The 72,089-nt window shown below is 40.4% G+C and overlaps 1 protein-coding gene across 5 annotated transcripts; it reads right to left on the bottom strand.

Annotated features, from left to right (window-relative positions):
• Positions 1-15,534: 15,534 nt before the first annotated feature.
• Positions 15,535-71,491, bottom strand: LOC126268222 (uncharacterized protein F13E9.13, mitochondrial). Of its 5 annotated transcripts, none has more exons than XM_049973852.1 (7): positions 71,296-71,491; positions 62,229-62,311; positions 61,995-62,135; positions 43,066-43,265; positions 24,380-24,507; positions 20,895-21,015; positions 15,535-15,901 (listed from the first exon to the last, which is right to left on the bottom strand). In XM_049973852.1, the coding sequence occupies exons 1-7, from the start codon at positions 71,381-71,383 to the stop codon at positions 15,841-15,843; spliced, it is 822 nt and encodes a 273-aa protein (XP_049829809.1). In that variant the 5' UTR covers positions 71,384-71,491; the 3' UTR covers positions 15,535-15,840. The 5 variants fall into 5 exon arrangements, with proteins under 5 accessions (XP_049829809.1, XP_049829810.1, XP_049829811.1 ...); XM_049973853.1 differs by having other exon boundaries at positions 71,311-71,489; XM_049973854.1 differs by lacking the exon at positions 71,296-71,491 and adding an exon at positions 70,206-71,068.
• Positions 71,492-72,089: the final 598 nt, after the last annotated feature.

Raw genomic sequence — 72,089 nt, 5'->3', positions numbered from 1 at the left:
CTCTTGTGCCTATCCTGTCACCGCTTGATGTTTCCGTTTGTCCAGTTTCATACAGCACTAGTGGTTTTAAATAAGTTGCTTTATCAAGTGTGCACATTGAAGAAGTTTAAACTGTTTGTAGCCATCATTCAGTAATCCAAGTACCATCACCACACACATAGAATTTTTGAACTGTTAGTTAATGCTTCAAAATTCATCAGATGTTGACCCAAAAAAGGAAAAGTTGTTGTAATTCATTTGTGAACCTTGAGCGAATGAGCAAAGTTCTTCATTTTCTTAAAGTTTCATGTTCTTTTAATGACTAACATGTCCATTATTACTTTCGAATAATGTTGACAAACTGTTAGTTACTTCATTTACATGTGTATGAGATCAATGTTCCAGTTTGAGAAGTACCATTTGTTGCTCATATTTATTTTCATTGTTGTGCAGGGATAATTTAAAAGTTGTGTTTCTGCCTCAAAAACAAACAGATTTCTCAACAAACTGTGAGACATTGTCTTAAAAGATAGTGACAATAGAGTAACTTTGTATTTGCACAACTGCTATCATGTTACTATCTATTCAAATCGTTAATGTTAGCTAACACCAGAATTTGAAACTTCTCCTTTCCTGTCTGTGTTGATTAAAGGCTGTGTGTGTGTGTGTGTGTGTGTGTGTGTGTGTGTGTGTGTGTGTGTGTGTGTGTGTGTGTGTGTGTGTGTATTTATAGTTCTTCTGTTATGTGTATTGTTACATTCTGTTGGAGATCTCAAGCATAGAACAGATGTCTAAACACTTTCTTATTATTTACTAATGAAGTAGGTTTTTTTGTTGAATCTGTATACAGCTGCAACATGAAAATAATTTTTTGTGGTGAATACAATTTGTATGTATACAGTTCAAAAGTTTGTTATTGACTCCAAAGAAGTATAGGATTCTACCAATAAACAACATGTTTGAAATTGTTTTATTTCATGTACTTGTATGATCCATTAGATGTGGCACCTTTTTCAACAGATAACTTAGATAAATGATAACATGAACAACCTTTCATAACTGTGGGTCATAACAATGAGCAATGAGATTTGAGGAGGGTTGGAACTTATATAGTGGCAACTCTTTATTCACAACAGATACAAAAAAAAGTTAAAAGTTTTACACCTGTTACTGTGCTTCAGAGTAGTCACCTGCATTGTGTAGAACCCGTTACCAGTGATGTGGAAGGCGTAGTATACCGTTAGCGGAGCCTGTTCTGTTGATGGTGCAAATGGAGTGGTCTACTCCTTTTAGAATCTCTGGAACAGTTCAGAAGCAAATGCTACAAAACCAAAACTGAAATACCAGTCCAACAAATGGCGTCATTATGTGTCATCGCAAAAGTCGGAAGTGTGTCAGAGCCCCAGTATGGTGAAAGCTATTGTGATTCTCGTGTACGACTGTGATGGTGTTATCCTAATGCATTACATTCCTCCGTGGCAGACCGTCAATGCACAGTATTACTTTTTGTTTTTGGAGCATCACCTGCGACCAGCTTTGCAAAAGGAGTGCAATGCATGGGTGCATACAGCGCAAGCTGTGGCTACTCTGTTTGGTTGATGGGACTGGGATGTACTGTACCATCCACCATACTCCCCGGACTTAAGTCCTTGCGGATTTGATTTGATTCCAAAGATGAAGGAATCACTTAGTGGCATTCGCTCCAGAACTGTTCCAGAGATTCGACAGGCAGTAGGCTGCTCCATTTGCACCCTCAACAGAACAGGCTCTGCTAATGGTATACTACACCTCCCACATCACTGCAATGGGTTCTACACAATGCTGGTGACTACTTTTAAGGACAGTAACAGGTGCATACATGTAACTCTTTTGTATCAGTTGTGAATAAATACTTGCCACTGTTTAAGTTCCAACTCTCATATAACACTTCCCATAAATTTTTCTGCTCACTAGAGACTACTGGAGTAGAATAACGGGAATAGACTATGGTTTGGTAATGTTCAAATCTGAAATAACTTAAAATAATTCCATAGCTCTCAACCTACCCTTCCTATAGGGGAGCTCTAAACCCCACTGAAAACTGTGAACCTCTGCCATATTTTATGTTATAAGAAGTTAACTGGATTGTTTTTAAATAGTATAACCACATATAATAAACAGTATTGTTGTATCATTTGTAGTTAATGCAAGTGTTTTAGTTGGGTGGGAATAGCATTCCCAGAAATATTTATCACAAACCATGTCTATATAAATTTTATTGCAATCAGCAGTCATGAAATCTTGGCCGTGGGTGGAAAGCAGATTAGCAGGTGAAACAGCTTGCAGAAAGCAAGAGGCTAAAGCAGAGGTTTCTGAACATTGTACAGTATGGAAACTAGTATGTTCAGAGTGAGTTCTTATAAATATTTTGTTTCAACTAAAGCACTAGTTAATACAGTGTACAGATAAAGCTTCTAAGAGTTCCTTGTATCTTGTTAATGTGTATCTTGATTCATTCCACATGTGTGAAGGGTTTCTGTAATGGGATTTATAGAACATTAAGAATGAAGACAGTCTGTAGTGTCTGCTTCTTCTGATAATCGTATGTGCTCAGATACCTAGATAGGATGTATTGTAAAATCAGACCATTATACATACTGCCATTGCTTGATAGTCCAGGTTTTGTGCTCATTAGACCGTTAAATTCTCCTGGCTTATAAGAAGCCTGGCAATTTTAGTTCTAACTTGAAAGTTTTGTTTTTGTAGCTCCCATTACACTGTAGTTCTTAACAGTTACCTAGATGCCAGTTCACTTTGCCATTTGGCCAGTGGTCATCTTATTACAAGTAAAAAACCTCTTTCATGCCCTCCTGTCTATCAGGAAGTTTAATATTACTACCAAATGTAGTCATTTAACAACAAGACAGTATACTGTAACAGTAATTCAGTCTCTCTGGATACCCCTAATACAGTTTAGACTGTATACATCTACCAACTAAGCAGATGTTGCCAGAAGTTTTTAAAATGCAATACAACACAATGTCGCCACAACAATCACTGCTGTACTGATGACTGAAACATTAGATGTTGTAGTGTAATGAGAAAACAACATAACTAATACCTTAAAGATAAGTAAGAAAATAAGCTTCAGAAATAAGGTGTGTGTATAGCAGCATATACATATTGTAGTGCCATAATGCCCGTTCTGACATGCCTAGTAATGTGATATGACTAAGTGGTGGTGGATGAAGTAAAATACCTAGTGCACACTTTTTCTTTCTACGTGAGAGTAAGGCGGTAAGTACAGACGGAACCAAGCAACATGGGACAAATGTTTCAACATAGTAAATGAAGCTGATGGGTTGAAATTAATGGATCAGCATTCTTGAAAACAAGGTGCTCTCTTGGAACAATGTAAAAAATATTTTTGTAATGTTTTTGTATTATGTCAGAGTTGGTCAGTTTTAGTGCTGTAGTTACTTTGTTTTTCCATTTTTAACTCAACATTAAATATACTTAAGAGTAGTGGAAGTGAAAAAGACAAATTAATGTTACTAGCTTTCACCTGTACATAGATGCATATAAATATACAGAAAATTAATGTATGGGTCAGCCACTGTTATTTTTCCGGTATAAGCATGCATACACTGGACAGGAGACAACATTTTTTCCACTTGTAATACAGAGCTGCAGTTTATTTCACTGTGTGTACTTCTTATTGATGCAACAATATAACTACAGTGAAAACCCTATTTTACGTTAAAAAAACGCAAAACTGAGAAAAAATCAGAATCGGGGAAAATGTTAAACCCCCAAAATATGAACAAAAACACATGTACTTGGCACATATGATTAAAACTCTTGATATTCATGCAGGTGGTTCTCTGTTCTCCAAAGGTCATGTGTGAGTGAATTTCGCGCGCGTGTGTGTGTGTGTGTGTGTGTGTGTGTGTGTGTGTGTGTGTGTGTGTGTTTTCAACGAAGGCCTTGTTGGCCAAAAGCTCACTTTCTGACAGTCTTTTCACTGTACTTATCTGCAACTCGGCTTCTCTGCTATACAGTGAATAGCAACTATCCTTTTCATAATACTGCAACAATATTGAATGGCTTATTATAAACACAGAATGGTCCTGGCTCTCTACCACAATACACTTCCAACAAACCATGTAGAATGACTTAGCATTGCACAGAGCAAATATTTTTTATGCTATTTTTAGCTGGTTTGTTGGGAACGTATTGTATGAAGCTGCAACAACTTCTGAATGCTTCTAGTAACAAATTCTCCAAGGTTGTAACTATTCATACCGTTTTTAACAAATGCACCCAGAAAGCTCCTAATATTTACTAACATATCCATTTTATGTTGCATGCCCCTAGTTTCTGTATAATCAACTCCACTACATGTGACAAGCAAATAAAATTTCTGGTAACTCTTGGGGTATCTCAAAACAATCATTCTTGTTCCGTCATTTGACCAAAGGCCTAGTGCCTTCGTGTGGTTTCCACCTTGGAGGCCAATGAAATAGAATGCCTAATACTGTGCAAGTTAGAGTTTGATCTGTCAACTTAGCATCAATATCTGTAGAATAACCTTTTTTTTACCTTTTTTGGTGAATGTAAACATTTGAAAATGCCCAGTTTCAGCTATTCTGTCAGTACTAATGATTTTATGGAACAGTTCTATTTCCTCTAAAATGTTGCATGCTACCATTTTAGTGCCTGAAAAGATCTTGATAGCACTTTTTGCTCTTACATGTGATGTCATTTCATCATATCATTTTGTTTGTTTGTTGCTACCAATAAATACATCATCTTCAGTATCAAAGGAAGGTAATCTTTCATCACACTCAATTTCAGTCACTATTGTGATCAGTCAGTTATATTACTTCATCGTCTCCACCAGAAAACAACTCATCAATATTGTGCAACTTCTGCAAGCACCTCTGAAAGTGTCTGCTCTGATTCCTTACCTGTAAGTACTTTTAATAAAAATGGACCTCTCTAAAATTTACCGTGTTTTAGTACACTGCTTCGTGTAAATGTACAAGACATAACATTGTCATTTAAGTGGATAGATAAAAAAATCTACTCACGAAGCGGACATAAGACTGTTGTAATAGACAAGTCTTTGGAGCCAGTGGCTCCTTCTTCACGCAGAAGGGTTGAAGGGGATGGAAGAAGGGTAAAGGAAAAGGACTGGAGAGGTCTAGGAAAAGGGGTAGATTTCGGCAAATCGTGGGTCACGAGAGACTTAGGATGCAGCATGAGAAGGAAAGACATAACATTGGCAGTTTGAATAGTACTTACATTACCATGCACTTGGCATGTACGATAAACTGATGCTGCAGTTTCAGGATTAACTTAACGTTGCCACTAAACATAAGTTAAACAACGGCTAGAAAGGCATCAACAAATAGATGGCTATAAGGCTTGGCATTTTTCCGGTACAGAGCAAAAGATGGCTCTGCTGTTTAAAATACACAAGTGCACCTGCTTTGTTGTTCAAGAAGCTTCTGCCTGGTCACAACTACATAACTGATGCTGACATTTGGGAGGCTGTTGTTAAATGACTCCTAGGCCTCGATTATGTTTATGCCACATGCAACATACTGGTTTACCCGTCAAACAAATGCTTAAACAACAGTAGTGTATAATGGGAAAAGTAATATATATCAGTGTCTTAGTTACTTTGTGTAAATCTTCAATTTCTTGAATAGATATCTCCTTGAAAGGGACTTGTTAACTTATTTTTTAATCCCTCTCATACTTACGTGACGAGGGACACAGTGTAGATGATATGTACCAATGTTGAACACTTCATGGTATCTCAACCGTACCTTACAGTATAATAAGTAATTACATTCACGAAAGAAAATAGCACTTGCTCATCTGGAGAGTTCTGCTTATCAGTCAAGTTAAGCGCACTTGGAAATCAAAAAATTGGGGACCTTTATACCCTGCCACACCTGCTCATGATTTACAGATGAAGTTCATTCCTACGTGTGCGAAGATAGCTGAATGTACTGAAGTTTCTTTATAATATTCTGCTATTGTATTATATTATAAAAGCAAAACATTCAACCCTAGGATGAATTGCCTGTCTGAATCCAAACTTGGAGAAACAGTAGAACAGTGTACCAGCAATAAATGATTAAGTTTGCAAGAATATGACACACACTTTGACCCAACAGTATCATTTGTTATGTAACAAGAAAGGACCGCATTATGCCTAGCTTATTTAGTGAAGAGCCAACATAGTGAGCAATGAAAACCAGTGTGCCGGTACATGTCATTCGCCTCAGAGCGCACAGTATCAGCAGGAAAGTGAGAGGAGAATGGTGATTGGTCACCAGGAATGTAATTTGTCAGGGTGTGACATTTTTGTTTCTAGTCAGCTCACTAATATGACAAAGATGCACATCTGGAACATTTTTGTTTCTCAGCAACGTGCTACTATGACAATAATGTGCATGTGGAACCAGCAGATAGAAGATGGTCATTCATAAGGATGAGTAAGTTCTGGACCACACAAATTGACCGTAGCAAGGGACAAGTGTTTGGTACTGAAGCACTGCATCAGGTGTCGACTTAACCGTGTGACTATTTGGACCCATCTGCATCTGGCATGGTGGCACACATGCTTGTGTTTAGTTTTGAAGTGTACAGAAACCATGAATTTCTCAGACAGTATTGAACACACCACCCATTTGGTGACATGGTGCATCAAAATCTAGCCCCACTCCAGCCTGTCTAAAGGGACAACAGTTTACAATTTAGAAACTACATTGGTTGGCCACAATCTGAAGCATGTGTTGTTGCACAGAATGGTAAAAAAAAAAAAAGAGTAAAATGTGATGCTGTATCATCATGTGATCTCAGTTCCCACATACTGAGGGTAATTTAAACTGACAGATGCATCATGGATGATTTAGAGTCCAATACATTATGCCTCCTTCAGGCAATTCCACTTATCAAAAATCAGTAAGACAATGCCTACCTATATACGATGGACAATTTAAAGTTGTCCCAAGAGACTGACGGGTGCTATTACTTTCCTGGTCATCACATTTGCCCGATGAGTTGCCCATTGATCATGTCTGGAATATGGTTAACTACCAAGATGGTTATCACAGTCCTCCAACAAAAACTGTTGTCACTAACAAGCAAACCCTTGAGTGTGAGGTCACAAGTTCAGTTTTTAATAAGGTTCATTTGCTAAGTGTTGTGTTGACAATTATGACAGGAAAAATATTAGTTTCTAATGATTCACCCAGTGTAGCACGAGCGCAACAGAAAATAAGTGTCCAGGAGGTGCATAGATCAACCTCCCATGAGATGTATGTATTACACTGCACAAAATGGACATCACTGACATTCAAGAAATGTTCAAAACAAACTATCAACTTACGCCATGAACACTAAATGAAAAATTTCATGCCACAGTGATCACAAAGGTTTGCATCAATAAAATCAAAAATGAACTCCTTGGGAGATACAACCTGTGCAGGTCATTCCACTAGGTATCCAAACTTAAAGAATGCATATAGAATCAAATTGGTACAACATGGTGTTGAGAACTGATGGAATGTGATGGCATGCAACTGATTCCCAAACTGTTTGTCGTGAGCATATCGGAAACTGGCTATCCTTTAAGGCACAGCTGCAGATAGTGTGATAATATGTTTTACAGGCATGAAAAAAAAAACATTAAGAGTTTGAGTTTGTCCAGTGGTTCCAAGTGGTATGAATTGCTTTGTCACACACTTTCCAGGTGGGATAGTTTGCTCTAAAGGAGCATGATTGTTATATGCAGATCAGGAATCTGACGTGGTTCAACCATTCACTCCTTTCCTTGAAATTACTGTAACCTATGTTGCAATTTGATGTGCATAACATAGTGGGTCACTTTCATATACATGCTGCAAATTGTATCGATTATCTTTGAAGTGCACAAACACCAGTTTTTGTAACAAGAGTGTGTCTTGTGCTCCCTTGAATATCTGTGGTTTTTATGACGCACTGCACAGTAACATTGCTGTGGACTTATTTGAACTATGTTCATAATTGTTTTTTTTTTTTTTTATTATACTGCAGATTATCTTCCATGTACCCACTCCTTGGTCAAAGATTGTCCTTTACTACATTTCACTGGAGATGGGATTTGTGGCTCCCTGTCTGAAAAGGACGATGAACTACATGGCTCGACACCTGTTTCAGTATCACTGTCACTTGTCAAGCATGTATCTTAGTCATTGTACTCCTCATGTACATTGCCCACACAATTGAGTGTATATGACACCACACATTCCACTGACACATTTTGCAGATATGCTAATGTTTTCATATGCCACTTTTTCCTCCCTCTGTGAAATTTCTTGGGTTCATTTCTAACAAAATGTCAACCTTGGCAGCTGTTGTTTTAGATATAACACAATGTTTGCTCTGTTTACTGTTGCCACTGCTCCGCTTAGTATCAAGATCAGTTGCGCAATATCACTGCTGAGAGATACCCATCAACTAAGCAGTTCTACTACATTCTGTAGCCTCATGCTGTACTCACCACTAGATACCTCCAGTCGCACCCCTGTAGCCATTAGCAGCCAGTACTGGGCCTGTGTAATAGACAACATATGGGGTGTCAAATGCTGTGAACATCATTGGCCTTTTGTGACCTCACACTCAAGGGATTCCTTGTTAGTGGGTTTTTGTACAAAGCTTGTGGAGTAATGTCCTAGGCACATGCGTAGGCCCTGTTGGATGCCATGACATAATATTCAGGTGATACCATTGGAACATTTTGAACTCTAAAAGTAGGAGGCCATATACATTTACGTAGTCTTAAACTTGAACTCACACTACCAGAAACGTGATGATGAGCAAAACTGTGGCTCGTAAATAGATACTGAAATTCATATTTCGCACACACACAGTGCAGTTATAGTTAGACTCATTCAAAGGCTGACAGATCAGAAACAGAATGGAATGAAAGGAACAGAACTGAGACTGAAGGTAGCCCACTAACATTTATATCCAATTTGGGCATGGTGTGCACTACAGACAGTTTTGAAAGACCTGATGATCCCACAGTAGACAAAAAGTAATGTTCCTCTTCTGATAATCATAGTACATCAACTACTGTTGCTCTGCACCTACCATTATCTCAAAACCACTTTGAAGTACATGACACAGGGTACTCCCTATTGTATAACACGTTAGAGTTTATTTTTTTATATATGTATTGTAATTACATAATGTAATCCTTCGCTATTCCTATAGAAGTAGTACATAGAGGGCTGGAGAATATTTCTATATTTCTCACTTGTTATTGGTTCTTGAATATTTGTAAGCAGGCTTGCACAGTATAGTTGGCATCTATTAGCAAGTGCCTGCCAGTTCTGATTTTTCAGCCTCTCTCTTATGCTCTCCCACGAGTCAAATAAATTCATGCTGCCCTTTTTAGGGTGTTAAAAATCTGCTGTTTGTCCTACTTGGTATGGTTCTGCAATCTACTTGAAACCAGTTACATTGTGTAATCAAGTGCATTCATGTAAGTGATTGCTGTACTCATTCTGAACTAATTCCAAAATTTATCTTCTTCTTTGCTCAAACCACTATACAAATGATGGGTATCACTGACACACTTGATTTTCATGCATCCATTCATGGATGTTTTAGGGAAAGCTATTTTACTGACTCAAGTAAAACATTCCTCCAAGATTGTTCTAAAATACTTTGCTGATATCAAACCATGTCTCATCTAGTTCATCAGTCATCTGACTAATTCATTGTGTAGGAAGGTGGAGGTGTTATAGAAAGTAGACAGTCTTTGATGTCCTACTCAATGTGGCACTTCCACCTTCATCTTCATCCTCACAATGTGTGGGTCCCTCTCGTACAGGGACATGTGTGACCTGCCCTTTCCTTTTACCCTTCCCCAACTCCTCTCTCTCTCTCTCTCTCTCTCTCTCTCTCTCTCTCTCTCTCTCTCTCTCTCTCTCTCTCTCTCTCTCCCCCCCCCCCCCCCCCACCCCCCCCCCCCCCCCCCCCCCCCCAAGGAAAAAACTACTAGTACCAGAAGCAACGATAGCATGTGTACTTTTACATGGTCTTAGTCAAGTCTATACTGCTCAAGTCTGTGAGACTGAGCAAATAGGATGTGAATGAGGTCAACATAACTGCAAACTGCATCAATCATGTTGGTGACATGTTCCTGTTCAGGTAAGGTATGTGGAGTTTCCTCTTCAGCAAAATTCACAGACATTGAAGTTTAAGTGACAGTTGAATCTAAAACTAATTTACGCGCGCCACATTATGCATGATCTCCAACTTCACTAGTATTTTGCTACAGAAGTACCTCGCCATGTCACTTATTAATTGAAGATGCACTTTGTGGAAATTCATGAAGTGCTTTTGTGGCTCCACAACTTAGGGGATAACATCCATGCAAGGATGTGTTTGGTGGTGCTGCCTATGACTCCATTATACCAAACTAAAACAAATAAACTGAAAATGTTTCAAACACTTACCTCCTACAGTTGCCCTAATGATATTTGTTCTCAATCAGTGTGTAAACTAGGTGTACTGCCTGTCAAAGGAGAGCATTATTGCCAGAGTATTCCTAACACATTCACAGTAGTAGTAGTAGTAATAGTAGTAGTAGCATATCTAGATTATCATCTTTTGCCAGCAGTAACACCAATGCAGAAGTGGGTTTCATCCAGCAGAATCACTCACTCTTTCCACATACTGCTTGATCAGCCACTGTCCTGAGTCGATCGATGTTGGATCCAAGAAGATTGACTATTCGAGTTGGTCTTTGTCAAGTCTATACTGGTCAACTCTATGAGACTGAGGAATACCATCAACATATGTGCAAAAAGTATTGTACAAACAGCTTACCAGTTTGTGCATCAAAGTTGCTGGCAATAAATACACACAAGAATGGAAAAGGTAATTGAGGATCTAGAAATTGAAAATCCAGGATGGAATGTAACCATATTATGAAAAGGAAAGTAGCTACTCACCATATAGTGGAGAGGCAGAGACGCAGATAGGCACGACGAAAAGACTATCACAATAAAGCTTTCAGCCATTAAGCCCTTCGTCAACAATAGATGTAGAGACATGCGCAAATGCAACTCATAGACACGACTGCAGTCTCAGGCAACTGAAACCACACTGCAAGCAGCAACACCAGTGCCTGGAGAGAGTGGTAGCTGGGTGGGGGTGAGGAGGAGGAGGCTGGGGCGGGGAGGGGCAGGAGTAGTATGGTGGACAGTGAAGTACCGCAGGTTAGATGGAGGGGAGGGGGGGGGGGGGGGAGTAGCTGAAAGGAGAGAAGTCTGGGTGAGACGGAGGAATGATGGCTGTGTAGTGCTGGAATGGGAACAGGGAATGGCCTAGATGGGTGAGGACGGTGACTAATGAAGGTTGAGGCTAGGAGGATTACGGGAACATAGGATCTATTGCAGGGAAAGTTCCCACCTGTGCTATTCAGAAAAGCTGGTGGTGGTGGGAAGAATCCATTTGGCACAGGCTGTGAAGCAGTCATTGAAATGAAGGATGTCATGTTTGTCTCTGTGCTCAGCAACAGGGTGGTCCACTTGTATCTTGGCTAACTTGGACAAACTTAAAAAAAAATCTGTAACATTTATTTTTTAGTATATTATAGCATATTACTATGTTAATGTAAACTACGGGAGTGAGTGAAGAGGTGTACAGAAATTACTGCACCCCTCACTCAGTTTTAGCCCCTAGCTGGGTAACGTGGTCTCAGTCTTTAACCGTTAAAGCCAGTGTGTGTCGCATTGAGCAGTGAGATAATCAGATGGAGGATGTGTACCTCTGGCACAGAGCACAGAATTCAGGGACAGAATTCCCAGAATTATTCTTCAGCAGTTCTCCACGATGATCAGTGGTTAGAGCCAAAGATGACACAGAGAGCACATTTCGCTTCAGATCTTGTCACACTGCTCCTATGAGATCTGCACAGTCACTGTCCACACTGGCAGTGTTGCATCCTTACAAAACAAGTGATCGCATTTCCTGTTGCTGTCAGACATTGTTCTACTCAGAGTTTCAAATTGTGTGTCTTGCTGTGATGCATGCTTGCAGTTCCTCTTGTGAATGAAAATCTGCAAAACTTCATGTGAAGGATCATAGCATTTCGTACACTGGCATTACTTGAACAACACATGTAGCATTCAGTATTGTGATTTGTGTTCCTACAATGAAGAATGTGTACTCTGGGGTTTACAATGTCACTGCAGCTATCACCTTTACATTAAACCTATGTAAGTATGAGAGGTAGGATCCATGTTCAGAGATGAAGTGGACAAGACCTCTTGTGATAACTAATTGTCTCATTCTACCCCACTCTTTTACGCAGAATTGCCAGTAAATGTATTTGCCCAAATATGTTGTCTTTGTCTACCAATCTTTGTATTGTATCTCTGCAGTCTAATACCTCTCTAGTTATTGTTCTACTTTTCTTTATGTTTCTTCATAGTAGCCAGTAAATGGATCCTCTCCTTTGAATCTGCGGGCCCATGGACTTTATCTTCAGGATTTCTAGCAGAGACTTTCCTGGTGTAGTCCAGATGCGCCTGTGAGATGTAAAAGTATTCCTCTCTGCATTCTTCTCATAATTTTCACTATCTCTCTTGGCCTCAGTTTATGTGGCCAGAAATTAGTTCCCAATGAAACTACAGCTGTCAAGGATAAACTCATGATCTGACTCACTATGAGGGATGGTATTCTGTACTGAACGGTGCCAATACTTGCAATTATGTGCATAATTTTCATTGCTACACAATTTTTATGTGATCTTTAGAAGTCTGACTCATGTCTAGATCGGGATGCAAACAGAAATAAAGATACACCTGCTGTCTTTTGTTTGTTGTTTAGTCTTATGATCAGATTACATTTCTTAGGCAATCTACACTTCAAGAGTATGTAAATAACTTTTTGGTGTTCATAATGGACTGTCATTGGGAAACTGCGACTGTTTATGATATAAAAGATAAATTAAATAATCATTTGCGTCAGTCTCTTTTATTCAACACATTTTGCAGCTTGCACCAGCCATCTTCAGGTTTAGCAGATTATATTACATGTTTGTTTGCTGTATGTAGCCAGTTGTCAGTTTTGAGTTACATTTCACTACAAATAAGGTATAATTAGCACTCATTAATGGCATGGTAATTAGAAATTTTAAACAATAATAAAGCTACTTACAAGATGTTCCAACAGAAAGAACCACACAGGTCATCACAAATGTAAGTTACAATCTTTAGATGTCACAAAAACATGAAACAACAGCATATACACGCCAGAATACACTGAGTTACAGACAGGCACAAACCCACTGTTGATTCCACCCTGCACTCATAGACAAACAAAAATGATAACAGACAGAAAAACAGACACTAGGGCAGTACACATTCCCTGCACAGAACATTGCTAATGTAAGAGTTATTTTTCCACTAGCAGTAAATTATGTATTAGAGTACTACACAACATAAAATCCAACGAAGAGAAATTTTCCAGCTCAGTCATCTGAAAGAATATGTGCAATGAATGCGCAGTACAGTATGTGGGTCAGACTACAGGGAGCTTCCGATGTAGATTTGAGAAGCATTTGGGTACAACACCTCAATAAATCTGCGATAGCTACCCACAGTAATGACACAGGGCATGCTTTTGGCAATACAGATAATACTTTAACAAACAAAGGTCCCAAACTACTGTATCTGGGTGCAAAATTGGAATTTTTTATTTACAACAGGAAACAGGGTAGAACATATCAGTGATAAAGCTGAGACAGTGGCAATGGACTTTTTAGAGACTTCTCAAGCATTCTACACAATACACAGTAATTTTTACTATCATCTGTTTTTGAGTGACCTAAATCATGAAAACCCACACTCAAATCACCAAACCGATACATTAACAGATAAATATACTGAAATATTGATTAATAAGTCTCTTTTAATTTTATGTTCTTAATTGTAGGAAAATGAACCTCACAACACATGACTAGCTACATCCAGCAAACAAAAATGTAACGTAATCCACTGACCCACTTGAAGATGAGGGTGTAATCACCTGAAACCTCTCACAGGGAGAAACAAAAGTGACTGACACAGATAACTGCTTAATTTAGCTAGTATGTAAGTTTTTTCATTTACTGGCAATTGCAGCTTGTTGTGTAAGCATCATTTCTTTTCCATCTGTGTTGTGAAAACCCCTGAAACCATAATTGACAGGTCGTAATGCCAGTAAATTCTTGATTTGTTTTAAGCAGTTTAAGAAGGAGCTATGTCACTATGTTCCAACAGGTAGGTAGTGATGTCTGTTTGTACTACTGCCTGGGTGTCCATTGTACCTTCCACTTTTGCAGAAATATAGCAAGCTCAAATAAGACATCTGTGAACTCTCAACTCACTGAGCCTGGGGAAAAGGGAGAGCCACAACAAATGATTGTAAGCTCCCTGATATCTATCGCCCCTATGGTGTAGTGAGGCAATGCACTCTTGAGAAATTCTAGTGCCTGATTTATTGGATCTTTCATAGATCATCCCTTCCTCACTTGATGATGATGGGTACGAAACTGATCAAAATGTTGTGACAAGACAACGCCACTACTCAGCTGATCATCCAGGAAGAGTTCATCACTGGAACTGCCGAGAAAGCTCGCAATCACATTCATATTAGGTACTGTTCCATCCATTAAGTTATCTGTTGGTAAGTAGTCTCATGCTAGGCACTAGAATTTCTCAAGAGTGCAATGCCTCACTAAACCATAGGAGTGATGATAGATATCATGGAGCTTACAATCATTTGTTGTGGCTCTCATGCTAGTAGGTTCTTTGCTTTTATGAGTATTACTACGTCAGCAGTATCCGTCCGTCAAACAATCTTCCCTGCATGAGACACTCATTCAAATGTGCTGTCATATATGATATTATTTTGTTCTGCACTTCTTGCAACACCTCCACACTGATCCTATCTGGGTCAGGAGCTTTGCTTCTCTTCAAAGACTGAATTGCATTCCTGACTTTCTCCTGTGCGAATGTTATTACGTTTGGTGACATGCTGTATGTTGTGTCCATCTGCCTTGCAAGTTCCCCCTGTTGTGCATTGTCCTCAGTACTTACTACACACAGTCTAACAAAAGTTGCAAAGGACAGTCTCACAGTATAAAACTAAAGTAATTTCAGAAATCATCTGTACCTGAAACACATCTGTACCTGAAACACATCTTTGCCAACGGACATACGATATTGTTCGACAACACTAAAATCTTGACTAGCATCTCTAATTACCTGAAACCAGTAATCACCCAGGCAGTGATATACAAGTGCTAAAGTTCCAGTACAGACAGTAGCTTCATGTTGAATGCAGCATGTAACAGAGGTCTGGAGATGGAACAGTGGCAGTTAGGGTAATGCAAACATCACAGTAGTGGTTCTGGCAGTCCCACAAGTAGGAAACGCCTACAGGAGTAGGAGGAGGTCTTATTTGGACATAAATTGGCTACCTGATTTTTACATTTTGATGGTAAGACAGTAGTAATGATCTTTCGAAGCTTGTGTTCTAATTGTATTTGTTTGGTGTGTCAACCATTTTAAATTTCCATCTATGTTGCTTTCTGCTTGTCAGCCGTTTTTGTAGCACCAATTGATAAGAGAGTTTCCACATATTAAATCTTTCCAAATTGATGTAAAAGCTCAGAGACAGAGAGCTGTAAGTCCCATGTCTACTAGGGTCAGTAGGTTTGGTCACATAAAAAAGGAACTTCAGTATTCACATGTATAACATGGAAATATAATGTTCAGTGATGATAAGACAGCTCTTTTTATAATAGTGTAGTCATCTTTGCTACTGTTTTATTTTCTCCATGAATCTTTGCACTCGTTCTGGATCAACAGCATTCTGCCACCTGCAAAAAATTAAATTGTCAAAATGATTACAGTATGTTTAAAACTGTAGAGCTCATCTCATAACTCCAAGCATAAATGTTTCACATGTCAACAAATTGCAACAAATCAGTCTCTACATATAAAAGAAATGTCCCGACTCACTGACTCGTTGTTGCCCAGCCCAAACTGCTAAGGATACAAACTTAAAATATGATGGTGTGAATCTAATACTTTAGGCATCATTTAAGAAGGGATTGTTCAAAATTCCACTCCTAAGGGGGTAAAAGGCCTTTTTTAAAACATGTCACTATTAAGGTAATTTGGAAGCTAGAGCTATGAAAATTTGTATTTGGTTTCTCACTCCGAAATAAAAGAAAAGTGTTTCAACATTTTTGGAAATTCAATCACTAGAGAGTGACAGTTGTTTTTAAAATCTACATTAAGACAATTGGTATTTGACTTTTTTTTCCAACCAAGAAGTATTTCAGTGAATTTGGAAATTCAGCCCCTCGATGGAGTGAAAAGTTTTACAAAATTATTTCATTATGAAAGCATTTTCAGAACAAAACTATGAGATTTGTATTTGGCTTCTGCATTAAAAATAAAAAAAATACATGTTGCACTTGGTGGGTTTTTTTTTTTTTTTTTTTTTTTTTTTTTTTTTTTTTTTTTTTTTTTTTTTTAAAACCTCTATGTAAGCAAAGCAGCAGGCGCTAAGCTACTATTTACATGCAAATTGCTACTGCTTCCATAACATTTGCAGTGTTACAGATGTCATTTTAATATAAATAAAAAGTATTTAAAATTCTTACAGAATAATTTGTCACAGTAGCACTTATTCGTGGGATAGTCCTTATTTTTCATTGTTTTCTACATTTGTAATCACAAATTGGGGAAATTATGGGTCAAACATGGAGTATTTGCTTTGAAGCTGCTGTATTTGAGTTACACTACAGTATTAGTTGTCAATCAATATGTATTTTACCTGTACATCTATTGTAAGGAAGTGTAAAAGTCTTTGATCCATGAAAAAAAGTTCTTTTTTCCCATGGACAGTTCTATAATGTCTTTTCTGATTTTGTGAAACTCCATTCAGCCTTCTAAGCTACGAATAAAATAATAATGTAATAGTTTGGGGCAAATCTTCTGTTACAAAATGGGGGATGGAGTGGGGAGCTGAAATTGTAGAAACTCAATGCACTAATTGTAAATAGAAATCAAAACGATTATATAACGGAGTTTCCTTTATTTTAGGGCAAAAGAAGCCAGTCATAAGTAGAAACAACTGAATCACAAAGCAGAAATTTGTTGCCCAGCGTGATAAAGAATATTTTATTAATTATTGTCAGATGTATCTAAATTCTTATAGTTTGAGGACAGTATTTCTGGTGCTCAAGATTCATATCCTGTAGCATCTCCCACTGGAGATTGTTTAGCATTCTTGTGATGCTTGCTCTTCTAAATTACTCCCAAGTTTGTAAAGATCCCCGACTCTGCAATACACGGGGTGTATAATTAACGTTAAACTTTCAAACTGATGTAGAAATAACACCACTGGTCAGAATGTCAAATTGTAACAAGATTATCGGAGGAGGAGGAAAACTTATGGCAGAAGAAAAATAAATAGCTACAAAAAGTAGCAATATATGGCACTGTAAGCATAATAATTTAATAGTGGTCGATTACAAATGACACGTACAACAATGCCTAAGGTATAAACAAACTGTACTACTCAGTGTGTATGGGTGTACAGGTGTGATACTGTTTGTTACGTAAGGTCATCCACCACTGCGAGATCATATCACATTGGATGGGAAAAATCGATTTTTAATTGGCTTGAGGCCAAAAACCACATAAAAAGCATCAATCATATCGGTTTTTAACTGTCCTGGGGCCAAAAACTGCATGAAAAGCACCAATCAAAATCAAATTGGATTATTAATTTCCGTGTGACATGGCACAAAACATGTTCAGTGTTCCACAACTGATCAAAGTGTTTCTGGAGTCACATTCAGAATGCATTGCACAATGTGTGCCTTCAGTGGAGCTGTGTTTTCAATCTGAACACTTGACACAACATTTGTCAGGTAGCCCCACAGCCAGAAGTCACATGGATTAAGATCAGGTGATCTGGATGGCAAGACTGTACAGAAGTGGCAGCTGATAATTCTGTCATTTTCACAATGGCAGCTTCAGCAGCTGTTTAACTGGATTTGCAATGTGTGGAGGTGTGCCATCTTGCATAAAAACGATCCCACCCACACATCCAAGCTCTTGGAGGGTTGGAATAACGTGGTTGCACCAAAGTCACTCATAGCTTACCAATGACGGTACAGATAACAGGACTGGAAGCACCTGTCTCGTCAAAAAAATATCGCCCGATGATAAATGATGCTGTAAACCTGCACCACGCAGTGACCTTTTCAGGATGTACTGGTTGATTTGCATGTGGGTTTTCCATTGATCATTTTCGACAATTCTGTGTATTGACAAATCCTGTCAGATGGAAGTGGGCTTCATCTGTCCATCAAATCTTCCATGGCCAATCATCGTGCACTTCCATGTGAGCAAGAAATTCTAAAGTAAAGGTCTCTCTTGCTGGCAGCTTAACAGGAAGCAACTCGTGCACATGGATAATCATAACATGTAAGGTTTCAAGGCCGGCGTCTCCATTAATTAAAACGTCCGGGCTGAATTGCCGTGGTCCATATATAAAACTACTACTCCTTCCTGACGTTTTGTTGCCTACTGTGGGCAACATCTTCTGAGGTGAGTCGGCCTGCAGTAGGCAAAGAAACGTCAGGAAGGAGAAGTAGTTTTATATATGGACCATGGCAATTCAGCCCGGAAGTTTTAATTAATGATGCACATGGGTAATGTTCAATGGACAGCAAAGAAGGATGTTTTGTAGGATTTTACGCAACCTGCTCACATGTATGTCCAATGTTCGGGCAATTCTCCATGCACCAAATGTTTGCACACCACCATTCGTCTCCTCCTGCATTGCTGCATTGAGACAGTCACGGCAAATATCACAAATGCGAAAGGAGGAAAAGCCATGTACCCAGCTTGTTTTCATTCACGTATTCTGACATATACTGCGCCATCTATTGATCAATTTTCATGCTATGTTTTTCTTCTGCCATACATTTTCCCCCTTCTCCGATAATATTTTGCCACAATTTGACGTCATTCAGACCAGTGGAGCTATTTCTACATCATCTCGAAAGTTTAACTTAATTGTATTCACCCTGTATATTGCAATGGTATGATTCATTTGGCCATTCCACCTTATATCACTCCAATTTGATCCCGAGTATTTGATGGTTTAGAATGATTGGTCGATGGTTGGTAATCTAACACTATCAATCTATCACCTCCCCAGTCCCCTCCTTTCACAAACCTCTATACCGTCATGTGATTGTAACTGCAACCATCGACACATACAGTGTTAAGAATTATTACAAACAGTAACAGAGAGACAAGAAAATTCAATTTTAGATGTTTAGTTATTATTGCACTAGATCAACAATGCACGAGTAAAAATGGCATTTTCTTATGAGCCAGGTGGCTTGGGGGTGCAACACAGGCTAAGACTTTTTGTCAACATACATTGGGTAGAATCAACAGTGTCATATTAATTTGTAAGGCGCTTTGTCACTTGTAGTTCCAATGAAAGTGTAACGTTCTATGATATAATGTCAGAAATCTGAATGTTGTAGCACAGCTAGATAATCTGAAACAGCTGTTTTCCCCATTTTGTCATCTGTGCACACATACCACAAAACAAAACTGTTTACAGGAGCTGTGAATCCTCATTTAGTGCACATCTGCAAAATTACAGTCATCAATATCAGCATCACTGAGAAATCTTAGAAGGTGCTGCAGAGGATGGAGGAAGGTAGATTAATGAACATAAAGCCTGATCTCTTACTTCTTGACAAAAGCAGTTTAAGTCCACTAAGGTGAGATATCATGACTGATAACGTGTTGACTAGTAATTCTTAAATGTATATATGTTCCATGTTGTTTTCTCTGTCCACATCGACAGGCATTGTACAGCCACAGTTGCATTTTTACCTGCGTGCGAATGATACAAGTTTATACACCATGTTACATGTGTCGTTGATTACAGCTGTCAACTCTATTGTAAGTATTCTCGCTGCAATGACATTTTGTTCTTTTAAACAGTTTGAATGCACAGCACTATAGCTGAACTACGTAGCTATTGATTTATTTACAGACCATCAAGGGTGACAAAGCCTTCCAGGGACATCGTTATTTTTAACCTGTTTCTGTGGTAACTGACACCAAAAACTGTAAATGTGTGAATGTTAATGTACTGTAAACTGGTTATACATACTATTGTTATCCTATTATGTTTCTGTTGCTGTGTTGTATTATTATGTTTTAGATGCCTAACAATGGCACAAAGCCAAAATTACAATAGAGCAATAAAAAAGTTAAAAGTTTAAAATGCTGTCATTTAAAGTTGCATAAAAATTCCTATCTCTACCTGTAAAAATCCCAACTAACAGCTGATCCCTCAAGGTGCTTACCTTAAGACCATGAAATAATTACAAGGGTGTCTTACAGGTAAAACATTTTCTGCAGCATGTACCATTTTGTGTACTTTACTATGCCAATAAATTAAGTGAAAGGAAGAATTTGAATCTACACTCAGAATTTCTGAACTGGTCCAGAGCAGTTGCTTGGTTTAACAAATTTGGCAGAATATGGCTGCATTACAAAAAATGAGTCCAGTGTGTGAATACTGTTGGGCTTCATTGTATAGTAATCACTTTTGAGAGGGAAACCATAAAAATGATAACAGTGTAGACAAAACATTCTCTGTTTGATAGTGATATGATTACACTTTGGGACATGCAGACACTCATCCTCATCCTTTGAAGAAGTTATAAAATAGGGAGTAACGGTGTAATTATATGTGAGTTGCCACTGTAACTAGAAAAACATTTGTATTACAATGCAGGCATAAAATTTGCAACTTACCTTCCGTCTTTCTTGAAATGTGAACCAACAATCAATCCATCAGCGTTCATATATTTCTTAAAATTTTCAGCTGTTACTCCAGAGCCAATTAATACTGGGCCTTTTGCTGACTGCTTTGCAGCTGAAACGTAAAATTATTCTAATATATTTCTGTGCTATGTAGACACTGCTCCATTTTTAAGTAATGTTCTTAACCTGTTTGCATTCTGTTGCTGGTATACATAGGAATTTAAAAGTGGGCATAACTTCTTTGTTAACTGTTTTACATGGTTGAGTTTGCACATATGGTTGGAGTGGCCCAACACAAAATTGTTGCTCAACATATTAACAATAAAAAGTGAAGTTCTTTCATCACTTTGAAATGATTTCATTGAAAGTATCAGCTGTGGACTGTTAAATCCTTTATTCACCACCACTGTCACCTAGTGTGAATCATCAAGTAGTTCCCCCAAAGACTGGTATAATTAATGACAAACAGGTACGAGTCAGAGAGCACCTGATCTCAGCTGTACAGGGAATCATTGATCACTGAAACATTCTCTTTCAAACAGTTATGTATTTGCTCAGTGCCTAAATGAATTGAGATCACTTTCAAAATCTTATGCAATCTCTTCCTCAAAATCGCTTCTGTCTCAAGGTACCACCTGATGTTAAGGATGTTGTATAGCTATTCGAGAAGGCAGCATCCTTTAGGCACCCTGTAAGAGAGAAATGGGCAGGACACCACATTTCTTCTACTGTCTCTTTACTGTCCTATCTATATATCGAAGAAGAAAGTGAAAGAAAGGTTCAGAAGTGAGAGTTTTGTCATTAGCATTGACATTGCTGACATCAACGAAAATGAGGAAGTCAGTCAAGCGCAAAATATGGATTGAGAATAAAGAGAAGGAAGACCAAGTAATAGGTAGAGGTAATGAAATAATGATAACTTTAATACCAAAATAAGAACAGTAGAGGCAAAAGAATACAATCCAACTTTATACCCTTCCTAATGCAAGAACTTCATTCTTGATATTACATTCTTATTGATACCATCCTTGTCACCAATGTAGGGTCCTGCCCACTCGTCTCTTACAGGGTGCCAAAAAGGGCGTTGTCGTCTCGTATAGCTAAAAAGCAATTCAAGCAAATCACATTAATAGTTTTTATTGCAATAAAGAAGATTGACTATACTTAACTTTGGATTTACAACGAGTTGTCGCAAGCAATGGACAACATGCAAATAAGTCAGTGTTCTTCACTATATACAGTGTCCACATAAGCTGTGGATATGAATCACTAATAACTGCTCCACTAGTGTCCATCTTCTATTGTCCGGCCAATGCTGACAGGAGCAGCAGTTATATTCTCTTCAGATAGGGGATGCTCCTGTCGTGGAGCCATCCTAGTCATCAGGCTAATGTCGTCTCACAGCCTCCTTTGCTTTTGCATTCTACATCTCCGTGCCGTCTCTTGTCGATATGCCGGAAAGGAAACAGTTGAATTTTATAAACTCAAGGTGTATGACATGCTTGTCTCCCCAAGGAACAATCTCCATGACTAGCTGTGCCAAGTATTCTCTTAAACTTATTAGGCCTAGTAGTTCTCTCAAGTGATTCTTTGTTTTCGGAGCACAAAGATTACAGTCTATTTCATCCCCTTTCATTACACTGGTACAATGTGTGCCCTATTGTCTTCAAATGCTTCAATCAGATCAGAACAGGCTTTCATCATATCACGCCTCAGATCAGGTGTCGACTGCCAAGGTACACACTTTGCACAGTTTCTGATACCCCCCAAGCTTTCCACCGTTCAGTTAAACGGCAAACTTACAGGTTGTGAATCATCTGTCTGTGCACATAATCTCATCCACTAGTTGACAGTTTGTCAGTAGTTCTATTTCATGATTTCACAATTTCACAATGCACTGTTTGTCTTACCCCTTGTGTAAACTTCTTTGTGTAGTTGTGCACATTGCTTTTATCATTGGTATTATCTCTGGAAATATTCTACCTTCAGTGGGCAACTGACAGCCTTCAGCCTTTCTTTGCAAAAAACTCAAAGACACCACTTTGTTTCTGATTGGAACAGTTATTCATCTGCAAATAAAGTTTAAAAAAGTGCTCTTACAGATGGAAAAAAGTGCAATAATTTGTGTAGTTTCAACAGCCTACATCTTTTACTAAAGAATTTATTACCATTTTTTATTGCTTTTGGACATCCTCGAAGAAATCAGGTTTATTTGCTGACATTGGGCCTAATATATTCTCACTGTGAACTATCTGTTCAGGATCCTCAAATGTTGAATGCATTTTAAAATGCAGTATTGATTTTTTCATCTTTATCTCCTGCCTTCAATTTCAGCACCAGACTGATCCACAAGAGATGTGATGAAAGGTTTTGATCCTTTCGTAGACTTTACATACATCCAGAATCAGATACAGGTTATGACAGTGAAAACTGCTATAGCTTGCACGGATAGCCCTTCTCACTAATGCTACTAATCTTTCTTTCTCATTTCCCCTGTAGTATACTGTTTTGTAGGGGTGTAGTGGTTTTGCTTCCACATCATCAAGCCATGTTGGGTATCTGCTATCATTCCACACCTTGCTTGTTGCTTATTTATTTACAGTGCAATTTATGATGTGTTTGATCTTTAGTTACAGTTCTGCATTTGATAGATTTGAACTAATTGTTCGTGTATTAAGTGGAATCCTAGAGACTGTCTATCATTCCTACCAAACAGAACTTCTCTTCTGATTTTTTTTTTTTAATTAATGTTTTACCTTTGGTGACCATTGTTACTTTAATAGAGCCATCATCACTAATCCCTGTCCTGTGTACAATAGACAACTCTTAACATTCCTTCCTTTTGATAGACACTCTACCTATCCACAAGCAATTGAAGCTGGTAGCAGTGGATTTAGCTGAGTCAATATCTACAGTATACCTTTGAAACACACTATTTTAAGTCCCATACCTAACAATCTTGCCCCATGCTTGTGGTTTTGATTTATATGTGAAGATCATGTTCAGTCTGTCCTATGCATACCTGTTACTCAGGCAGGCAGTAAAAGTTCTGAAAACATTATGGTCACATGACACATTAAACTGATTTATTGATGTGAGAGGTATTTTACCTCTCTAGCATAGTGGGTAAAACTAACATACCAAATATATTTTGAGCAATCTGTTTTCAATAACAACTTCATTTTCATATCTGCAGACTGTTGCAAATTCCATTCAAATTTATATCTAGTGATGACAGTGAGAAATGTTCCCAGAAAATCTACTCTACAGAGTCAAAATGTGATTGAACAAATGTTCATGAAAGCCAATGTAGTCACAAGTTAATGGAACAGTTTTCTGTACTACTCAAAGCAAACTACAATGGATCTTCTTTATTCAGGTATTTGAAAGCAACATTCAGCTCTTTTATAATTTCATACACATACTTATTTTATTCTTTTAAAATAACTTGTTGGAACCAGGAAAACTTAACTTACCTTTAAAGTGGTCATCATCAACTGGTTCTCCAGTAGCAGAACCTGTTATGATGACACCATCAGACATGAAAAATTCTGCTGCTTTAATAGTCTCATCAAGACTTATATCTGCTGTTATGGCATGAGCACTGCAGTAAAAGATGTACTTTAATAAGATTTTACACTTCTATTTGTGCAAACAGAAGTAAAATGCACTGTCAAAATTCAAAGAATTGTTCTAACATTAAAAAACATAGTTGTTAGTAAAATAAAATAATTATCACCAAACTAAAGCCATGCACAGCTGTGTTTCTTATATATTGCTTGACCCAGGGTGCAAAAGCTGCTATATTACACTATCAGAAAATTTCCAACATACAGTACAAAATCAACTGAAATTACATTACACTTTCAGATAAATAATATGGGCTACGACATGGAAACTTCCTCATTTTATAAAACAAAGTAGTGGTGATATTAATTTAATTCTCTTTTCTCTACATAGAAGTACATATAAAGTGGCCTCCATTCAGCTCAATGAATTTGCAGAGTCAAAATCAGAAGTTTAGGTCTTCTTCTCCAGCATGTCTCTGTCTACGTTACAAACAGCAGCATGAATATTATGCATCTCACTCAGGCCCATAAGAAAAAGTTACAGGGAGGTTAAATCTGGCAACTGTGTTGGCCACTGAAGATTGCTCCTCAAAGAGATGAAACAGTTGGGGAAGTGTTCATGCAAGAGTGTCACTGATGTCCATGCCATGTGAGCCATGAGGCTGTCTTGTTGGAACCATTTCTTCAAGTTTGGGAAGAAGAAAAAACGCTCACTCATCTGGACATAACATTTAGAAGGGACTGTAACTGCCCTATCATTTTCTTTAAAAACTGTGGGCCAATAATACCAATTTTTGATAATGCACACCAAACAGTCACAGGTTCTGTATTGTAGGGACTGTTCAGGAAGTTCTCGGGAGATTTGTGCCACTCCAATATCATGTTTTGCTTAATCATACATCCAGACAAATGCAAATATGCCTCATTGCTGAAGAACACTAGGGTGTCATGAGGCAGGTTTTCAATCAATGCCTCACATGCACTTTTTCATGAAACAAAATTGTGTGGATTAAATGTGTACACCATTGCCAGTTTGTATGTATGAAATTTCAAGTTTTCATGAAGAGTTCATCTCACAGTGTGGTCAGGAACTGCAAGAGCAGCTGCAAGTTTGTTTGCAAATTGCGTGGGGGAATTCAAAATTGCCAGCCTTACTTTTTCAAAGTTTTCTGATGCCCTCGTGGTTCTTGAAGGTCCTGTTTCTTTTTATACACACTGCCAGTATCCATATACATTTCTACTCACTTTTCTATACACTACCAGTACTCATAAACATGTCCACCCGCATAATAATCGAGTTTCAATAAGGAACACAGCCAGCAAGCACTATATTAAACCATTCCCTGGGTTGCGCTGACCGAATGGCCATTTGAAAAGTAAGTCACCATGGCAAACACATCCCTCTCTCGCCCACTGCATAATCACAACTAAACTAACCTTCAAAAAAATGTTAGGTCCCACCCTTTCAAATGCTATCAATGCCACACAACAATGAATAACATCCGCTGTGTAGTGTGCATTTCAAATGAAAAAGTTCCAGTGTTGCACACTGTACAAAGCATATTATCAGTCCATTATTATTTATTATCATTTTTCAAATAATCTGTTGTTGGGATCTTCTGATGTTGTTTATGATTGGAAATAATATGACAAATTCCTTAAACCTGTCAGGGCAGACGTTCAGATGACAAGTGTCTCAAGAACTCTCTTCTTTCAGATCTTTAAACTTGTTTCATCTTTTCAATAATCTTATTATGTCTCGATAGTACACCTGTGTTATGTTGCACTCAGGTTTTATTATTATATGTTGAAATTAGCGCGAGCTGGGATATTAGTTTAATTACATTTTCGTATTCATGCCTAAAAAATCACCACCTCATTTAGTGGCTGGCAAATATAGAAGCAAGAAAATCAAAAATACCAAAATATACAAAAAAGATATATTGCTATTCACCGTAAAGATGACATGTTGAGTTACTGACAGGCGCAACAAAAAGACACTTACACATTAGCTTTCAGCCAAAGCCTTTACACACACACACACACACACACACACACACACACACACAGAAGCAAGCACCACACACCCATGACCGCCATCATCAGCAGCTCAAACTGACACGCCAGTCCGAGCTAGCTGACATGGTGGTCATGTGTACGTGGGGTGCACTGGTCCAAGCTGCTGGAAATGGCAATCATGTGTGCATGAAATGTGCATGCTTGTGTGATATAAGATTCCAAGACTTACCAAGTGGGAAAGCGCCGGTAGACAGGCACAATAAAATAACACACAAACACACACACACAAAATTTCGAGCTTTCACAACCGGCGGCTGCTTCGTCAGGAAAGAGGGAAGGAAAAGGAAAGATGAAAGGACGTGAGTTTTAAGGGAGAGGGTAAGGAGTCATTCCAATCCCGGGAGTGGAAAGACTTACCTTAGGGGGAAAAAAGGATAGGTATATACTCGCACGCGCACACACACACACACACACACACACACACACACACACACACACACACACACATATCCATCCATACATAGACACAAGCAGACATATTTAAAGGCAAAGAGTATGGGCAGAGATGTAAGTCGAGGCGGAAGTGTGGAGGCAAAGATGATGTTGAATGACAGGTGAGGTACGAGTGGCGGCAACTCGAAATTAGCGGAGATTGAGGCCTGGTGGATAACGAGAAGAGAGGATATATTGAAGGGCAAGTTCCCATCTCCGGTGATCGGATAGGTTGGTGTTGGTGGGAAGTATCCAGATGACCCGGACGGCGTAACACTGTGCCAAGATGTGCTGGCCGTGCACTAAGGCATGTTTAGCCACAGTGTGATCCTCATTATCAACAAACACTGTCTGCCTGTATCCATTCATGCGAATGGACTGTTTGTTGCTGGTCATTCCCACATAGAGAGCGTCACAGTGTAGGCAGGTCAGTTGGTAAATCACGTGGGTGCTTTTACACATGCCTCTGCCTTTGATCGTGTACACCTTCCGGGTTACAGGACTGGAGTAGGTGGTGGTGGGAGGGTGCATAGTACAGTTTTACACCGGGGGCGGTTGCAAGGGTAGGAGCCAGAGGGTAGGGAAGGTGGTTTGTGGATTTCATAGGGATGAACCAAGAGGTTATGAAGGTCAGGTGGACGGCAGAAAGACACTCTTGGTGGAGTGGGGAGGATTTCATGAAGGATGGATCTCATTTTGGGGCAGGATTTTAGGAAGTCCTATCCCTGCTGGAGAGCCACATTCAGAGTCTGATCCAGTCCCGGGAAGTATCCTGTCACAAGTGGGGCACTTTTGGGGTTCTTCTGTGAGAGGTTCTGGGTTTGAGGGGATGAGGAAGTGGCCCTGGTTATCTGCTTCTATACCAGGGCGGGAGGGTAGTTGCGGAATGCGAAAACTGTTTTCAGGTTGTTGGTGTAATGGTCCAGGAATTCAGGACTGGAGCAGATTCGTTTGCCACGAAGGCCTAGGCTGTAGGGAAGGGACCGTTTGATATGGAATGGGTGGCAGCTGTCATAATGGAGGTACTGTTGCTTGTTGGTGGGTTTGATGTGGACGGATGTGTGGAGGTCAACGTCAAGGAAAGTGGCATGGGATTTGGAGTAGGACCAGGTGAATCTGATGGAACCAAAGGAGTTGAGGTTGGAGAGGAAATTCTGGAGTTGTTCTTCACTGTGAGTCCAGATCATGAAGATGTCGTCAATAAATCTGTACCAAACTTTGGGTTGGCAGGCTTGATTACGCTCCCATATTTTATTTACTCAGGCTTGTCTGACATTTGGCATTACCCCCAAAGGCCTCACACTTAAAGTTCCCATCTCTGGCTGCAATCCTTCCTTCCATCATTCCTTATACCAGTTCCAAACTGCACAATCCATAGCCCTCACCCACCTAATCCTTCACCTATACATCGACTCGGCCAATGACACACCCGTCAACTCCTATCCCAAATCAAAGTCCTCAATCTTTCCTCTCCCACATCCACACCGGTTGTTCATAGCATCCTCCTACAGGCCAACTGCAAATTAGAACAGCATGCCACCCTCCACCTCAAAAAACTATCCAATCTCCTGGTTTCCCACCTCCGGAAAGGCAACTCGCTCACCCTCCACAACCTTTCCAACAAACCTCAACCGCCTCTCATTGCACACAGACCCAGTCTCTCCCATCTACTCAATCTCCCACTTCCAGCTCCACTCCCCCCAACACCTCAAAATTCCAGTCAACACAATCTGGAACCACAACAGCCCACTTCAGTAGTTAACCTTTCCTCCAAACCTCTCTCCCAATCCGAAACCTCTGTCCTATCCAAAGGCCTCACCTTCAGCCCCACTCCCAAATTCAACCAAACTGCCCTTGTCAAAGATTTACTGTCCTACACTCGTAGTCTCTGCTGGAAATATCACTTGCCACGAAGAAAAATAATCCTGATCCCACTCCTAATGATCCAACTACACAAGACACTATCCAAATTGAACCCTGCCTGGAACAGTTCCGCCCTCCATCACAGCGAGACCCACCTCCTCTTCCTCAAAATCACCCTCTCCAAACCTTCCAGGAATTTCTCACTTCCCGCCTTGCCTCTCAATCTTTCTTGAAAAACCTTAATCCTACTCCCAACATCACCACAGCCGAAGCCCAGGCTATCCGTGATCTGAAAGCTGACCGATCCATCATCATTCTTCTGGCTGACAAGGGTTCCACGACCGTGGTACTTGATCGTCGGGAGTATGTGGCTGAGGGACTGCGTCAGCTGTCAGACAACTCTACATACAAAGTTTGCCAGGGTAATCCCATTCCTGATGTCCAGGCAGAGCTTCAAGGAATCCTCAGAACCTTAGGCCCACTACAAAACCTTTCACCTGACTCCATCAAACTCCTGACCCCACCGACACCTCACACTCCTACCTTCTACCTACTTCCTAAAATTCACAAACCCAAACATCCTGGTCGCCCCATTGTAGCTGGTTACCAAGCCCCTACGTAGATCAACACCTTCAACCCATTACATGCAGTCTCCCATCCTTCATCAAAGACACCAACCACTTTCTCGAACGCCTGGAATCCTTACCCAATCTGTTACCCCTGGAAACCATGCCACTTCCCTATACACAAATATCCCGCACGTCCAAGGCCTCGCTGCAATGGAGCACTTCCTTTCATACCGATCACCTGCCACCATACCTAAAACGTCTTTCCTCATCACCTTAGCCAGCTTCATCCTGACCCACAACTTCTTCACTTTTGAAGGCCAGACATACCAACAATTAAAGGGAACAGCCATGGGTACCAGGATGGCCCCCTCGTATGCCAACCTATTTATGGGTCACTTAGAGGAAACCTTCTTGGTTACCGAAGCCTGCCAACCCAAAGTTCGGTACAGATTTATTGATGACATCTTCATGATCTGGACTCACAGTGAAGAACAACTCCAGAATTTCCTCTCCAACCTCAACTCCTTTGGTTCCATCAGATTCACCTGGTCCTATTCCAAATCCCATGCCACTTTCCTTGACGTTGACCTCCATCTGTCCAATGGCCAGCTTCACACATCCGTCCACATCAAACCCACCAACAAGCAACAGTACCTCCATTATGACAGCTGCCACCCATTCCATATCAAACCGTCCCTTCCCTACAGCCTAGGCCTTCGTGGCAAACTAATCTGCTCCAGTCCTGAATCCCTGGACCATTACACCAACAACCTGAAAACAGTTTTCGCATCCCGCAACTACCCTCCCGACCTGGTACAGAAGCAGATAACCAGAGCCACTTCCTCATCCCCTCAAACCCAGAACCTCTCACAGAAGAACCCCAAAAGTGCCCCACTTGTGACAGGATACTTCCCGGGACTAGATCAGACTCTGAATGTGGCTCTCCAGCAGGGACATGACTTCCTAAAATCCTGCCCCGAAATGAGATCCATCCTTCATGAAATACTCCCCACCCCACCAAGTGTGTCTTTCCGCCGTCCACCTAACCTTCGTAACCTCTTGGTTCATCTCTATTAAATCCCCAAACCATCTTCCCTACCCTCTGGCTCCTACCCTTGCAACTGCCCCCGGTGTAAAACCTGTCCTATGCACCCTCCCACCACCACCTACTCCAGTCCTGTAACCCGGAAGGTGTACACGATCAAAGGCAGAGCCACGTGTGAAAGCACCCACGTGATTTACCAACTGACCTGCCTACACTGTGACGCTTTCTATGTGGGAATGACCAGCAACAAACTGTCCATTCACATGAATGGACACAGGCAGACAGTGTTTGTTGGTAATGAGGATCACCCTGTGGCTAAACATGCCTTGGTGCATGGCCAGCACATCTTGGCACAGTGTTACACTGTCCGGGTTATCTGGATACTTCCCACCAACACCAACCTATCCGAACTCCGGAGATGGGAACTTGCCCTTCAGTATATCCTCTCTTTTCGATATCCGCCAGGCCTCAACCTCCGCTAATTTCGAGTTGCCGCCACTCATACATCACCTGTCTTTCAACAACTTCTTTGCCTCTGTACTTCTGCCTCGACTGACATCTCTGCCCGAACTCTTTGCCTTTACAAATGTCTGCTTGTGTCTGTGTATGTGCGGATGGATATGTGTGTGTGTGCGCGAGTGTACACCTGTCCTTTCTTCCCCCTAAGGTAAGTCTTTCCGCTCCCGGGATTGGAATGACTCCTTACCCTCTCCCTTAAAACCCACATCCTTTTGTCTTTCCCTCTCCTTCCCTCTTTCCTGAAGAAGCAACCGTCGGTTGCGAAAGCTAGAAATTCTGTATGTGTGTTTTTGTGTGTTTTATTTATTGAGCCTATCTACCGGCACTTTCCCGCTTGGTAAGTCTTGGAATCTTTGTTTTTAATATATATATATCTGTGTGTGTGTGTGTGTGTGTGTGTGTGTGTGTGTGTGTGTGTCCTTCCCTGATGAAGGCTTGCCTGAAAGCTAATGCGTAAGTGTCATGTCATCTTTAAGGTGAGTGGCCATCTATGTTTTCCATATATTATTGATATTCTCAGGTTGATGTTCTCAGGTTGCATCACACCACTCCTCCATTACTGTAGGTTAGGTAAGCCAATTAGAGTGGCAGAATCACTGCAGCTGCGAAAAAGGTGTTTTTTGCCCTATAGTGTTTCATGGCTTTGTCATAGACTGTGACGTTACTGTAAGGTAACATGTTTTCATTGTTAGCACATGAGGTTGTAAATTTCACTGTTACTGTACAGTATTCACACTATATCAATAGTAGCTTTATATTTAAAATATTTGTGGATAAATGTGAATGTGTTTTCTAAATTTTGCTTGTATTCTGCTCACTGCAAACATTCATACAGTTGCACCTGCACTGCAGGTGCTTTAATATGGCTGCAGAACAATCACCCTCTGTAAAAACAACTGTTCAAAGCTGATGTCCTGTTGGGTGATGACGACATTGGTATAACAATTTCAAAATCACCTCTGTTGATGTCAAAAATTTCCATATATTGTCTTTCCATTTCAGCTGCATATGACAGCAATATTCTATTAAATTTCATTCATCATCATGTTTTAGTATGGATGATGTTATCATTTTTGTAACTTATTGTTTACTTTCCCCACTGATCAGGGTTTTTGTATACTAAGCGTAGTCTCACCTAGCAAGGAACACAATGCCATTCCCCACTGATCAGGGTTTTTGTATACTAAGCGTAGTCTCACCTAGCAAGGAACACAATGCCATTCAGCATGGGAGCAATACTCCTGCACAAGTTAAAAAAGTAAATGGAGACTTAGTGTAAGTCTCCTCTAAGCAGATGTGGAGAACTATCTGAAGTCCAAACATCGATTGGCAAATGCTTCTGACCTTGGTTGTTACTCCTTATGCGTCTATAACAAAACTGTTATTACCAACTTCTGCTTTGTTACTGTATGTCATTTCTTTGTCACCATTTCTGTCGTCAAACACAGCCCCCCTCCCCTCTCTCTCTCTCTCTCTCTCTCTCTCTCTCTCTCTCTCTCTCTCTCTCTCTCTCTCTCTCACTCTCTCTCCAGAACTACAGTCATACCCAAACACCTCACAGTCCCAGCCCCAGATTGGTCATAAAATTGCCAGAATCTTTCTCAACTCTGAAGACTTTAATTCTAACAAAATGTCTACCATTCAGCCCCACTTATAAATTTAATCATTCTACCCCAATTACCCTGCAAATGTGCAACTGTACCAAACCACAAGCAGCTTAGTGATCTTTAACCCTGCTGGCTACAGTTCCAACCCTATGTATCCTCCCCCTACTCCCCAAAACTATCCTCTGCAGGTATTCCAGGAATTCTTCAGCTCAGCACTGCATCACAGTCATTCCAGAGAAGCATCTCTGAAACCTTTAACCTAACTATATCTGACTTTTGTGTCATTTGTGACATGAAAACAAACTGCTCTATTATCTTCATTCCAGATGACAAATGTTCCACAGTAGTGGTACTTGAGCACAGGTAGGAAATGTGTGGCAGAGGAGCTACATCTAAGCTCAGACACATTGACACACAAAAATGTTCATCATGACCTCATTTTCTGTATCCCAACCAAGCTGCATAAAATTGTCAATACCCTAAACTCTTGACAATATCTCAGAGCTGACTCTGTAGAACTCCTTAATACCCCTGTCACTCTGTGATGTGCTCCAGAGTCCCCATGAATGCACTGATTTGGTTGTTTTGTGAACTCAGTAATGTCCATGGTGCCTTCATCGTATTCTGCATCAACCCTGATGGCAATTGAGAGAATTTTGGCAATTGTTTCTCCAAATGTCAGATAAGTTGAACTCAAATCATCGGGAAACTGGAGCCAGGATAAATCATTCATTGGGAAACTGAATCAATTGATGGTAACTCTGTGATACAAATCATGTAATGATTACAGTAAACTGCAAAAGCTCTAACACATTGGCATCTCTAACCTCTCATGCAGTGCCTCCCCTTCTACATTAAAGATAATCTTCTTCTTCTTTTAACACTGACACATGCATATAGCTCCACTGCACTTTAAACCTATCTCCCCAGCGCCCACTTACACTCTTCATAAGAGATACTACCATCATCATCTATGTCATGGGTTAAGCTTTTGTCCTGTTTCAGTTCAAAAGCCCATTTCTCCCTATGGTCTTTACAAACATCTTTTTTCCCTATCAGTCTCTTGTTTTGGTCATTCACTGCCCATTCAAAGGACATGGTTGAGCCATTTTTGGCTTTTGACATTAAAAAATACCTAGCAAATAACATACATCTACCACTTTCAGAAGCACATAAATATATCTCCAGCTCCTTTTCACCTGAAATCTTTTCTGCTAATTGTCATGCAACAACTACCAACATCAACAACAAAGACACATGACCTCTGCCTTCTTGTTATCTAATATCATGCAGGCCTTGAATTAAGATCATTGTTCTGCAACTTCCAACACTTCTAGGGTTGCCTACATTTACCCTCCTAACCTTCATAATATCTTTGTCCAACTCTATGACATTCTCAGACCATCATCTGTATGCCAAGCTCCCTGCTTCTGAAATGGTTCTCATTGTACAACTTGTTCCATGCTCTCATCCACTACCACCTATTCCAGCCCACTACTAGCAAAACATACAGTAAAGTCAGAGCCACATGCAAAGACAGTTAAGTCATTTAACAGCTCATGTGTAAATATCCCCATCTTACTGGCATGAACAGACAAATGGTTCACAATGTGAGCATCCAACATGCAGTTAATGTGTATGCTGTATAGCTTGATTTAAGATACTCAGGTGCCTGCTGTACTGCATAAACCATTTGGATCCTCTCACCCAGCACCAATATTCCTGACCTCTCTAGATGAGTATGTGCCCTCCAACATACCCTTTCATTTAACCAACCTCCTAGACTCAATCTACATTAGTCTACACTTCACTTATTTTCTCGAGTGTTCATTAGAAATTTTTTTAAATTACTATATCATAAATTCTAGTCCATTAATATCTAATAAGAAATCCTAATATGAAATCAGTGTTATCAGCAGATAACTGAGACATAACCATAAATGACAGTGATTTGGCTTGACCTACATAGTGCTTGGGTATGGCATTTCATGGGACTACCTCTGCTTATTTCATGTGCATGTTGCGATCCCAGTGGCAAAACAGATGCTGCCAGCATAATTCGACAATCTTATAATATCTATGCTGGCTGATGAACCCTTAGTGGTATCACTGTCTCAGCTGGTAATGTCACGTGATTAGTCTGTTCCACTACCCCTGCGTAGGCATCACGGGATGTGGGTAGAGGGTGGAGTCAGGTGACATGATATGGCAAACGGTGTCAAGCCTACTGCTCTGCACATGTGCCTTCTGGATGTGTCTAGGTGCTTTGTTCTGTTTGTGTGGACTCACGGTTGACTGTGCTCAAAGGACATGAGTCCACTTCCATGAGAGGCCATAGCTGCTTGGGGAGACCTTCCCTCAGCACTGTACTAGAGAACAATAGTGAGGATGGACCTTACATCAATACAAGGCAGGCACAGATGGAGTGGTCTACGCCAACTGGTACACTGAGCACGAATTATGGCTGGCGGCTTGTGGGTGCTGTCTCACAGTTGTCCTAAGTGTATGCTCTGCACGGTGTGATGGCTCAAAGTGATTCCTGTGGCAGATTATGGGGTTCAGACCAGCAGCAATTTTGGGCATTTTATGCTCTTTGTTTCGAATGATGACTCCCTGCATCCATCAGCGTGTGAGGCTCAACGTGTGGCGCCAGACGCAGGAGCCTAATCAACAATACTGGCTGGTGCACATTCTTTGGACTCACTGAGCCAGGCACAAGAGATCAAGTAGCATGCAGTGCCCAAACCCATTGTAGCTGTTCTACTGAGATGCTGCCATTCACTAGGGTATGCTGCTAGGTGGCGAAGAAGCTTGTCGGGGCAGGAGAGTCAAGTCAGTAACATCTGTTTAGTAGGGTCAAGAGCTGAGACAGTGCCACAAGAAATAACTTGCAGAGAATAATGAACTGAGAGGATCAATGAAAAAAGATATAGAATATGTGAATATGAAGATAAAGCACTGTAGCAAAGTGTGAGGCCTTAAGGCTCCTCCGGGACAAGAGCTGAGGTGGAAGATGTATACTGTGACTACTTATCATTCACCCCTCTGAATCAGTGCTAGGTTATGACACAAAGAAAAAATTATTCAATTTATTATGAGTGATAAGGATAATTAACACAGATTTCAGGTGTAGGGAGGCAAGATTTGAGATTCATGTCTGAACCAGTGTGGAGCATTCAGAGGAATACCAAGTAGGTTCCTGTCTTGTGGAGATCATATAAAAGTTCATGAATAGCAGAGACCCAAGGATGACTGTGTAATTTGCAGTTGTCTTCAAATTACTGAAGACTCACTGCACAGGATAATATTTCTGGCAGTTTGGGGTTCAACATGGGTAAAAATCTGTGTATTGCTACTAATATTGTCTTGTAGATACTGTACACAGTGGGAGAGGAGGGTTGTACGTAAACATATTTGTCAATAAATTCTTCTTCCAATTTTTTAGTCAACCTTGGCACCATCAATATATATTAGACTAAAGGTTGTGTATTCATAGAGGACCAAATACAACCTACAACAATGAATATTGATCTCTGATGCCACAGTGAAAATTAATTCATATTACAGGATGAGGAAAAGGCTACAGATGGAGCTCTCATCTGCGGGGTACACTGGCAGGCAAGTTATCATGGGGGCAAAGAACAGTTCCCATTGCATGTCTTTTAGACCAACCACTGCTGTTCACCCTGTTTTCAAATGATTCATAAGAAGATAGATGTTGGGTTTTTTGGAAAAGTGTCATATAACAGAGATGTTATGACCTAAAATAAATTTTACCCACATAATTATTTAATAGTAGTTGGTGGCATACCTTGAAAGGTGTAACATCCGCTTCAACAGGATGACATTTAATAGGGCTTATGTGTAAAGCTCCAATCCCAAGGTGGACTCACTCACATTGCACAGAGTCTAATAGGTCTAAAACAGAAGGAGCTGATGCCCCATAAGCAAACACATTCATATTATTATCAAGTTAAGAAACAACTGGTAAAATTTTACTCCTCGTAAAAAAATGTTTCCAATGAATTATAGGATGTTTAATTTCCCTCACACAGTCTGTCTGTCTTTAGCAACTTTATGTGAGGTAACCATGTCAATTTGTGATCAAACGGAGTCTTAAAAAGTTGAAGTCATAACACTTAGTGAGGGTTCAAAGACATGAATTAATAATTCAGGAGTTCATAAAACACCTGCCCCATAAAAGCTCATATAATTGAGAAATCATGGCTAGTTGGTAGGCAGTCAAGTTATGTTATCGATGTTAGTCGGAGTCTTGGACCTATTCTAGATTCATTGTTTTGGATTTTTTGTTAGCGATGCTCCTGAAGCATCATGTGGCAGAGAAATAATGCCTTATAATTAAACTGTATTATCGCAAGTAGCCACAGACTCTACAGTGCCATTCGTTGCACCATGGAGCACCTCTGTGACAAAGGTCCATGATGATGGTCAACGCTGAACTAAGAGTGTTGAATTAAGTAAAGGAAGATACCGTCAATAGCCTTGGAACAGTTCTGTCATGCCTGTATTACTAACAAATTGCAACTTGAGTTGTGAATTAGAGTCCGTTTGTAATATGACAAATAAAACCAGATAATCTTCCCGAACAACTGAACAGTTGTTCTTTCTAAAAAGGAATTTTCAGAAAGAACTTCTGGAAAAAAAGAAATTTCTGCCACCTGAATGTAAAAGTGGGCATCAAGACAGCAGAACACTCACAACTTCCAGCCATTGACTACACAGGTATAATTCATAGTGTGGTGGGTGGATCGATTTTTGCAAAACCTGGGATTTTGTAAGTGAAAAAGTATACCCATGATTTTGGGCCCTTTCACCATGTCACCTGCATAGCCATTTGAAGATGATGTCTGCTGAATGTAACAACATAGAACAATAGCAAAAACAGAAGTTATCATAAAAGGCCGAAAAAATACTGGGTTCCGCAACAGTGGCAATGCAGTTTATGGTGACTGCATAGAGAGTAGCCCTGTGAAACCTCGTTTTACTGTACAAGTTGATTACAAATGGCCATAGCAACTCTAACTAGAAAATAATGATGGAATAAGACGTCTTTGATTAATCTTGATAGATTGCCTTAGAACCCACACCCACGTAATGGAACTAAGATACTGTGCCACCACATTATGTCATCAACCATTTTTTAATTGAGAAAAATCGCTACCAGACTTCATCAAAGCACGAAGGTCTCTCTGATGGTGGACCCTAGTCATAAAGATAGTCAATTGTGGATGTGCACCTTTGACATCCACTTTAAAATGTTGAAAGCAAATTTCTTGTTTCCAGACACAAAAAAAGTTTGTCATTGACCATCTGTTCCAGGAGACTGCACAGGTTTACCATTGAACTAATTGGTCTGAGCTGTCTATATTTCAAAGAGAGGTCTTCACAAGATTCTAGTATCTGTCCATTTGGGTGGAAAAACCTCTTTCATAACAAAATCTTGTGAAACACTATCAAGATAGTTTTCTTGCAATAGTCACTAAGCTGATGAAGTATTTGGTTACATATGGTGCCTAGACCAGGGCAATTATCATTGCATTGTCCAGTGCACTGTTAAATTCCCATTCTGTAAAAGGGGTTTACAAGTGTTAAAAGTCATTAAAATTCAATTTTGAGTAAAAGCTGAGTGAAAATTTTTTGAACTTGAAATATCGAGGCTGTGGGTCACTAGGTTATTTGACTATGTCAAAAGGATTGGTACAAAGTACTCATCAGTCAAGCCTCCAGGTATTCCAGCCGGGAAAGAATGTGTGCTGATAGGTCACAGTTTTGCACAAATATGGACATCTGCTGTATGTGTATTCATTAAAAAGGCCCATGATGATCTAGGCTACGAAAAAGGATTTTTGCAATAATATACATAATAGTTGTAGAAGCATAACAGTATTGACCAACTTATTCTTTGGTATAACAAATAAAATAACTAGCAAACATGATGTCAGATGCAATCACATGTGTTCATCATCTCGTCTTTAGTCAAGTTTATGTTCAGTAGACTCCATATACACTGAAGAGCCAAAGAAACTGGAATAGCCATGCATATTCAAATACAGAGATATGCAAACAGGCAAAACATGGTCTTGCATTCAGCAACGCCTATATAAAACAACAAGTGTCTGGTGCAGTTGTCAGATCAGTTACTGCCGCTACAATGACAGGTTATCAAGATTTAAGTGAGTTTGAAGGTGGTGTTACAGTTGGCGCATTGCGATGACATGGGGATTTTACCGTATGACCATTTGACCAGTGTACCATGAATGTCAGGAATCCAGTAAAACATCAAATCACCGACATTGCTGCATCCGGAAAAAGATCATGCAAGAACAAGACCAATGACGACTGAAGAGAATCGTTCAATGTGACAGAAGTGCAACCCTTCCCCCGATTGCTGCAGATTTCAATGCTGGGCCATCAACAATCAAACCATTCAGTGAATCGTCATCAATATGGGCTTTCGGAGCCAAAGGCCTACTCATGCACGCTTGATGACTGCATGACACAAAGCTTTATGCCTTGCCTGGACATGTAAACACTGAAATTGGACTCTCATTTCAAATTATATCAAGCAGATGGATGTGTACTGATATGGAGACAATTTCATGAATCCATGGACCCTGCATGTCACCAGGGGACTGTTCAAGTTGATGGAGGCTCATTTAAAAGTGTTACATAAAAAACAGACCATCACCTCCAAGAAGGACCACAATATCCAATTGAATGTCCCCTCCCCCCCACCCGCGCGCGCTCCCCCACTGGGTGGGTGCAGCATGATGATAGCATTTTTTTCTTATATTTCTACATTATCACTGAATGCTTGCTGCACTGATTATGCTACTTCATATGATTGTGCAATGTGGGCAGTGTTGTGGAGGTCTGATTCTGGAGAGGTCAAGGCCTTGGACTGAAATTCACAGTAAGGAGCCACAAATACCATCACTTTCGGCACTACTGGGGTCAGGGAGTGACTGTAGCTTCTGGACCATTTCAGATAACTGACTACATAATGACCACAACAGCACACGCTTAGCGTTAAGATGCACAATATTAAAAACTGCGGGTAACTACAGAAACCATGTAAATATGTATCACAAGTCTCCTCAGACACATCAGCACCGTCAAATGACACCTGGGGGAGCCTTTTGTGCCCTGTAGTGAATGACAGCAGAACTGCAACCAACCCCAGATCTCAAATTTTCAAAGAAAATGTGAGAATATCAAATTGCCTTGAGCTAACATAAACAATCCAATAACATTCTATGCAAAATCTAAATACACAAGTAGAGTTATTATTGGAAGACAGCTAAGGTAGAAAATATTAAAGTTCATAAATGGCAGTAATCTGGTGTGAGCAGTGTGGTGCTCATGTATTTAATGGGACTGACTCTGTCAATTTCACTGACTTGCTGTGGTCCTACTGGGTGGAATGGGTACTGCCTGCAGTTGCTGACAAGCTTACAATATCTTTGCCAGCCACGAAGTCCATATTAGCATCAGTGCTTGGCAGGAATAGAAAAACTGATACACTATCTTTGACCTCCGGCTCTCTCCGATAACCTTTTCTCTCAACTCTTTTTAAGAAAATGTGGATCTCCTATAATTGCAAATGAAGGTTAATGACTCTTTCCAACTATTTTCTCTTTTCTGCCCTGAAGGAGGATTGTCAAATTTCAAAAGCTAGGCATTCAGTTGTTACCTGTCTTTTCTGATCTGAGGCTGTAGAGAGAGATGCACATTCTGATGATAAATAATGATGGGTCCTTATCTCTCTTCAGGTGTCAACAGGGCAACAACAAAAAAACACCCAGTTCACTAGAGGGTATCTTCTACATGAGTTAACATAGAAACATGGCATTCAGTTTCAACTTGCACATTAAAACTAAAAATTTACAATGGTGCCACTTGTAAGTTGCCAATCCACGTGGCTGCTGGAAGGGTTTCCATGATGCAGCAATCTTGCTCGCTCACTCACTAATTCATTCAATGCCCAATATAAGTCAAGTTAAGAAGGCAACAATACAGGGAATGAAAGTATATTGTGTTCCCCATTTCAACAGGAGAATTCAGTTACAACTGTGCACTGTGATTTTCACTGAGAAAATGGCAGATGAAAGTACTGTATTTCAAGACACTGGTTGTTTATGTTAAGGTAAATCCAAAAGTCACCCCTATGAGATCATTCAAGACAGAGTGCATTCAACAGTTTGTACACAGTGCACAGAAGTCTACTCATCATGCCAGCTAATAGTTGAACTGGTATTCATGTGTGTGTACGACCTGTATTGCGGTGACATTCATGTCTCAAACCATACAGGGTTTAATTACTATAAATCCTTCATGATGGTGAGAAACAATAATTTGTAGAGTCTTTGAATTCTTTCTGGGTGTGAATACATAAGATGACAAATTTCTTTTATGTTCTATGTAAAGTTTTGCCTCATTTAACTGATGTTGAAATAATACATGTTAGGAGAAAGCTAATTTGTTCATTAAAAAAGGCTGTGATGAAAGACATTACTCGTCAAAGAACCAAAGAACATTTTTCTAACCATGTGAATACATTGAAACTTCCACAAAGTGTAAGTTTTGAATGAAACATAGCTTAAATGAAAGACAGGAGTACGTTCAATTCTGATTTTACTGCCATGTTCTTTCCTTGTTGGGATCTCATGCTGAGCAAATGTAAGTTAGGTGATCTTCTAACATTTCTGCCTAAATAAATACCTATTATGTTATACTTCTTATAGGTTCATTACTTAATGAGAACAACCTTCCTGTCCCCTTATTACATGCCTATTTGGAATTATATTTTTAACATTTTACAGCAGCCAGATAGAAAAGATAAAGATGGATTGTTCGGAGGTCAATGACCGAGCACCATCTGTGTTCATTCATTAACTAATAGACTTTCCAAATTAAGAACCTCCCTGAGACATTTTATCAAATCACTTCACTTTTATTATGAAAATTGTGTGGATCGGATCAGTCTCTGCTTAAAACAATGACACTTGCCAGCCTTCTCTAAGGCTTGTTATAGTCCATACTTTGAAAGAAAGTAAAATATAATGGGCAGCTACAAGTAATAAATTCAGTAAATTGTGACAAAGTTAAATGTCCATCATCAATGTGGGTTCCTTCCATGTTGCAGCAATGTAAAGATAACTTATTTTATTGTCTGCTAACTCATGCTGCCTCTTAAGATAAAATCAGTTGAGCCATCTCATTGATATACTGGGAGGAATCGCCACACTACACTCCATTTAAATGGAAAAGTGAACTGTCACAGTGTATTAACACAGCATCACATATCATAATCAAGCATGAGAGAGACCCCCCCAAAGCTTCATGTATTTTGTGCCATTTCCAGAGTAAAAGATTTAAGGTCAATTATTTGTGGAAAATGCATTTACAGGAATAGTGTACCTGGATATGTTAGCGATTTGGTTTTTTCCACAATTGCAAGAACATGCCAAAAATGTCATTTTTCAACAAGACAGAGCACTACCATACTGACAACTGCTTGTAAGGGTACTTCTTAATAATAGTGATCTCATGGTGGATCAGCCATAAGGGACATGTGAATTTCACATTGCACCACTGGCCCCCAGAGTCACAAGATCTCAGAGCACGTGATTTTTTATTTTGTGAGGATTTGTGATTCCACACCAAGTTTATATCTTCATTCTTGTAGTAGTCTTGAGAAATTCTGTCATTTTGAAACAACCTGTACTCTCTCAGCAAAGAATTTTACTATCCCTGGTAAATTTCCACATGGTACAATTATTCATCCCATTACCACTACTACAACAACAGTGAACTCCATGTTGTAAGCCTCTGACTGCATAATTCTTATCACACATATAATTTTTTTTTTCAAACATTGTCCGTAGGAGAACAGCAATACATAAAATTATATTAAAATTATTTCAATAACAGTCTAGATCACATGTAAGTTGCATATATTAATATATATACAACTTACATTTGATCTAGACTGTTTTACTTGCTCTTCATAAGGTTGTATTTATTAGGAATTACAGAAACTGCACTATACATCATGAACTTGCAAAAATTACCTACACCAACAAACTAAAGCCTACAAGCTCATGAAATTTTCCAGATGCACTACACGTGGCAGGCAATGCATTTCAATCAGTGTTATTTTCTCTGTGTTCAACTGTTTTATGACACCCTACCACAACAACTGATGGCAGAAAAAAAATGTCTTCCCATTTTCAGCTGCAACATTGGTATGTGATTGAGACAGACAATTCTCACTTACAATAAACAAATCCTGACTCTGTCACACACGTTTCCTTCTTGCATAACGCATATCCTGCCATCCAGTGCAAGTGTAGGAAACTTACTTTTTGGAAAACTTAGCCCCTTTTTGTTCCAGCGATTTCTCTAGTATGCTCCCATCCAGAAGGAATCTATCATTTATGAAAAATGCAAAAATACCTGTGCTTCTTCTTCACGTCTGCAAATATCAAAACTTGATCTGCTGAAAGCTTTCTGCGGTATCTGAGCAGTGTGCCAGCACTGGCATCTGTAAACCCTTCATCAGCTATATGGCTGAAGACAAATCCTTCAGCTCGGACGAATTGTAACCCAGCAGCAAGGCTGATGGCTATGGCTTCTTTGTTTCCTCCAGCCAGTACCTGATACAAGAGAAACTCTAATGTTATTTTTTACTGCATTAAAGTATTGAAAAGAGAGAGAGAAAGAAAGAGAGAGAAATGATTTATCAATAGCAAATTCATCCTACAATCAAATCATTTACTGCAGGATAAAAAGAAATTTACAGCACCAAAAATTTAAGAATCAGAAAGACGTAAGCTCCTTAATCTCCTTAATTTGCTCATAAAAAATGGTAAAAAATACACAATATCTAATGCTTTACTTGTTATACAGAGTGATGCAGCTGTCCCTACCAATGTCGTTTTATACAAACCACAATGTTTATCTGCCTTCATAAACCATGCACGAGATTCTCATGTTCTCTAACTTCATCTACATCTATGTGGAAACACTGCAAATCACACTTAAGTGCCTGGCAAAGGGTTCATCAAACCACCTTCACAATAATCCTATATTACTTCAATCTCAAACAGCGCACAGAAAAAACAAATCCCTATATCTTTCCGTGTGAGCTCTGATTTTCCTTATTTTATTGTGATGATCATTTCCCCCTATGTAGGTCAGCATCAACAAAACATTTTCGCATTTGGAAGAGAAAGTTGGTGATTGAAATTATGTATGATCATGTTCTCACAAATGTAGGAAAAGAGAAAGTAAATGTAAACACCTTAGAAAACTACATTTGTGACACAGAGCCCTTACTATGGAAACTGATGTAGGGACCATAGATGTAACTGAAAGTGATACAGTTATATATAAAAGAAAATTTAATTATTCTAAACTTAAGATGGCACTAGGGAATGAAAAATGGGAACCAGTGTACAATGCAACTGAAGTGAATGAAAAATGGGAATAATTCTATAAGTTATTCAGTAATACTTTAAATGACACCTGTCTGTCAGTTAAAAAAGTAAATAAAGCTGTAAACCATAAAGCCAAGAATCTCCCTTCTGAAATTATTGAACTGAGGGAGAAAATTAAAGACTGCTATATACTTTTTAGAGATACTAAACAACAATACTTCTCAACAAAATATAAACTGCTCAGAAAAACATACAGAGAGTCCTTGACTAACCTAAAAGCACAGAAATATACCTCTGAAATAAGGAACTCTAGCTGTATCAGTAAAACTGCCTGGAAAATCTGCCATCAAGAAAGTGGGATACAGAATTCGTATGAACACAGCAATATTACATTAAAAGAAAATGGTGAAGAAATAAGTGAACCAAAAGAACTGTGTGAGAAATTTATACAAAAGTTCAGTACAGTTGGTACAAATGAAGTTCATCTCAAGTCACAAAATTTTAGTCTTGGAAAATCTAGCCAGTCCTTTTATATCCATGGCATTACTGGGAGGGACATCCTAGCAATCATATCAGCACTTTGACCAAAAATGTCTTGTGGCTGGGATGACATTTCACCTAAACTGCTAATGGAATGCAGGGATGAATTAGTGAAACCCCTGACTCACTTGATAAATATCTCCCTCAGAAATGGAGTATTCCCTGACCTCTTGAAAATTACTGAAATTATAAGAGTGCATAAAAAGGAATTAAAAACTGACACTAAAAACTACAGGCCAATATCTTTAACCTCAGAACTAGGCAACTGTTAGAGAGAGTAATACTAAATCAAGTTGACATCTTTTATACATGAAATATTGGTTGGTTGGTTGTTTGGGGAAGGAGACCAGACAGCGTGGTCATCGGATTAGGGAAGGATGGGGAAGGAAGTCGACCGTGCCCTTTCAGAGGAACCATCCCGGCATTTGCCTGGAGTGATTTAGGGAAATCACGGAAAACCTAAATCAGGATGGCCGGGCGCGAGACTGAACTGTCGTCCTCCCGAATGTGAGTCCAGTGTCTAACCACTGCGCCACCTCGCTCGGTATGAAATATTAAATAAGCTGGACAAAAGTTACAAGGTAATAGGCACTTTCCTAGACATGAGTAAAGTCTTTGATCTTTGAATCATACCATTCTTCTGTGTAAGCTAGAAGAGTACGGGTTGAGAGGACTAGCCTTGAAACTACTTACCTCCTATTTGAAAGACAGGAAACGGTGTGTAAAGCTAACTTATCAAAATAATGAGCAGCTCCTAACAACCAAATCAAACTTCAGGACACTTCAATGTGGCATACCTCAAGGAAGCATACTAGGGCCTTTTCTGTTCCTTGTATATGTAAATAACTTATTTGAATCCCAACATTGCATGGTCGTAAGCTATGCCGATGACATATCCTTCATCAGCTGTGGCAGTGATATGCAGTCTGGAGCTAACAGTACCGAGATCAGTTTCAATACTCTGTCCACATACCTTACAGCAAACAAGCTTCGTGTAAATAAAGACAAAACGGTAATAATGAAGTTCATGCACAGTTATAATGCTGCCATAACTGATACTGTATTTACATCCCCATGGGTCTTGAATATGCAAATTCACATAAATTTTTGGGCATCATTGTTGATGAGCACTTATCATGGAAAGACCATGTAGATAATATTTGCAAGAAAATCGGTAGAAATGTGTATCTACTGAAACGGGTCTCAGCCTTCTTGGACCATAATACTTTAAGGCAAATATATTTTGGGTTAATTCATTTGCACCTTCAGTATGGTGTTGAGATATGGGGTGGGGCATCAGCAGTTCATATAGATAGACTTTTTAGATTACAAAAACAGGCAGTAAGAATGGTAGCCAATGTAAAGAAGAGAGAGCCTTGTAGATACATCTTTAGAAAATATAAAATTCTTACGGTGTACTCCATGTATATACTGCAGACCGTCATGTTTGTGAAACAAAAATCCTGAATTTAATATGACAAACAGTAATGTACACAACTATGATACACGGGGAAGGGAAAATTTCATAGAATTGTGACCAATAAAAAGGCAATGGACCACAGCCCACACAGAATGGGAGCAATTTTCTACAATGCACTACCCTGTGAACTCAAGAAAGTAAATCTAAATATGCTAAAGAGTAGACTGAAGCAATTATTAATAGAGAAGTGTTGTTACTCTATAGAGAGAGGACTTTAAGTTGTAGTGCCATCTTGGAAAACAGTGTATATAGACAATGTCTCCGATCTGTCAGTGGTATGAAAGAATGTAATTATACACTGTATTATGTGTACTGTACTATTATAAATATAAGCTAAATTGTGTTACACTATAGAGGAATCTACTTGTAGTGCCATTTTGAAAAATAATGTGTACAGACATGTGTCTGATCCATATGTTGTTATGAAATAATGTAAATATTTTGAATATAAAAGAGGGAAACATTCGACGTGGGAAAAATATATCTAAAAACAAAGATGATGTAACTTCTGGTAAACCTTCCGGGATGTAAGGTCGTGGTCCATGAAACTCTTCAGCTCCTAACTTTTCGTCCAGAGCTGTGCTGGACATCTTCAGAGAGGTGTTTCTCCTCCAGTGAGTCTTGCCAACTGACGAGTCGGATGTCTGAGAGCGACTTATATATCGTAGAAAGTGGGCGTGGCTAGAGTTACACATGATATGCAAAGATAATCTTTGTCAGAGATAAAACTTAACTATCGATCATAATCTCATCACAGATAAAACTGTCTAGCAATTCTGTAGTGCTACTGTCCAAATATCACTAAGTTCCATGGTCTCTTCTTTCCGATTAAAATTATCCATATGTTTATATATTTCAATTGCTTCTCTACTCCGGAGATGGGAACTTGCCCTTCAATATATCCTCTCTTCCCGTTACCCACCAGGCCTCAACCTCTGCTAATTTCAAGCTGCCGCCGCTCATACCTCACCTGTTATTCAACAACTTCTTTGCCTCTGTACTTCCGCCTAGACTGACATCTCTGCCCAAACTCTTTGCCTTTACAAATGTCTGCTTGTGTCTGTACTTGTGCGGATGGATATATATATGTGTGTGTGTGTGTGTGTGTGTGTGTGTGTGTGTGTGTGTGTGTGTGTGTGTGTGTGTGTGTGTGTGTGACAAGATCAGCGTAGGCAGTCTCTTTAGTAGATGTGTTACATTTTCTAAGTGTTCTGCCAGTAAAACACAGTTTTTGGTTTGCCTTCTCCACAACATTTTCTATACGTTTGTCCCAATTTCAGTTGTTCATAATTGTAATTCCTAGGTATTTAGTTGAATTTATGGCCCTTAAGATTTGACTGGTTTATCATGTGACCAGAGCTTAGTGGATTCCTTTTAGCACTCATGTCGAAGACCTCACATTTTTCATTATTTAGGGTCAATTGCCAATTTTTGCACCATACAGATATCTTCTCTGAATCATTCTGCAATTTGTTTTGCTCTTCTGATGACTGTACTAGACAATAAATGGCAGCATCATCTGCAAACAACCTAAGACGGCTCAGATAGTCTCCTAAATCATTTATATAGATAAGGAACAGCAGAGGTCCTATAACACTACTAGATATCACTTCTATTTCATTCAGTGGCTTTCCATTAATTACTACAAACTGTGACCTCTGTAACAGGAAATCACGAATCCATTCACATAACTGAGACTATATTCTATAGGCACACATTTCACTACAAGCCACTTGTGTGATACAGTGTCAAAAACTTTCTGAAAATCCAGAAATACAGAATCAAATTGAAATCCCTTGTCAATAGTGCTCAACACTTCATGAGTGTAAAGAGCTAGTTGTGTTTTACAAGAATGATGTTTTCTAAATACGTGTTGACTGTGTATCAATAGACCATTCTCTTCAAGGTAATTCATTATGTTTGAACATAATATATGCTCCAAAATCATGTTGCATATCAATATTAATGATATGGGTCTGTAATTTAGTGGATTACTCCTACTACCTTTCTTGAATATTGGTTGGACTTGTGCAATTTTCCAGTCTTTGGGTAGAGATCTTCTTCTTCTTCTTCTTCTTCTTCTTTTTTTGAATGAACATTTGTATATGATTGTTAAGTATGGAGATAATGCATCAGTCTACTCTGAAAGGAGCCTAACTGGTAAACACACTTGCTACACTATCAGTCTTACAGAAAAAATTAACAGGATCTTTTTGTAGGAAATTTAATGCAGTTAAATTCTGCTCTGAGACACATTTTCACTAGAGGCCATGGCTTTCAAGTATGGCAAGAAAAACTTACAAAAGTGACCCTCAAATTCAGCCCTCCCAGTGGTCAGGATATACACTATGTTGCTCATGGCACTCTCTCCTACCAGTACACAAAAATTTGCCACTGTATGAATTATTGCCCACATTCGACCGTTTTTGGTCTTCATTGACTGGCCTTATTACACAACCAGTTTAGTCGAGCACTGAAAAATCGTAAAATTGATGTTTGTGTAAATTTTACGTAACAGTTTTGTGTATTTTAACAGCATAAAATAAACAATTTCATTGCTGTATTCGTCAGGCCATCTGAGTTTGAAACTACCATGCTCATAAGTGTTATGCTTGAATTAAATTGTCAGTGTAACTACTTTTAATCAAACATTTATAAAATCATTTTTCTTTCATTGCACTCACAGGCAAGTTAAAATTAATAATGTAAATGAAATAGCCAACTACATTGGTGGTGTGGCAGCCCAATCAATAGAGGCCAAAAGAGGTCAAATATCGAGAATAGTTTCTGTAAGCGAAAATTTTTGTACAGTGATAGGATGGAATACCACGAACAACATACTAGAAATCAAAACTGGTGAGGGAAGAGTGAGGGGACGCAGGCGTGTTTGAAGGTCACCTGTTCTTAAACAGCTCGAAAACCTTACAAAATTTAAGTACATTAAATTTCCTACAAAAAAAGTCTTGTTCATTATTTATTTATTACTGTTTTGTATGTAGAGAGTTGGAGAACATGAAAATATTGCGTGTAGTTTATGAAGGCCAGATGTACAATAGCAGGTTGCAGAAATGACAGCATTAGGTGTAGCTGAATCACCTTTATAATCTGGCTGTTGTTTATCTGTTACTCTCACTTTATATTGTTGTAAGTATACTAACATTTATCTACAATGGTTGGACAAAAATATGGAAAAACCACAAGAAACATATGCTTGAACATAAATGCAGATGGTAGCCAATCCTACTGGTTGCACTGTTATATTTGACCATAAACAGCACCTGTACAATGTCTCCAATATCTTACAAGTCTCAGTCATTGTAAGAACAGTGTTCAGTGTAGTTGTGAGGGTGTTATTTCAGAGCTAAGTGACTTTGAATCCGGGCAAATTGTTGGTGCCCATACGGTGGGTGCTTCCATAACCAAGGGAGCTGAAGTGCTTGCTTGTTTCAAGCTGCACCATATCAAAGATCCATACTGCATGCAAGGAAAGCGAAAAATCATCACCTGCTATCTCCCAACGCCAACAAAAGTGCATGTAGAGGGATCATGACAAATAGTCACTGAAGATGATTGCAATGAAAAATAAGAGAATAATAGCTGTAAAAGTCACTGCACAACCAAATGTCACACTTGTGAACTCTGTCAACATCAGGGCAACACAAAGGAAGCTCCATAAGCTCCCATAAGGGAACTGAAGCAAGGTGGAATCCCAAAACCACTCATCAGTGATGTAAACACTCGTAACAGGCAAACATGGTGCCGAAACCATGAAACCCGGACTACAGACTATGCAAGAAAGACATTTGCTCAGATGAGTCTTGTTTCACACTGTTTCCAACTTCTGAATGAGTTTATGTCCCAAGAGGGAAATAAGGTGGGGTGTTTGATGATGATTTGGGCAGCCATATCATGGTATTCCATTGGCCCCGTGATTATTCTGAAAGGTTGCATTCTGCTAGGAATTATGTGACCATTTTAGCTGATCAAGTCCATCCCATGGTACAATGTTTGTTGCCCAATGGTGACGCTCAGTTCCAAGATTACAGGGCTTCTTTTCACACAGCTTGCATCAAATGGGACTGGTTTTTTGAGTGTGAGGATATATTGTTGCCTCTTCCCTGGCTGCCACAGTCACAAGATCTCAATATTATTGAACCTTTGTGGTTTACTTTGCACAAAACGGTGCATGATCGCTGTCCACCTCCATCACCATTACCTGAACTTGCCCTGCTTTCAACGAAAAATAGTATAAGACTCCACTGAAACCCATACAGGACCTATATTTATCCATTTTGAGGTGACTGAAAGTTGTTTTAATTGCCAACAGGTTTCCTACTCTGTATCAGACATGGTCATGTGTTGTGTTTTATCGCTTCTGTATTTTTGTTCAGTTCTTGTACACACACTGGAAGGAAGATTATTACAAATAACATTATTTCACAGATAATCAATAGAAATTTTGAATTCCAGAATTTGGATTATTCATGGAAAAGAACAACTAATAATGAAAGATTATAATTTATTTATGAATTTATAGAAGTTTTAACTCTTGGATCAGTCAGGATCTTATTACAGAACTGCACTAGAATACAAAATTTAACTGCAAAATCTATTCCAGAATGCAAAGTCAATTCCTCAATTGTTTTATATGTTTTATCGAAAGGAAAATTTACTTGAGATCACCATAAAATTATGAGACAGAACTATTGGTCATTTCTTACCTTCAGGAGTTGAAATACTTTAACACAGCCGATGGAAAGATATAACAATATAAGAAACTATTCTAGCTTTTGGAACTATTAGTTCCTTTCTTGGGAAGGAAAGAAGAATATGTTGCAGAAAGTAAAATGTAAGGGCAGGTCACTCACACCCCGGAATGAAAGGGACCCTTGTAGTGAAGACAAGGGGAGACAAAGATCAGCCATGTTGATTAATGTTTATATGTTGCAACTGCTAATAATTAAAGTAAACACCTGTTATCAGTGATGATGCCAGTTTAATGTGGCATAAGTGGAAGAAGGACAAAGGCTTGCAAGAAACCTCTGCATAACACATCCCCACCAACTTTCTATAACATGGTCATTAAAACGTGTATCAAGAAACAAGGCACTGTAGTAGAAACACAGCAGTCGTATCCAGGACTGGGGACCAAATGCCATTTAACCTCCCAATACTTGATTTATGAAGAAACATTTCAAATGTTCTTTGAAATTAAAATTATGTGAACATCATGAAAACCGGTGCATGAACATCAGTTTTTTATTTGTTTATTTATGATAGCCAGAAAGTTAATAAAATTTAAGTTAATGTGCAAAATAAAAATAAAGATGTTTGGTATTTATACATGGTGTTTTCTGTAAATTATGTCCTAAATTGTAAATAACATAATTTCTTGTTGGAAATCTGTGCCCAAACCACTCCCACCGTGCACCTTGCTTGTCACCACCAATACCACCTCTTCTATACCAACACTGCGATGGACATTTTCTCAGTCAATGCCCACCTGATTCCAAACCTATGACATCCTTCCTGCTCACCTTAATCAACTTTGTGCTTACCAACTATTTTATCTTTGGTGGCAGACATACAAACAAATCAAGGATGCAACCGTGGGAACCAGGATGGTGCCCTTCCTATGCCAACCATTTCATGGGTCACTTGGAGGGGTTTTTCCTGGGATCCATAAGCCTTCAGTCCATGGTTTTGTTTAGATACATCAATCAAATCTTTGCCACATGGACTCATGGTGAGGCTGACCTGTTAACATTCTTGGAATCTCTAAATACATTCTCTCAGTTGCAAACAACAGTACTTCCATTTTGACAGATGCCATCCTTTCGATGTACAATGTTCCCTCCCATACAGCCTTGGCATTCGAGGCAAACATATTTGTTCAGATGCTGACTCTCTACAGCAGTATACTGCTGTTCTCACCTGACCTTCACTGGACATAATTACCCCACCAACCAAGTTCAAATTCAGATTTTCTGAGTCATCACATCTAATCATCTAATCTTAGTACTGCTGACCCCCCCCCCCCCCCCACCACCAAAAAAACAAAAAAACTTAGGAGCACACCAATGGTCAGTCGGTATTTTCTTGGTCTGGAATGTGTTAATCAGCTATTTCAACAAGGCCATGACTTCCTAAAATCGTGCCCTGATACAAGATCCATTATGTCCGAGGTTTGTCCCACCACACCTAGAATAGCTTTTCATCGCCATCCACATCTCCACAATACCTTTGTCAGACCATATGATCCATCTGCACCCTTCGTCCTACCCTATGATTCCTACCCCACTCCACAACTTGTTCTGTGCAGCCTCCTACCACCACTTATACCAGCCCTGCAACTTGCAAAACATAAACTATCAAAGGGAGAGCCACCTGTGAAATGTCACATGTCATATACCATAAAATGAGGTGAATCCAATCAAAAATGGCAGTTTTTCAAAATTTGCTGTTGTGATATGAAAATAAAAATTCAGTATGTTTATTTCACAACCTTGATAATGATATATTCGTGTATTACATTATTTTTAGTTTATAATTGCAATTATTTCCAGAATGAGATTTTCACTCTGCAGCGGAGTGTGCGCTGATATGAAACTTTCCGGTAGATTAAAACTGTGTGCCGGACCGAGACACGAACTCGGGACCTTTGCCTTTCATTAAGCACATTAAACTTGAGATTTTGACTATAAAAACACTTGCATTCATGAAATTTGACAAACAAATATTAATCAGTGTGAAAAGTATTTACTTAATGTCACTATCAACTATCCTTTCAAATATAAATTTACCTCACCTATGTTCTGCAACAACTCCTCTATTCTTCCTTTTCCAATTACCTAGTGCATTTCTCCAAGCAAGTTTTAAAGGTCTAAAAAAGGCCACATCAACTGGCTGACATAAATGGGTAGAATTAGGTGGTAGGAGCACAAATTTAATGTTCTGTTCTTGGCACAGTTTAATAATGTTGTATGACAGATGACTCAAGAGATTGTCACCTTTAATCACTTCAGGTCCCCCTAATTTCCGGGCATAAGGCAAGACAACTCCAACAAACCATGATTGAAACATTGTTAGGTCAAACCAACCACTTTGGTTCCTATTATAACCTGCACCAGTTATGCACCCTTCAGTTCCAGCATCATAGAGGTGTTTTGCCCAATAAACTGTGCATGGTGGGAGGACTGAGCCGTTGGCAGCTGCTGCTATCATCACACTGATACTTGACTTAGAACTGTCGACTATCCTTTCAGGAGGTCTTGTGCCTCACTTCACTATTACTTTCACTTGTCCAGGATCATTGTGAAAGGCTGTCTCGTCATAGTTTATAATGTTGAAGGGAGGAACACCACTCAAGGTCATTTCAAGGTTTTTAAAATATTTAGTCACTGTTTCTCAGGTAACTGCTGCCTTTGCCCTCTTCACAGTTTCACACGATCTAACTGTTAGATCTTTATTTATTTTCAGAAAAGATTTTACCCACTCATGCCCAGGTCGATTGTCATGAAATCTTTTTTCAATCCTCCCTGCTTGATTGAGATATGTCTATATATCATTATTCCTCAAAGGAAACCACCATTTTGCACAACACAACAATCCTCCAATCGGTTTTTTTCCTCACTATTGGTTAATGCTGGTTGGCCGCCTATTTTGTATTTGTAGCTTTCGTTGAGTTTGTCATTTAATGTGGTATATGGAACTGCGTATTGCTTAGAAGCTTTCCGGATGCTTGATTTTCCTGATTTAACAGCCTTCACTGCATTTAGAAAAAAATTATGGTCTGTAGTTAGATTTCTGTGTTCATCCCACAATCTTTTGGTATACTCGCATGATTGGATTCACCCCAGAAAAAATGCAGTTTTGTAATTAGGCCTGCTTAGTGACTAAGCAGTATTAGCAATGAACAAAAAAACGAAACTGTATCACTTAGGATGTTCATATGCAAACAATAATATTGCAACTTACCACTTACATTCGAGAAGTAACCAGCATAAGTTTTCACACTGTTGTCTTGACTACACCAGGGTAGCACAAGGATCACACATCTACTGACAAAGTGATCTGATTGTTGTGTGCACTCCAACATGCCATTGTTGTTGATAGATTAGGCAAGAATTCATGGCAATACTCAGCTGCAATGCAATTGTTAAAATGCTATGCTCACTTGTCCAAATGTGGGGAAACTGGTAAATGATTGGATTGACACCACCTGATTGGGTTCGCCTTATTTCACGGTACTGGCTGTCATGTAAAAACTGTCTGGCTTTTTACATTGGCATGGCAATCATCAAATTATTAGTTAGGATGAATGGACACAGGCAGAGATTGTATACTGGCTATACACAATGCCCCTGCAGAGCACACTCTACAACACAGTAATCATGATCTCGGCCCCTGTTTCACCACATGTGCTATCTGGATTCTTTCCCCAGACACCAGTTTCTCAGAATTCCACACACAGGAACTGGCACTATAAAATGTCCTTGGTTCTTGCCACCCACCTGGCCTTACTTTACGTTAATTTCTTCAGTCTCAACATTTCTTCACAGTAACTATTCCTTTCTTCATTCCCTTTTTGTTTTCTATCTCTTTCATTTTATGACCTGTCTTTTTGTCACTCCCCCTTCCATTCCTATGACATACAGCCCACTTAGCTTTATGCTCCTATTAACTGGAGTGCAAGCTTTATGCTCCTATTAACTGGAGTGCAATGTTTTGGCAGTAATCCCTGTCTTGCATATTACATTATCTTCCATCTTTAAGCTCTCAAGTTTTTAAATCTCATCTGCAGCAGTCCCCAACAATCAGTCTTTCCTTCTCATCTCATTTGTTCTGGGTGACTTTTCCAGTCTTATCCTCTTTTCCTAAACCTCACCAGTCCTTTTCCTTCACCTCTCCTCCTTTCCCTGCAATCTTTCTGCCAGAAGAAGTAGCCACTGACTCTGAAAGCTTGCAAACTTTAATACCTTTGTATACGTGTTCTCCTGCCGCTGCATGGTGAATAGATTTTTTATCTGTCCAATTACGTTGTATAATATTGGGGTCATAATCATTGTATTTACACAACATTAATCCAGGAGAACAGCTGAGCATCATTAGTACAGTTTTTTCTGCTTTCAAGGGAGCTATTATAAGCAAGTAGATAGCCTGGCAACAGGCTCACCCTCATCCCCTTTGCTAGCAGGAATGTTCGTGGACAAGTGAGAGACTGATTTTTTAAGAGCAAACCATTGGCAAAACATGTTGTGTACTGGAACATATGTCAACTGTATTCTCTGTATGTGGAAACGTTCTACTAGACGATTTCAAGGAAAATATGAATCAATGGTATAGTAGCATAAAGGTCAGTATGGAGTAAGGGGGTTCCAGCATTAATTTCCTAGACATCAGAAAATAACTATCATAAATTTAAAATTTACTGGAAAGGTTCCTGACGCATTAATCCAAGCTTCCTCTCAACATCCTACAGCCTACATACATGCAGCATTCCGTCACATAATCGACTGTCTCCTTTCTATCGCCATGTACCAAGAAGGCTGTGACCAGAATCTCAATACAGTGAGAACGATAGCTACAAATAATGAATTTGATTTCAACATTAGTGACAAAATTCTTCATAAAAAAACCAAGAAGTAAGCTAGATCCCTACTGTCTCCAGTAAACAACCTAGACTGAAAAGGAAATGGTGTAGTTTCCCTTTCACAGGTAAAACTGTGACTAGGATAAGCAAAATTTTAAATGCAAATGATTTCTCTGTGGTTTTCTATATCCTACTTACAGTAGGTAGATGTGTCTTCAGTTCTATAGACAAACAGCCAGACATAATGAAAAGCGGGATTTATTAGATCATCTGCCAAGAGTGTCAGTGTTTCTACATCGGACAGATTGGGTGTTAAATCTGCACTAGGCTTAGAGTTGTTGTTGTTGTTGTTGTTGGGATGTTTAAGGGGGACTAAACAGCTAAGGTCATCAGTCCCCCATTCCAAAAAACCGGCGAAACAAAATTTACGGAACAGGTAAAACCCCAAGGGGGGAGGAGACGCCCCTTCCCCCAGTCACTGAAAGAACACCAATGTGGCAGCGAACACTAGAGACAAGAAGAGTACAGACGGACACTGGACAGAAAGAAACGGAAGAAAATAAGAGGGTCGGAGACTGGTTGACTGACCATAGGAACAAAAATTGGGAAAGAGTCAACCACCCGAATACACACATTAAAATCTGCGACCAATGGGACACTCGAGGACAAGATACACAGAAAGGGAAAGGGACAGGTCCCCCCTAAATGGAACCATAAAAAGGACTACCACGGATAAAATTTAAAACGTCGTCAGCCATGGAGGCATCGTCGCATAAAACCAAAGGCAACGTGCCCGGGAGATTAAAAGTCTGCCGGAGGGTGCGCAGGCGGGGACACTCCAACAAAATATGGGCGACCGTCAACCGGGACCCACACTGACACACGGGGGGATCCTCCTGACGCAAAAGATGTCCGTGCGTCAGGTAGGTATGGCCGATGCGGAGCCGACACAGGATGACAGAGTCCCTGCGAGAAGCCCGCAGGGAGGACTGCCACACATCGGTCGTCTCCTTAACAGCCCGCAGTTTATTCGGAGAAGTCAGGCTACGCCACTCGTCACGCCACATCTGAAGCACCTTACGGCGCAACGCCAGCTGCATATCACGAGCCGGGAGGCCGATCGCCAAAGTGGGGGCGTCGACCGCCCCTCTGGCCAGCCTGTCGACACGTTCATTCCCCGGGATGCCAACGTGACCTGGCGTCCAAACAAAGACCACCGAACGACCAGAGCGGGTAATGGCAAAAACAGACTCTTGAATAAAGGATACTAGAGGAGAAGAGGTATAGCAGCGGTCGATAGCCTGGAGGCTGCTCAGGGAGTCACTGCAGATGACGATGGACGTACCTGAGCAGGAACGCATATGCTCAAGAGCGCGCAATATGGCCACCAGCTCTGCAGTAAAAATACTGCAGCCAGCCGGCAAGGAGCGCTGTTCAACATGGGCAGCGTGAGCAAAAGCGTAGGCAGGACGACCATCCACCAGGGAACCATCAGTGTAGACAGGCTCACAGCCTGAAAATGAGGCGACGAGCGCAAGAAAACGGTGACGGAGGGCCACATGCGCAACCGAGTCCTTGGGTTCCCGTGCCAAGTCCAGGCGGATGGACGGACGGGTCATACACCAGGGAGGCGTGGGTGCACAGGCCCGGAAGGGCGGCAGAAGAGGGAACGACCCCAGTTCAGACAGCAGGGACTGGACGCGGACAGCAATGGAAAGCCCAGACCTAGGTCGCCGGTCGGGCAGAGGGAGAACCCTGGCAGGGAAAAGCAGGCAATGATTGGGATGGCCCTGTGAGCAATGCATGTGGACAGCATAGTTGGCGAGCAGTCGGTGGCGGCGAATCCGCAGCGGGGGAACCCCGGCCTCCACCAGCAGACTATCCACGGGGCTCGTACGGAAAGCGCCAGTTGCAAGCCGAACCCCACAGTGTATGGTGTATGGGGTCCAACAAAGTCAACACTGAGGGCGATGCAGACCCATAGGCCAGGCTCCCATAATCAAGCCTGGACTGCACAAGGGCTCTGTACAATCGCAACAGCGTGCTGCGATCTGCACCCCAAGATGCATGGCTCAGGCAGCGGAGGGCGTTGAGGTGCTGCCAGCACTTTTGCTTCAGCTGAGTAATATGAGGAACCCACGTGAGCCGGGCATCAAAGACGAGTCCTAAGAAGCGGCTAGTGTCCACCACTTCAAGTAGTTGACCGTCGAGGTAAAGTTCCGGATGAGGGTGGACTGTCCGACGCCTGCAGAAGTGCATAACTCGAGTCTTGGCCGCAGAGAACTGAAATCCATGAGTCAGAGCCCATGATGCCGCCTTGCGAACGGCTGCTTGCAGCCTGCGTTCGGCGACTCCCGTAGTCGTTGAGCTAAATGAGATGCAGAAGTCGTCGGCATACAAAGAAGGAGACACCGACGACCCCACGGCTGCAGCCAGACCATTAATGGCCACTAGAAATAAGGAAACGCTCAACACCGAGCCCTGCGGGACCCCATTTTCCTGTATATAAGATGAACTAGAGGCGGCACCGACTTGCACCCGGAAAGAGCGGCGCAATAAAAAGTTTTGAAGAAAAGCTGGGAACTGACCACGAAGACCCCACTCGCGCAACGTAGCAAGGATGTGATGCCTCCACGTTGTGTCATATGCCTTCCGCAGATCAAAAAATACAGCAACGAGATGCTGATGGCGGGAAAAGGCCGTACGGATAGCAGATTCCAGCCGCACCAAATTGTCCGCAGCAGACCGGCCTTGACGGAAGCCACCCTGGGATGGAGTGAGGAGACCGCACGACTCAAGGACCCAACACAAACGCCGCCCCACCATACGTTCGAGCAATTTGCACAAAACGTTGGTTAGTGTAATGGGACGATAGCCGTCCACCACCAGAGGGTCCGCACCGGGCTTCAAGATGGGAACGATAACACCCTCTCGCCATTGCGACGGGAACACGCCCTCGCTCCAAATGCGGTTAAAGATGGTAAGGATGTGTCTCTGGCAGTACCTGGAGAGATGCTTCAGCATCTGCGCGTGGATGCAGTCCGGTCCTGGCGCTGTATCAGGGCAATTGGCGAGGGCAGCGAGGAATTCCCTCTCGCTGAAAGGAGCATTGTATTTTTCAGAACGACGTGTGTGGAACGATAATGGCGTCCGCTCGGCGCGCTCCTTTAGAGAGCGAAAGGCAGGAGGGTAAGTTGCAGTCGCAGAGCTCGTAGCAAAGTGCGTGGCAAGGTGGTCAGCAATGGTGGCAGCGTCCGTGCAGACAGCGCCGTCCAGGGAGATTCCTGGGACACCCATAGCGGTCTGGTATCCATAAATCCGCCGGATGCGGGACCACACGAGCGACGGGGAGACACGGGAGCCCAAGGATGAAATGTACCTCTCCCAGCATTCCTGCTTACGCCGTGGAATAAGACGACGGGCCAAGGCACGGAGCTTCTTAAAGGCGATGAGGGTCTCCAGAGACGGGTGCCGCTTATGACGCTGGAGAGCCCGCCTACAGTCGCGAATAGCCTCAGCAATCTCTGGCGACCACCAGTGGACAGACTTCCTCCGAGGGAGTCCAGAAGAGCGAGGGATGGCAGTCTCGGCCGCATAAATAATTGACGAGGTCAAGACACGGACCACCTCGTCAATGTCACCCTGTGGCAGAGAAGCAATGGTGGCAGCGGAAGTGAAAGCCGGCCAGTCAGCCCTGTTGAGAGCCCAGCGGGGCAGGCGCCCAGAAGAATGACACTGGGGCAGTGACAAATAGATGGAAAAATGGTCACTACCACACAGATCAGAATGCACTCTCCAGTGAAGGGATGGGACAAGTCCGGGGCTGCAAAGAGAGAGATCGATGGCCGAGAACGAGCCATGGGCCACACTGAAATGCGTGGGAGCACCGGTGTTGAAGAGGCTAAGGTCGAGCTGAGCCAACACATGCTCCACAGCGCGTCCGCGGTCATCGGAGACAGTCCCACCCCATAGAGGGTTGTGGGCATTGAAATCGCCCAGAAGCAGCAATGGCGGCGGGAGTTGAGCCAGCAGCGCAGCCAAGACATGTCGGGGGAGTTGCCCATACGGAGGAACGTAAACAGAGCAAACAGTAATAGCTGGCGAGAGCTCAATCCTGACAGCGACTGCCTCTAAAGGCGTCAGAAGGGGTACTGGTGAGCTACAGACAGAGTGGTGAACAAAGAGGCAAACTCCACCTGAAGCTCGTTGACAGTCAGCGCGGTTCTTATAGTATCCCCGATAACCGCGAAGGGCAGGGGTCCGCATTGCTGGAAACCAAGTTTCCTGAAGAGCAATGCACAGAACAGGGGAAACACTCAGAAGCATCCGGAGCTCAGGCAGGTGGCGGAAATAACCGCCGCAATTCCACTGGAGAATGGAAGCAGGAAAGGACTGGGAGGGCGTGAAGGCGACTAAGAGGCAGACGGCGCCGCAGAGTCAACGGCCGCCACTGAGCGAGAGTCGGCTGTGTCCATAGGAGAGGTCCCCGAGGGTTCCGTGAGGGCGAGATCCGCGGCAGAGGCGAGGATCTCCACCGCATCCCCAGAGCCAGAGCTATTGACAGCAGGCGGTACTGAAACTGCCGGAGCGTCCTTCTTCTTGGACACGTTCCGGTCCTTCTTCTCGCGTCTGTCCTTTGGCTTAGAGGGCTGGGAGAGTTTCTCTGAAGGAGCGTCGGAGGCTGACGACGACGCAGAAGCCCTACGACCAGCAGGTGGATGAACCTTCAGCCACTGGCTGACATCCGGCGGGGTAGCAGAAGAAACGGAAGAAGGGAGGGCCCTTCCGCGAGAGAGGAGCCGGCAGAGACGACGCCGGCGGAGACGACGCCGGCAGAGAAGGGGGAGGGGGAGGGATCGAGCCCCCTGGTTTTGGAGCAGATGTCACTCCTGAAGCATGTGCGGGGGGAGTGACAGAAGGGGGTTTGCCCCCAACTGCAAAGGGGGCAACAGAGGAAGGCTTGCCCCCAGACACGAGGGAGGCAGACAGAGATGGACGGCCCCGAGGGCCAACTGAAGGCGGCACAGAGGAGGCGACAACTGCCGCCCGCGAGGGCGACGATAACGTAGCTGCAGCATAAGAAGTTTGAAGAGGGACAGGATGCAACCTTTCAAACTTCAGTTTTGCCTCGCGATAAGTAAGCCGGTCCAGGGTCTTAAATTCCATAATCTTCCACTCCTTATGAAGAACGGGGCAGTCCGGCGAGCATGGAGAGTGGTGTTCCCCACAGTTGACACAGACAGGCGGAGGCGCACATGGAGAATCGGGGTGAGAGGGGCGTCCGCAATCTCGACATGTGGCGCTGGATGGGCAACGGGAGGACATATGCCCAATAGGCTTAGAGAACACCATAGAAATTGGAGAGTAAAGAAGCCTCATAGTTTGCCAAGAATTGCATAAATAAAACCACAAATACATAATAGATATAGATGTCCTCACATAAGAGTGAAAGGGTGCAAAGCTTCCTCAGTTAGAAATTAAAAAATAAGTGTGTGTACAGTAACTGAGGAAGCTTTGCATTCTTTCATCTATGTGTAGGGCGTCTATATCTATTATGTATTTGTGGTTTTCATTTATGCCATGTTTGTATGAACCTGGCCTCTTTAATTCATTACTGAATGAACAAATGCAGATCAGTTATTCATCCCTTTTAGACAATACTGTAACCCCTTCACAGAAGAAAAACCTTGGTGCCTTCATTCATGTAACAAAAATAAATAAATGAATTAATTAACTTAAAAAAGCCATTTCTGTGTGTAGCTCTACTCTATTGTATGTTCAGTCACAGTATTGTAAATACTGTCCTAATTAATTTTTTAAATCCATATAGAATTGTGTCAAAATTCTCAACAGAGATAACTTTTATGACATGTTTGTCTTTGCTTGGTTCTCATCTTTAGGATCAATTATATACTAGAAAATGAGCTTATAACTCATAACCTTGTTCTATATTAATAATAAGTACATGAAACATTGCTAAAAAAAAGTGTTTTGTCTAGTTGATGGAGTTAGTTAGTTGTATAACTTAATTTACCTTGCTGTATCAATTTCCAAACATAAAGATAAGGATATGCATAAAGCCAGCAGTTCTTTATGAGGAACCTCTGAATAATCAAAAGTTATACTGGTGTTGAGCATGTGGCACCTTCTTTCCTCCTTCAAGATGCCCACTGTTATACATGAATTATTCATGATGTTCTCCAAAAGAATATATACAAATAAAAACAGAGCAGTACCTGTCTTTTTTACAGGTTATTAATCAGAAATTTTTTTTGTTTTCTACTTGAATTGAATTGTTTACAATTTGAGTTAGCTAATTTACAATTTGATTTACCTGTACTCCACACTGTATGGTTGGTGGCAGAATATTTCTAATCTGCATGCTGATACATGACAGTAAAGAAACTGTTTCTGGTTCCATATCTCTTGGTTGAACATATGGAACATCATGCATATTTTCAATCAATACACCATCCTATACATGATTTGTAAGGAAAAGTTTTATTGTTTTTATTTGGACCTCAAGTTCATGTAAACATGTCAAGAATATAATCACAGCAACACTTACAACTTCACACTTCATATATATTTCTGCATCTTTACAAGCATTTTCAGTAATCTCTGAAACAGACCCCCTGTAATTTGGTGTTCCTGAAACAAAGTAATACAATATGATTTTAAAAACTACAATTAGTATAAGAATAGTGTCTTCCTCAAGTACAAATCATTCCAGTGTGCACAAGGAGAAACTACTTGTCATACATATATTTTCACAAAATATAGTTTCCTATGAATAACAACAATAGTAACACATTATACACAGAGAACCTAAGTTATTTAGAAAATGCCTAAAATTATGGAAAGAATAACTTATGTAGATAATGAGACTATGTGACTGGTAATAGACCACCATAATATTATCATTGTTAGTCATGATTTATGTCTTACATTTCATCTCCCCAAAACATGATTTCTCGTTTCACATTTTCCTTAAGTTCTATGACAAAATAATTGAAATGATGATATTATAATATAAAAAGGATAGTTGCTACTGAACATGCAGCGCAGCAGATTTTGGGTCGCAGGTAGGCACAACAAAAAGACTGTCAGAAAGTGATCTTTTGGCCAACAAAGCCTATGTCGAAAAAACACACACACGCAAAAGCAACTCGCATCACGTGACCACAGTCTCTGGCTGTTGAGGACAAACTCAACAGCCAAAGACTGTAATCATGTGTGTGAGAGTTGCGTTTGTGTGAAAGTTTGTGTGCATGTTGTCTATTTTCGATGAAGGCCTTGTTAGCCAAAAATCGCTTTCTGCTGTTTTTTTGTTGTGCCTATCTGCAACTCAGTATCTCTTCTATATGGTGAGCAGCAACTCTTCTTTTCATAATATTGCTACATTTCATGCTGGATTTTCCATTGTTTGAAATGCTGATACACGAGTTTTCATTTGTCTCATATGGGCTAGCCAGTTTCCTTTTTAATATCCGTGGGAGTAGTTCACCACACTGTGTGGCATCAGCACTAGTTATCAGGAGCATCACTTGCAGCAATTTCAGAACAAACTGTACGCTCTGTGGTTAGTTTAGTTTTTACATGCTCCTATATGGAAGTAAGTGCAGAGTGTGTAAATGAAGTTTCAAGACTGGTCTCAGAACACAAAATTTATTGAGTACTTTAATACGTCGGACTATAATCCTTCAAAATAGGTGCTTTAAGAATCCACACACCGCTGCCAACGAGATTTCAACTGCTGGTAAGTTCCCTGGAACTCCTCAACTGGAATGCTGTTAAAAACCCTCATTGAAGCCTTTTGGACTGCAATGATGCTGTCAAACTGCTTCCCTTTCAGATCTCTCGTCATCTGGGGGAACAAACAGAAGTCACTGGGGGGGACGAGGTCGAGGCTATAGGGTGGCTGCAGTAGCACTACCTGCTGAACAGGGTCAAAACTTTAGTGATGGCGAAGCAGGTGTGAACGGTCACATTATCTCGGTTCAGCACCCAGTGATCTTCAAACCCACTTCATCTGCAACCATTCTGATGCTGAGACGTGGGTCACTGTTTAAAACTTGATGCACATTGGCCAGATTTTTGTCAGTTCTGCTCATTAAAGGTCTTCCGGAGCATTCACCGTCCTCCAAGCCTTCGCATCTATCTTTGAACCTCTTGTGCTACACAAAAACCATGGCATGTGACATGGCATATTCTTTACAGGCCTCTTGAATCACTTCGAATGTTTCTGTACCTGTCTTGTTCAGTTTTACACAAAATTTGATCGAACATTGCTGCTCCAAGAGGCACTGTATTTTGGATGCTCCAATTTCTTGCAATGTTTTGAAACAGACACTCCTACACTCACAACGTTTTCCCTCCAGCGTTTTGCCGGTAAATGCTGATGCTTGGCTCACTTAGCCAACACCCCTGACATCTGGTGCAGGTGGTGTGACTGGTCTGCACATGCACTGCTACTCAGGGAAAAATCAGTCTTGAAACTTTATTTTTACACACCCTGTATAAGGGGTACCCATAAAGTTTAAATTATCACAAAAAAATCAAGCTGTGACCATGAAATTTGGTGAGGCTGTTAGCCGTGCTCTACATATTCACCCCTCAATGTCACAAATTTTTCCCAACAACTGATGACATAACAGAGACCTTGGTTTTAGAAGATTGCATTTTGACTGTTCGGAAAATATTCCATCTGAAAAAATATACCATCAGTATGTAAATGCAGTCAACAGGGCTTCATATCACCACCACCGGTATAAATTGCACCAGTGGAAGGGTGGCAGGTAAATTTCCTGTTGTTGCAATCATCTCATGGAGCTGATATGATCCACATAGAACCTCATTCCAGCACCAGGTGGTCACCTGTTGGTAAGCGGTTGGTTGTGCCTGAATCTGGAACTGTTTCATGCAGATGGATGTATGTGGCAAATATCTGAAAGACTAGACCCATAATAATGAAACTTAGGTCAGCAACCTGCCCTCTCCTGCTAGAGCAACAGTCTCTCTGTTGATGTCCAGGCATCCACAGAGCAAAAAGAAAAGAAGGCACTGTTAGTTGTAGGCAGCTCAAGTGTTAGGCAAGAGGCGGCTTCTCTTGGAGACACAGTGCAACCAAAAGGACCAAAACAAATGTGTCATAAGGCATTCTGAAAGGAATCAGTCACCAGCTGAAAGAAGCCATCCCTCTACCATTTGAGAGCACAGGTTGTAGTCATTTGCACACTGTTTACCATGTCATTTAGGAAGTCTAAGCCGGAGACTTCATCTGTACAGTAATGAGCTGTAGTTCCTTCATATGCACTATAGGATGGGGATTTTTAATGCCATCCCATACACCAGCCATTGTTTCTTGGTTTGTAGAGTAACTTTGGAATGAACAAGTGAGTTTTTTAGGTTAGGCAGAACTCTCTGATCCTCTGACAAAAATTCACCGTTGATAAACAATTACTATATCTGATCCAATAAAGGAAAAAGATGTTTCAGGAGTGCAGTAGAGATGTATTTTGTCCATATTCCTAAGAAGGGGTGAGGAAATTTAACATGCAAATGAAAGGAATAAGCCACCTTGATCTGGCAGTATCCTTGCTGAAATTCTCCTTGCCTTTGATGTGCATGTATGTCCGTATTTGTGTCAACACTGTAACACATATCTATCTCAGGCTAGAGAACCAGAATGTTCAAAACTGGCATCTCAAGGAAGAGTAAAGACAAATGTTAGGCTAGTTTGCCTTGTAGACACCCACAAAAAATGGTTGTAGGGGCAATTACATAGTATGCTGCTGGGTAAAACATTATTTCATCAATGCATCTTCAGCAATATGGCTTCAGTGGTGCAAAGATGCCATGAAGGAGATTATAAAGCTTGTGAAACATGTGCTTCATGAAAATATTTTGCAGCGCCAGTGATAAATATTGTTGTAGAATTCAACTCCATCTCATGGTCAGCATTTTTCACTAACTCTGGACCTTGAGTGGTACATATCTATTTCAAAAACTATTGCCATGGGGAGAGCAGTTGCTGTTGTGTTGGGATAGACTTGAATCGTTTTGAGATGGAGCCCAAGTGTCACTCAAGCATTGGCCATAACCAGTATTAGAGTGAAACAAGGGATCCATCTTGGAAGTGTTAACAAAAAGAATTTCAAAAGTTTTCTCACAGACGGCCATATGTGACTTAACAATGTGCAGTTGGTGCTTGACCCAGTCTTAACATGTTGACCACCACGAACACATTAATGGACACTTCACCACCAGGCCACGGCATAAGGTTCTGCTGTGGCCACCAGAAGGAACGAGGCACCAGGCATAAGGCTCAGCTGTGGCTGCCATCAGTCTCATGGCAGTCAGCGTGTTAAGAAAACTGTAGGATAATGATGTATTCACAGAACTAGTGGCATGTACTGAGGACATGATCATTACAAACGGAAACTCGAGAAGTAATCCAGAAGGTGGCACTAAGAACTGTATCATGGTACCAATGAATTAAATTGCACGTTTTGTCCAATATGACTACCTATAAGTACATCTGCATCTATACTCTGCAAACCATGGAGAAGTGCATGGGAGAGGGCATTTCCCATTGTAACAGTTTCTAAGAGTGCTTCTCATTCCATTCATATACTGAGTGCAGGAAGAATTATTGTTTAAAAAACTCTGTGTAATTAGTGTAATCTTGTCTTCGTGATCCCCAGGGGAGCAATATGTACCAGGTTGTAGAATAATTCTTGGTTCATCATTTAGAGCTGCTCGAAACCTTGTAAGCAGCCTTTGTCAGGATAGTTTGTGTCTGCTTCAAGATTCTGCCGGTTCAGTTTCTGCAGAATCTCTGTGACACTCTCCCATGCATTAAACAACACTATGGCCCTTTGTGCTCCACTTCTCTGTATATATTCAATATACCCTGTTTCCTATTTGCTAAGGGTCCCACACACATGAGCAATATTCCAGAGTGGATCACATGAGTGATTTGTAAGCAATCTCCTTTGTAGAAAGATTAGATTGCATAATATTCTACTAATGCACTAAAGTCTGTCATCTGCTTTTCCTGTGACTGATCCTATGTAATTGTTCCATGAACTGTTACACCCAGATATTTTTATGAGCTGACTATTTCCAATTGCGACTCATTAATATTGCGGTCATACAATATTACATTTCTTTTTTCATTTTATGAGGTGCACAGTTTTACATTTCGAGCCTTTTGAAGCAAGGTGGAAATCTTTGCACCACTCTGAAATCGTATCAAGACACAAATGAACATTTGTACTGCTTTTCTTCAGCACAGTATTCATTACAGATAATTGTATAATGTGTCAACAGTCTGAGCTTATATTAATTTTGTCTACAAGGACACTGATATACAACATGAACAACATCAATACAGTTCCGTGGGGCATACCTCGAGTTGCTAATACATCTGTCAGTGACCCTCCATCATAGATAACACGTTGCATCCTCCCTACCAAGTAATTCTCAATCTAGTCACTAATTTTGCTTCCTACATCACATGATCATATTTTTTGTAATAAGCTTAGGAGTGGTACAGATGTGTGAGTTAAATGCTTTATGGAAATTAAGAAATACTGCAACTATCTGACTGCCTTGGTTCATGGTACAAGGATTCCATGTGAGGAAAGTGCAAGTTGAGTTTCACACAATCGATGTTTTCAGAATCCGTTCTGGCTGGCATTGAGAAGGTCATTCTGTCTGAGCTGAGAATATTTTCTAGGATTATCTAACAGATGGTTGTCAAGGATATTGGATGGTACCTTTGTGGATCACTTATGTTGGCCTTCTCATACACGGATGTGGCCTTTGCTTTCTTTCAACTACTGGGCTCAGTTTTGTGTTTGAGGGATCCAAGATAGACTACAGTTAAAAGAAGGGTCACTCAGCTGCAAAATTGGTGTAGAAGCTGGTAATAATTCCACCGAGACTTGGAGAATTGATGAATTTAGCAATTTCACTTGTTTCTCAGCACCATTGACACTAATATCAATTTATCACTCATCTTTACAGTGGTGTAAGAATTAAATTGAGGCAATACTGTTAGGTTTTCCTTTGTAAAGAAAAATTTGAAACAGAATTCAGTCAGTTCCTGTCTTATCCATGAGTGTCTTGGCATTAACTTTGATACCACTGACAGCCTTTATATAAAACCAGTCTTTCTTTCAGTTTTGTAAGAGACTTTTTGATAATATTCTGCTTCATACAGTACCCTCCTGACAGGTAAATGCAATTCATCAGCATCTGTCTATCTTTAGCTCTATGCTTTGTTTTGCACCTATTATGCAGTAGTCTGTTTCTTTACAGTAATTGTATACATTGGAGCATTTCTTCCATAATGAACTGTTCTACTAGATACATATCTATGCATGGTCAACTATTCTTTTCAACCTGAGTCACAGTTCTTCTACACACTTGCCTCCAGAACTAAATGTTTTGACTTCCTTATTGAGAAACAACACTATTGGACCCTTATCTCATTTACTGAACATATAAAGCCTTCTATTTGTTTTAGTTTCCCTTTGTATTTTTGTAATCATTGTTGCTACAGCTACTTTATGGTCACTGACAGCAGTTCGAATATGGGCATCGTATGTTAGTAATAGGAAACCTATTAACTGCTCATGAAACTAAACATCAGGCCCATAAAAAGATAGTCTCCAGATACCTATACGTCTCTACAAATTTTCATACACTCTTAGAAATTGTGAAATAAACAAGGCATAAATTAATGGATAATAATTAGCCAAGGTAATTGAAAATTTAGGTGCCATCTAAAATGAGATAATGGCTGACAATATCAACATGAGTAGTTAACAGAGTGTAAACCAAAGTGCTTTTCTAGCTGATTATACCAAGTGAGGCAGTGCAGTGGTCAGCAAATTGGGTTCACAGTTGGGAGGAAAACTGCTTAATTTTCCTAAATTGCTTAAGGCAAATGTTGTCATGATTTCTTTGAAAGTGCAGGCTGATATTCTTTCCTAATCCAAGCTCATGATCTGTCTCTAATGGACTCATTGTCGACAGGACTTTAAACTCCAATTTTTCTGCCTCCATCTTGCTCAAGTTGATCAAGGTTTTAGTACTGCACCAGCTGATACATTGCAGGCAATATTTCAAATCTGTCCATAGAGCTACAGATACAAGTGAAAGTGGTGGTCTTGAGTAAAGAAAGAAGAAAACTATCAGTTCAATGAAAAGATAGGAATGATAGATATCATGGCAAAGTTGGAACTGCATTGTCATACTGTGGCAAAAGTGGTAGAGTGATGCTCAGACAGTCATATGGAAGCACAGCTTCCTGTGTAAGATAAAACAGACTGGGTATGCAGTATGTAGCACATGAATCTTCACAAGGACTGAGACAGTGTTTGATAGGTCATGCCCTTAGCTACCTACTGGCAATAAATTAGGAGAAGGTAACTATTCAAAGGAGCTTGCAGTGTAGAAGGAATGCCAAAACACACTGTGTGGAGAGGTATGCATTATGCTTATGTAGTTTATACTGGCTAGCAAAAATTGAATCAGCTCTGAAGACCAGATGTCAACAAGAGCCTGCACTAGAGTACAAAATGAGACATCCTGGACAGTATTGACAAAATACCCAAAGTATTTGAGTAGAGTGACACCATCTCAAACATGGCATGTCCTCAGCTATACTGTGATGGGTTGTGATAACAGACCAAGAAGAAAAACTTTGAAGAATTTTGAGGCCAACAGCTGAAGCAGATACACAGATTTGGCACTCATAACTGCAATGTCTGAGAGCCAGGGCCTGCCCGTCATCACCCAAAGAGCTTAAGTACACGGGTGATATGGGTCTACACATATCAGTGCTACTTACTGGCAACAGACTTGTCATCACCTGTAACCAGGACAGTACAAGAACTCGTGAATTTTAGAAATTTAAGGTGGTTTTCAACACCACTAGCACCTATTGCTATGTCACTGACCTTTGTACTGGTATGACTTTCAAGTAACAACTACTTTTCTTGATTTTCCTTTGTTAAACACCATTTCAAAAATGAGTTCATACTTTGGCTTTTGTTTTGCTATTTTATATTTCAGTTCTTCCACACGTGATGGTGTACTGATTTTTGTGCCACGCCTATACTATCTGGACTGCCTGAATTAACTGCTTGTAGCTCAAGAAATGTTAGTATCTTTGTGTCCTGACCTACAAGGAGCATTTTGTGGGGTATTTTGAAGTCCTCTCTAGCAACAGAACCTGAACGTCTACTCCCTATCCGACCATCCTGACTTAGGTTTTCCATTGTTTCCCCTTGTCACTACGGTAAATGCTGGGATGGTTCCTTTGTTTAGGCCAAGGCCAACTTTCTGCCCTATCCTAATCCATCCTATTTTTTTAATGTTTTATACTAATACTTTATGGTACTTCTGAAATGTTTCTGACTTACAGTACCGGATATTATTGTACCAAATGGTCTATGGGCAAATAATTAATTACAAACAGTATAGCCAACTACTCTAAAAGATATGCAAAACAAAACAAAAAAACACATACACAGTCAAACACGCCCATAATTGCATCTTATGTGTAGCTGGAGCCATTTAACGGGACTCTCCAGCTCTCAGTCTTGTGCCACAAATCTGGGATGTAACATTATATGTGGTTGCAGAATTTATAAACCTCTTTTTCAGGCCTTCCATTTGGAAAAAAATCAGGTATAAAGGAAGAGAGCAAATATATTGTGAATGGACTGTTGGGAGAACATCTTGATTTGCACAACGTTTCAGTGGGCCTTCGGTGTTATTTATTTATGGTGTAAATTATATATGTAAAATATGTGTAACGTATATATGACATACACCATTGTCTTTACGTGCACATTATGTAGCGAAGGGTGGGGGCCTTAGTGTTAAGGTACTGAACTCGTACTGTGGTAAAGCGGTGTTAAAAACATTGTCCAGCCATCCACAAGTTACAGCGAATGCCAAAATCATTTCTGCATTGCCACAGCTGACTTCTGTCTAAGTCGTGCTTTTTTTTTCTCTTTATGTACCGACATGGATGTGTGTCAGCCACATTTTTTTTTTTTTTATTTACGGTACTGTTATCTGCATTATATGCCAACCAGCTGATGTCAATAATATCCGTGATCACGAGTGATATTTCCGCTCTTAAATGAAATATTTATCTTTTCGCAGTTGCAGACAACTAAATGTTACAACAGGTCAATTCAACTGATTATTCGGTACAGATTTTGGTACTCGCGGATAATTCTTTCAAACTTTGATGCTTCTCTTCCTGAAAATAGTCATTTTATTTATGTAGTGGCTTATCTCGGTAACCTTTACGTTACGATACAGATAATTAACTTTTGTTTCCGTTGCCCGTAGGATTTCTTTAACTTACAACACTAATTCTACTCTAAACTCTGTTGTGCTAAATCAATACATCCAACTTCAGTACGTTGTGTTAGAGGGCTCCACAGTGCAGATGCGTAGAGAACATGGCAGGTGTGACAGGTCAACGAACCACGTGGGTACTATTACTATTAAAGAAAGGTGTGATCTCCTAACAAACAGGTGAGTTTGCTTTAAACGTTCCAATTATGTTTTGTGATAAGCCACGTGGATGGGATCAAACTCACTTATCTGCACTGTACCTGGTAAAGCACCGACGTGTATCATGCCAATCACGTTGCATTTTTGGTTGAAAAGCCGGTGGAAGCGCTGCATTGCTAACTCTGCTGCATGCTTTACAAGGATTCACCGCAGCATTACGCTGTTGTTCATCTCGATATGCGCGAGTATTTTCGATAGCAGATTGCCTACCACGTTTCCCGGTGCGACGACGTTACTGGAAAAGGGGCGGGGTTCTGAGACGATATTCGCTCAACTTAAAATAACAGTATAAGGCATCGCTGTCAAAACTAATTATAGCGTAACAAAAATTGCGTAGTAATTACGGGAAAAATATGGCCTATCCACATCCAAAGTTTAAGCGCCAGTACTGTATAGATGAACCAGTTTTCATTCCCATGGCATGTAGATTTATTTATTTATTTAACATGCTGTATTTCCTTGCATGGGTAAAAGAATATGTCTAAACGTTGGAGGCCTTATGACTATATTGCCTACCACTTGATAATCGTGCGAACTGTTGTACCTTGTGACTGTTACTTTACAGAAATAATGTACATGTAGCCAGTAAATAAGAATGTATTGCATACCATATTGGATTAGAGTGTGTACATTATACTTCCCTTTATTTAGAAATATTCGTTAATTTTCTTCTTCTTGTCATCCTTCTTTTAAAGATAATGTTATAGCTATGTATTATAGTTCTTCAGTTACAGTGGAGTTCACTTCCATAGTTGACCAAGCACCCAACAAACAATATCGGATAATTTGTTCTCTAGCCTAATTATGTATGGTAATACCA

This window comes from Schistocerca gregaria, chromosome 4, assembly GCF_023897955.1.
Source record: "Schistocerca gregaria isolate iqSchGreg1 chromosome 4, iqSchGreg1.2, whole genome shotgun sequence".
Classification (NCBI taxonomy): domain Eukaryota; kingdom Metazoa; phylum Arthropoda; class Insecta; order Orthoptera; family Acrididae; genus Schistocerca; species Schistocerca gregaria.
The sequence above is the reverse complement of the archived record's forward strand: the minus strand, read 5'-3'. Positions and strand labels throughout refer to the sequence as shown.

What these genes read in the sequence shown, in the direction of transcription:
- LOC126268222 (XM_049973852.1), bottom strand. Translation starts at nt 71,383, where the DNA reads ATGCAGCGCTTCCACCGGCTTTTCAACCAAAAATGCAACGTGATTGGC. An exon ending in GACGTGAAGAAGAAGCACAG is followed by an intron (nt 24,508 to 43,065) that starts GTATTTTTGCAT and finishes CTTTTACTGCAG; the next exon opens with TGCTCATGCCATAACAGCAG. An exon ending in TGATGATGACCACTTTAAAG is followed by an intron (nt 21,016 to 24,379) that starts GTAAGTTAAGTT and finishes TTTACGTTTCAG; the next exon opens with CTGCAAAGCAGTCAGCAAAA.